The 50,926-nt window shown below is 39.6% G+C and overlaps 4 protein-coding genes across 11 annotated transcripts; all 4 read right to left on the bottom strand.

Annotated features, from left to right (window-relative positions):
- Nucleotides 1–1,177: 1,177 nt before the first annotated feature.
- LOC306797302 (specifically androgen-regulated gene protein) lies at nucleotides 1,178–2,881 on the bottom strand (the record flags this gene model as incomplete). Its single annotated transcript, XM_079296588.1, has 3 exons — nucleotides 1,178–2,259; nucleotides 2,353–2,548; nucleotides 2,777–2,881. The coding sequence occupies 3 exons, from the start codon at nucleotides 2,879–2,881 to the stop codon at nucleotides 1,178–1,180; spliced, it is 1,383 nt and encodes a 460-aa protein (XP_079152714.1).
- Nucleotides 2,882–14,547: 11,666 nt separating this feature from the next.
- On the bottom strand, nucleotides 14,548–20,560 carry yod1 (YOD1 deubiquitinase). Its single transcript, XM_079297227.1, has 3 exons — nucleotides 20,504–20,560; nucleotides 17,427–17,639; nucleotides 14,548–17,077 (listed from the first exon to the last, which is right to left on the bottom strand). The coding sequence occupies exons 2-3, from the start codon at nucleotides 17,632–17,634 to the stop codon at nucleotides 16,377–16,379; spliced, it is 909 nt and encodes a 302-aa protein (XP_079153353.1). The 5' UTR covers nucleotides 17,635–17,639; nucleotides 20,504–20,560; the 3' UTR covers nucleotides 14,548–16,376.
- A 908-nt stretch (nucleotides 20,561–21,468) lies between these two features.
- On the bottom strand, nucleotides 21,469–32,242 carry pfkfb2b (6-phosphofructo-2-kinase/fructose-2,6-biphosphatase 2b). 7 transcript variants are annotated; one of them, XM_079265700.1, is made up of 17 exons: nucleotides 32,080–32,242; nucleotides 31,561–31,719; nucleotides 30,927–31,052; nucleotides 30,501–30,597; nucleotides 28,939–29,005; nucleotides 28,672–28,746; nucleotides 27,941–27,997; nucleotides 27,655–27,779; nucleotides 27,200–27,407; nucleotides 26,812–26,958; nucleotides 25,694–25,798; nucleotides 25,456–25,585; nucleotides 25,284–25,346; nucleotides 25,119–25,183; nucleotides 24,194–24,361; nucleotides 23,500–23,522; nucleotides 21,469–22,893 (listed from the first exon to the last, which is right to left on the bottom strand). In XM_079265700.1, exons 2-17 carry the CDS (start codon nucleotides 31,643–31,645, stop codon nucleotides 22,824–22,826), a joined length of 1,611 nt encoding a protein of 536 aa, XP_079121826.1. In that variant the 5' UTR covers nucleotides 31,646–31,719; nucleotides 32,080–32,242; the 3' UTR covers nucleotides 21,469–22,823. The 7 variants fall into 7 exon arrangements, with proteins under 7 accessions (XP_079121826.1, XP_079121822.1, XP_079121825.1 ...); XM_079265696.1 differs by lacking the exon at nucleotides 23,500–23,522; XM_079265699.1 differs by lacking the exon at nucleotides 24,194–24,361 and having other exon boundaries at nucleotides 23,500–23,587.
- Nucleotides 32,243–32,448: 206 nt separating this feature from the next.
- On the bottom strand, nucleotides 32,449–44,443 carry phtf1 (putative homeodomain transcription factor 1). Of its 2 annotated transcripts, none has more exons than XM_079265692.1 (17): nucleotides 44,116–44,443; nucleotides 43,337–43,460; nucleotides 41,767–41,823; nucleotides 41,600–41,669; nucleotides 41,174–41,332; nucleotides 39,588–39,768; nucleotides 39,226–39,346; nucleotides 37,994–38,182; nucleotides 37,604–37,858; nucleotides 37,254–37,382; nucleotides 36,627–36,896; nucleotides 35,845–35,976; nucleotides 35,648–35,734; nucleotides 35,401–35,556; nucleotides 35,130–35,225; nucleotides 34,080–34,252; nucleotides 32,449–33,173 (listed from the first exon to the last, which is right to left on the bottom strand). In XM_079265692.1, exons 2-17 carry the CDS (start codon nucleotides 43,364–43,366, stop codon nucleotides 32,918–32,920), a joined length of 2,361 nt encoding a protein of 786 aa, XP_079121818.1. In that variant the 5' UTR covers nucleotides 43,367–43,460; nucleotides 44,116–44,443; the 3' UTR covers nucleotides 32,449–32,917. The 2 variants fall into 2 exon arrangements, with proteins under 2 accessions (XP_079121818.1, XP_079121819.1); XM_079265693.1 differs by having other exon boundaries at nucleotides 33,017–33,173; nucleotides 34,127–34,252.
- Between the last annotated feature and the right edge of the window lie 6,483 nt (nucleotides 44,444–50,926).

Here is a 50,926-nt window from a genome sequence, read left to right as displayed (position 1 = left end):
GCCGTGTCGGTTTCAAAATTGGACACCCTTTGTTTGCCTGTGCGCAGACACAGATACTGGCCCATTAGGCGAGCCCCTTGCCTTAACGAGAGATTAGACCACTGAGGGCAAACTCTAATCGTCTCTCGCAATAATCAACCAAGTACTAATTCAAGACCGTTGCATAACGAGTGCCCAGCCTTTCAAGTAAGTCAGTGGTTGGAATTAGAAGTCTCTCATGCGAGGGTTATTGAGAAAACGGAGAAAGGAAAGTAGAGGCCTGCTCCGTTCACATGGAGGTATAGGGCTCAGGATAATCGGATAATGGAAGAACAGCTGAGCAGGCGTTCTCGTTGCCCGAGTGGCGCGTAAGATGAGGTCGTATGGCCGGTAGCCATCGTGTAAGTGGAGTGTTTGATGAGGCGGAGACTTACGGTCACTCTGCAGGCTAACTGGGAGGGTAGTTTGTCTGACTTAAGGGGCCTTTGCTTCTTTGTGCTCCACTAATTCTGTGCGATGTTATTCCCCAGCGCAGTCAGAAAAGGCAAACCGTTAAGAGCTCCAGTTAATCCCATTTCAAATCATCATCAACAGTCTAGGCTGACAGCTTCAGAAACAAAGCTGCATGATTCAAAATGACAAGACAGGTGGACTGTATTTAAACTTGTGAGGATAAAAAAGAACAATATGCAGTAAATATCATGCAGACTTCTTTATTTTCTCTGTTTTTTAATGGAGGTGGTAAAGAGTGGGTAAAAATAATCACATTATTGTTGTTTTTCTGGATGAACGCAGTCATCTCATGTTTTTAAAACCATCTCAACCATTTTGTATAAAATAGTAGCAGAAACATCAATCTCAATAATAACGTACTGCTGATTGTCACTAAAGATTAGAAAACACTGAAAAATCACCCCAAAACACTTTGAGAATTAGTTTAACAATCATGATCTTCTTGTTCGAGGCTTCGCTCCGAGGAATGTTCTCTACAATCCACTTAAAGGCACATCTGTGAGTTATAAAACAATCGGTCATGGAAGAAGTCTGTTGATTCGGGTTGATGTTTCCTTTAAGTAGGAGTGGAGCAGCATCTTATGTGCAGTATAATGAGGAAGGAACAAGATTAATGGAAAGCTACAATATGGCTTGCTTCACTATCTAAAATGTTACACAGGCAGACGTGTGCTGTTCACCTGGTTTAGTCTTTGAGCAGTCCAAGCTTTCTGAGTGCTTCTTTGCGGTCCGCTCCCATCCCAGGCACCACCATCACCGTATATCCCACTGAGTTTGAGGGTTTGCGGGGCACAGGCTGGCAGCTTCCACCCTGTCTGTGGTTGTCTAGGGTGGCAGAGCGCTCCAGACCAGCTGCCTTCATTCCACTGGATTGAGCGGGATCTGATACAGGCACAGGCTGTATCAGATCCTCACGTCTGGAGTAGTGGTGGAAACTGACGCTGCTCTGCAGAGGCCTGTTCTTAGGCTCTGTGGGCACCTGAGAATGACAAAATGAGGGGCTCCTTGATGGGTTAATATTAGACGGACCTCTTGTGAATCTGTTGGGAGTTGGGTCCAGAGAGGAGTGAGATTTAAGGGGGGGCAGTGGGGCTACTGGCTGTTGGTCTTTCAGGAGACCCAGCTTCAGCAAAGCTTCCAGTTTGATGACCTGGGGATCTGATGCATTCTTGATATTGAATGAAGAGTTCGAGGTTACGGATGCTTCATTTTGTGCTTTCACAGATATGTTGCCGGGAATCCTTTTGGGTTTGGGACCAACAACCGGGGGACCAGTCTTAGACTTATAAGTCTCTGAGTGGAATCTGACAGTTCTTGGAGGAATCTCGTGGTCTGGGCATTCCAGTGTGACAGGAAGGTGCTTGTCCAACTCTATAGTGTGATCAATGGTGGGACAGAGAGGCATCTTCTTTGTGGAGGCACTCCTCCGCAGATGAACAAGTGCCTCATAGGACAGAGGACCTCGAGGAGGTAAACCTTCAGCTTTCCTAACAGAGTAGTCCCTGTGTCTGGTGGGCGGAGGAATCACAACATTAACCTCTAAAGGTACTTGGGGAGCGACAGGTTTCTGGTTGTGTTTGTTGCTTGGAGGAATGAAGTGGGGCTTAGAGCTGATCTTTTGGGCTGGAAGGACACCTGTCTTTGCATTTGGTGCAGAATATGGAGAGCTGCTTGCCACAACAAGAGGTGTAGGAACCAGGTAGCTCAGCATGGGTCTGGTGTCAGCAAACTCCTGTGTGGGTTCCTTAGATGTGTGGTTCTGTGAACCTGAAAGACAGACAAACGCATGTTTGTCACCAGAAAGTATTAAACTGACAACTGTTCAGCTAATTCTACATCTGTGCACAGAGATCGACTCACTGTTGAGCTTGCTTTTGCTCATGGAGGCCGACAGGTCTGCCAGTTTGTTGGCAATGTTGCCAGGGCTGGGCAGTTGGTCCGGTTCGTCATTGGACAGTCCACTGTCTTCCTCGGTATCCAAAGACTCAATAGTCTCCTCCAAAAACATGAGACATGCCTTCTCTTCAGCAGACAGGTGCTCCAGACTATCATCACTCTGTAACACATGAAACAATAAGAGGAAATTGTCAAACAGCGGAATTTAAATCACTTTTTATCAGAGAACCCCTTCACTTCTAAATAGACATGAAACCAATTGCATCCTTTATTTTTATGTTGCAGCTCAGTCACCGACATGGCTTTGTGTTGATATTTCATTTCTTTTTTTTTTTAACAATGAGTAGTAGTAGAACTGATAAGTTGGGAGGAGGGTACGGTCACTTACAAAGCCAGAATTGGTGCTGAGAACGCTGTCACAGCTGCCAGCGCTATCCATGCCAGTCATCGTCTCCAATCCAACGCCACCTGGCCACGTATCGCTTTTGGGCATCTTAGTGCCCGAGTTTATCCAAGTTTAGTGGGACAGATTGTTGTGTTTCAGTCTGTGAGAAGGGAATACATAGTTAAAGTTGAAATTCTTCCTCCATCATCTTGAAAGAGCAACGTTATTCCCCCCCCCCCCCCCCAAAAAGGCACAGCATTCAAAAGTAGCTTGTATTAATGTAATCATACTAGTATTGCATATTTTAACCACATTATTTATACGTTATGTCTCTTTTGATCATTTCCCACAGGTTCTTAGTAGTTCTATCTTCACCCAGCCATTGGGTTGCATGTCATTCTGTACATTGTGACATGTGTACAGTCCTTCAACGACCACATTGGGAATTTTCTTTTACATTCTCTTGCAGTACTTTTGGTCTAAACTTACGATCACATTTATGTTACCTAGTGCATAAACCTTATGCAGCAATTTCGAATCAGCATAAAAGGGATTCACTGTTATTACAAATAATGTGTGCACCGCCTTTAGGCAGAATCCACACTGGTGTGATGTTGTGATAGCATTTTTTTGTTGTTGTAGAAATCGTCCAACTTGCGGAAAAAAAAACTACGTAAAATTGTTTTTAAAGTGCATTTAACACAAAGACTTAAATGAGCTAATGACAGTAGTAGATACCAATACGTTCCTTTTAGTTCTTGAGCAAAGGACCAGATTCCAACAATGTCTGGACAACTAACAAACCGTATGGATTAAGAAAACAGCGGCTCACCCTCAATCATGGTTCTGTGTCAAATTTAGCGGCAAAAATATTCTAGTTAAATTCCAGAGCTTTGACGACATTTGATTTAATTACCACAGGACAATATTTTAGCTTTAAATTAATTTAACTTTCTCTATAATTAATAGATAATTGACAGTACAATGTGCACAGACACTGATCAACAATATATAATACATTTATCTTCAAAGAAGGTAAGCAAACATGGAGAGGAAGGAAATAATGACCGGCAATCAGCACCACAAGAGACTGGACAGCTCCAGATCAGTCTGATCTGCTTTACTGGCTCAGGATGAAATATAAACGTGTAAAATAACGTCGACCGGGATTAAAATGAGTACTGGGTCATTTTAATCCTATTAGTCTACAGTGTAAACATGGAGTCCATTGCGGTGGCATAAGAATCTGTGCCTTCATAACGCATATAATATTTTAGCATGACTTGGACAAGAGTGCACAATTGCAGACTTCATACTTCATCAAGCCATTAAAGATCAACAAAATGTCTCCCGGGGCCTTCACAGCATTAATATGTATCACAAGAGAATGTGAAAACTATTGCAAGTCAATTCAAAAGTGTTGAAAGACGACTCAAAAAAACTGAATAAAAGGTGTTCAAGCATTCTCAAAGAATTCATTTACAGCCTCTGGAGAATCAACAGCAGCCATTTTAATGCAAAACAATAAGAACTTTTAACTGTTATTTTCACAACATCCATATTTGCTTGTCGTTCTTCTAGGTCTGATGTTCTGATGAGATAAAAAAAAAACTTGTAGTTGATTGGCTAAAACCACAGTAATGGTACTCCTTTAGAGGCTGCATGTGTTTATATGGACGAGTAACATATGGTTTATTAGGCTATTTTCCAGATTTCTAAATTGTCTCACACCTGCCTAAATATCATCTCATCCACATGTAACCCTGTGGTGTGTTTTACATGCACGCCAGCTTTCTGTTGACGGGACAGAATGACAGGGTATCATAGCGTAGTGCGTTTCTGACTCGTCCTCAAACTGCATGTGACTCAGATTACAGCACACATGCCACTCCTAATCTTCCTCAACCGGATCAGTTTCAGAGGTAGTAGAGGGACAGCAGCAATGATCCCCTGAAGGCTACATGATATCCAGGTGGACCGTGTTGTCTGACTGCAACACTATTCCTCTGGGTCTCTGTTCGTCCTCAGACATGATCATTGTTTTAGGGATTTTTCTCTTTCTGGGGATGCTAATATATTGGCACGATTCTGGCAATGTGACGCATCTTTTACTGTAAATGAGATTACAGATGCAAAGCCCAGTTGTTTGACAGCTATTGGAGCATCCGATTTTTTTCCAGAGCAAACAACTTTTAGAGAATAAAAACAGTTCGCTTTTCTACTATAGAGCTGAGAGTTTAGTAGAAAGAAACCTCTGTCCGATCCAAGTGAAAAGAAATTCCCTTTTTGGATAAGTTTCCACACCAGAGAGGGAAGGGGCTGCTAGATCAGCCAGGAGAGGCACAAAAGCACTCCTGTTCACTGTTGCTTTGCCATGTCATCCCGGCCAGTCCCTATGGCCAGGCTGACATGTAAATGTGCTGGTATGTCCTGCTGCTTGCAGGTCAGGATATCAATCTGACATAACATTTATTGTGTCTTAATTTCACACAGTCTGGGTAGATCACATGCAAGAAAAAACATCAATAGAGTTTTTTGAACTCTAATTAAATTAGCCTTGCCTAAGTGTTATATAGTTCCCGTGCTGTCAAAGGTGTAGTGTGACTTTTTTTTTTTCACTGGTCATAACAAAACCTGAGACTAATAAGACTGTAGTTATTGATTAACCCCTGTTGACCATTTCCAGTGAAAGGACACGGCAGAATAGACGTCACAATGTTATCTCCGTATAGATACACCTATCAACACAGTACAGTAGCAACCGCCACAATAAAACTAACTCAGCCTCTGTTGTTTTGATATAAAGGCTATAAAAGGGTAGCTTTTGTTACCCTAACCTTAACGCATTGTTTGAAGGGGATTGTGCAACTGGGTCAAATCATCCCCAGCTTCATGTTTGCCTCCACTACCTGGCCTTCAGCCCTCTGTCTTCAGACAGGATTCAAGTCCTTTGTAATGAAGATTATCTACAGTCTTTACAAAATATACAAAACATCAATCAATCAAAGGATGCGTGTAAAACTAAAATAATCATAAATAATCTTAAACTTGAATTGATATAATTTACTTCATATGAGCTATAGATTCAACCTTTTCTATTAAAGAAGAACTCCATAATGCAAACTGATTTAAAAAAAAAGTTTAAACGAGTTTTAAGTACATTAAACGGACCACAATCTGCAAACCGCACTGACTGAACACATACCTGTTTTGAGTCTCCATACATTAGTCTTCAGTCTCTATATTCTGCTTCTTGTGCAAGTGAAGACGCGGGCGAGTTGCTGAGCGGCTCTGTGTCACCTGCGTGAGGGACTTTGTGCCCTCAGCGTTTAGCCAATCAGAGAGCAGCGTTCTCGTGAAGACACACGAGCCTTCGTCGTCATGGCACCCACAACTGCGGTAATCTGCTAATCAGTATCTCTGTTTCAAACTCTCTCTCTCTCTCTGTCTGCTAACTGTCATGTCTATACTCGTTATCTATGAAATGTAAACGGTTTGCACTGGGAGATAATTCCTACTGTTGATACCAGAGGTGGTTGGAAAAGAGTTCCATTTGCCCCGTTCCATGTCAGAGTAACGTTCGTTTGAATGCAGAATACTTTTTACTCTTGAGTATCGCATTTGACAAGTCATGTGTAGCTTGATGGAGAGAGACAGAAAAACAGAGACCAAATAATGCACATAAAAACAAAGACAAACAGATTTTATTGTTTGATTGTTTCAACCACAGATGGTCTTCCTCAGATCAACGTGAAGAAAAAAACACACCTGTATTCACTCACGAAACGTTCCAGCATTATCTCCGAACTAGCCGAAATGAATCCTCTTATATGAGCCATTTTCAGAGACTGATTTGTCCACTTCTCTAATCTTATTGTCGTCACGTGATTGGATCGATCAGGACGTGATCTGTGGCTGTACTTAAGAGAGTAATGCAATATTTTGTGATCACACTTGAGAGAAACAGGCTATATGTTTGTGGCAGGTTATACAATAAAGAGTTGATGACTTGTCATTTTATCACAAATGCATACAGGTGTATTTTCTTTTCTTTAACTTTACCTGAGGGTGTGTGTGTGCGCGTGGTGAGAAGGGAGTGATGAAGCAAGCGAGAGAAAGCGTCAATTTGCGTTGACGAACGACTGGAGTGCTAATTTTGCGGTGAGGATTTCAAGTAAATGTACAGTGGAAGTTGCAGTTTGTGCAGAAATACAGTGCCTTGCATAAGTATTCACCAGTGGTGCATAAAGTACCCAAAAGCCATACTTGAGTAAAAGTAAAGATACCTTACTGGAAAATGACTCCAGTAAAAAGTCGCCGATTTAGAATACTACTTGAGTAAAAGTCTTAAAGTATCTGATATTTATTGTACTTAAGTATCAAAAGTAATTTTCTGATATTAAATGTACTTAAGTATTGAAAGTAACAGTACAAGTAAATTCTGTTAATAAAAACGCAAAGGGTCAGAATTTTGAGAATAATGAAGTTTATTCTTTTAAGTGCTGTGGCACCATGACCAAGGACATGGAGCTGTGTTGAACATAATTGGATTGGCTGTGATCTATCCAGGTGCAACAATGTTCAACATAATATATTGTACATAAGTATACTTTTGCATCTACTATGAACTTCAACTTTGTAAAAATCTGTTTTCACTTTGACATGAAAGAAGCTTTTTTTTGCAAATTCTTGACAAAAAAGCCAAATTATATTGACCATGGTTTCATGTATAAAAGCAACAAAAGGGGAAAACAGTGTAAATGCTGCAGCTCATCAAGACCAACAGAGGTTTCGAAAAAAGTCATAGTATAGCAAGTCGAAAGAAATCATTAAAAAGTCATAGTACAGCACGTGGGAAAAAGTCAATACAGCATGAGGAAAAAAAGTCATAGTATAGCATGTGGAAAAAAGTCATCGTATAGCATGTGGAAAAAAGTCATAGTATAGCATGTGGAAAAAAGTCCAAAAAGTCAGTGTAGCATGTCGAAAAAAGTCATAGTATAGCATGTAGAAAAAAGTCATAGTATAGCATGTCGAAAGAAATCATTAAAATGTCACAGTATAGCATGTGGAAAAAAGTCATAGTATAGCATGTGGAAAAAAGTCATAGTATAGCATGTGGAAAAAAGTCCAAAAAGTCAGTGTAGCATGTCGAAAAAAGTCATAGTATAGCATGTAGAAAAAAGTCATAGTATAGCATGTCGAAAGAAATCATTAAAATGTCACAGTATAGCATGTGGAAAAAGTCCAAAAAGTCATAGTATACAACATTGAAAAGTCATAGTATAGCATGTGGAAAAAAGTAATCGTATAGCATGTGGAAAAAAGTCATAGTATAGTATGTCAAAGAAAGTCATAGTATAGCATATCGGAAAAAGTCAGTGTAGTACTTCGAAAAAAGTCATTAAAAAGTCATAGTATAGCATGTGGAAAAAAGTCATAGTATAGCATGTGGAAAAAAGTCATAGTATAGCATGTAGAAAAAAAGTTATAGTATATCAGAAAAAGTCATAGTATAGCATGTCGAAAAAAAGTCATAGTATAGCATGTGGAAAAAAGTCACAGTATAGCATGTCGAAAAAAAGTCATAGTATAGCATGTGGAAAAAAGTCACAGTATAGCATGTCGAAAAAAAGTCCAAAAAGTCAGTGTAGCGTGTCGAAAAAAGTCATAGTATAGCGTGTGGAAAAAAGTCACAGTATAGCATGTCGAAAAAAAGTCCAAAAAGTCAGTGTAGCGTGTCGAAAAAAGTCATAGTATAGCGTGTGGAAAAAAGTCACAGTATAGCATGTCGAAAAAAAGTCCAAAAAGTCAGTGTAGCGTGTCGAAAAAAGTCATAGTATAGCGTGTGGAAAAAAGTCATAGTATAGCATGTGGAAAAAAGTCATAGTATAGCATGTAGAAAAAAGTCAGTATAGCATGTGGAAAAAAAGTCATAGTATGTCAAAGAAAGTCATAGTATGTCGGAAAAAGTCATAGTACAGCACGTGGGAAAAAGTCAATACAGCATGAGGAAAAAAAGTCATAGTATAGCATGTGGAAAAAAAGTCATAGTATAGCATGTCGAAAAAAGTCATAGTATAGCATGTCGAAAAAAAGTCATAGTATAGCATGTGGAAAAAAAGTCATAGTATAGCATGTCGAAAAAAAGTCATAGTATAGCATGTCGAAAAAAAGTCATAGTATAGCATGAGGAAAAAAAGTCATAGTGTAGCATGTGGAAAAAAGTCATAGTATAGCATGTGGAAAAAAAGTCATAGTATAGCATGTGGAAAAAAGTCATAGTATAGCATGTGGAAAAAAGTCATAGTATAGCATGTGGAAAAAAGTCATAGTATAGCATATCGAAAAAAAGTTATAGTATATCAGAAAAAGTCATAGTATAGCATGTCGAAAAAAAGTCATAGTATAGCATGTGGAAAAAAGTCACAGTATAGCATGTCGAAAAAAAGTCCAAAAAGTCAGTGTAGCGTGTGGAAAAAAGTCATAGTATAGCGTGTGGAAAAAAGTCATAGTATAGCATGTGGAAAAAAGTCATAGTATAGCATGTAGAAAAAAGTCAGTATAGCATGTGGAAAAAAAGTCATAGTATGTCGGAAAAAGTCATAGTACAGCACGTGGGAAAAAGTCAATACAGCATGAGGAAAAAAAGTCATAGTATAGCATGTGGAAAAAAAGTCATCGTAGAGCATGTCGAAAAAAGTCATAGCATAGCATGTCGAAAAAAAGTCATAGTATAGCATGTCGAAAAAAAGTCATAGTATAGCATGTCGAAAAAAAGTCATAGTATAGCATGTCGAAAAAAAGTCATAGTATAGCATGAGGAAAAAAAGTCATAGTGTAGCATGTGGAAAAAAAGTCATAGTATAGCATGTGGAAAAAAAGTCATAGTATAGCATGTGGAAAAAAGTCATAGTATAGCATGTGGAAAAAAGTCATAGTATAGCATGTGGAAAAAAGTCATAGTATAGCATGTGGAAAAAAGTCATAGTATAGCATGTCAAAGAAAGTCATAGTATAGCATATCGGAAAAAGTCAGTGTAGTACTTCGAAAAAAGTCATTAAAAAGTCATAGTATAGCATGTGGAAAAAAGTCATAGTATAGCATGTGGAAAAAAGTCATAGTATAGCATGTAGAAAAAAGTCAGTATAGCATGTGGAAAAAAAGTCATAGTATGTCAAAGAAAGTCATAGTATGTCGGAAAAAGTCATAGTACAGCACGTGGGAAAGAGTCAATACAGCATGAGGAAAAAAAGTCATAGTATAGCATGTGGAAAAAAAGTCATAGTATAGCATGTCGAAAAAAGTCATAGTATAGCATGTCGAAAAAAAGTCATAGTATAGCATGTGGAAAAAAAGTCATAGTATAGCATGTCGAAAAAAAGTCATAGTATAGCATGTCGAAAAAAAGTCATAGTATAGCATGAGGAAAAAAAGTCATAGTGTAGCATGTGGAAAAAAGTCATAGTATAGCATGTGGAAAAAAAGTCATAGTATAGCATGTGGAAAAAAGTCATAGTATAGCATGTGGAAAAAAGTCATAGTATAGCATGTGGAAAAAAGTCATAGTATAGCATATCGAAAAAAAGTTATAGTATATCAGAAAAAGTCATAGTATAGCATGTGGAAAAAAGTCACAGTATAGCATGTCGAAAAAAAGTCCAAAAAGTCAGTGTAGCGTGTGGAAAAAAGTCATAGTATAGCGTGTGGAAAAAAGTCATAGTATAGCATGTGGAAAAAAGTCATAGTATAGCATGTAGAAAAAAGTCAGTATAGCATGTGGAAAAAAAGTCATAGTATGTCGGAAAAAGTCATAGTACAGCACGTGGGAAAAAGTCAATACAGCATGAGGAAAAAAAGTCATAGTATAGCATGTGGAAAAAAAGTCATCGTAGAGCATGTCGAAAAAAGTCATAGTATAGCATGTCGAAAAAAAGTCATAGTATAGCATGTCGAAAAAAAGTCATAGTATAGCATGTCGAAAAAAAGTCATAGTATAGCATGTCGAAAAAAAGTCATAGTATAGCATGAGGAAAAAAAGTCATAGTGTAGCATGTGGAAAAAAAGTCATAGTATAGCATGTGGAAAAAAAGTCATAGTATAGCATGTGGAAAAAAGTCATTAAAAAGTCATAGTATAGCATGTGGAAAAAAGTCATAGTATAGCATGTGGAAAAAAGTCATAGTATAGCATATCGAAAAAAAGTTATAGTATATCAGAAAAAGTCATAGTATAGCATGTCGAAAAAAAGTCATAGTATAGCATGTGGAAAAAAGTCACAGTATAGCATGTCGAAAAAAAGTCCAAAAAGTCAGTGTAGCGTGTGGAAAAAAGTCATAGTATAGCGTGTGGAAAAAAGTCATAGTATAGCATGTGGAAAAAAGTCATAGTATAGCATGTAGAAAAAAGTCAGTATAGCATGTGGAAAAAAAGTCATAGTATGTCGGAAAAAGTCATAGTACAGCACGTGGGAAAAAGTCAATACAGCATGAGGAAAAAAAGTCATAGTATAGCATGTGGAAAAAAAGTCATCGTAGAGCATGTCGAAAAAAGTCATAGTATAGCATGTCGAAAAAAAGTCATAGTATAGCATGTCGAAAAAAAGTCATAGTATAGCATGTCGAAAAAAAGTCATAGTATAGCATGTCGAAAAAAAGTCATAGTATAGCATGAGGAAAAAAAGTCATAGTGTAGCATGTGGAAAAAAAGTCATAGTATAGCATGTGGAAAAAAAGTCATAGTATAGCATGTGGAAAAAAGTCATAGTATAGCATGTGGAAAAAAGTCATAGTATAGCATGTGGAAAAAAGTCATAGTATAGCATGTGGAAAAAAGTCATAGTATAGCATGTCAAAGAAAGTCATAGTATAGCATATCGGAAAAAGTCAGTGTAGTACTTCGAAAAAAGTCACTAAAAAGTCATAGTATAGCATGTGGAAAAAAGTCATAGTATAGCATGTGGAAAAAAGTCATAGTATAGCATATCGAAAAAAAAGTTATAGTATATCAGAAAAAGTCATAGTATAGCATGTCGAAAAAAAGTCATAGTATAGCATGTGGAAAAAAGTCACAGTATAGCATGTCGAAAAAAAGTCCAAAAAGTCAGTGTAGCGTGTCGAAAAAAGTCATAGTATAGCGTGTGGAAAAAAGTCATAGTATAGCATGTGGAAAAAAGTCATAGTATAGCATGTAGAAAAAAGTCAGTATAGCATGTGGAAAAAAAGTCATAGTATGTCAAAGAAAGTCATAGTATGTCGGAAAAAGTCATAGTACAGCACGTGGGAAAAAGTCAATACAGCATGAGGAAAAAAAGTCATAGTATAGCATGTGGAAAAAAAGTCATCGTAGAGCATGTCGAAAAAAGTCATAGTATAGCATGTCGAAAAAAAGTCATAGTATAGCATGTCGAAAAAAAGTCATAGTATAGCATGTCGAAAAAAAGTCATAGTATAGCATGTCGAAAAAAAGTCATAGTATAGCATGAGGAAAAAAAGTCATAGTGTAGCATGTGGAAAAAAAGTCATAGTATAGCATGTGGAAAAAAAGTCATAGTATAGCATGTGGAAAAAAGTCATAGTATAGCATGTGGAAAAAAGTCATAGTATAGCATGTGGAAAAAAGTCATAGTATAGCATGTGGAAAAAAGTCATAGTATAGCATGTCAAAGAAAGTCATAGTATAGCATATCGGAAAAAGTCAGTGTAGTACTTCGAAAAAAGTCATTAAAAAGTCATAGTATAGCATGTGGAAAAAAGTCATAGTATAGCATGTGGAAAAAAGTCATAGTATAGCATATCGAAAAAAAGTTATAGTATATCAGAAAAAGTCATAGTATAGCATGTCGAAAAAAAGTCATAGTGTAGCATGTGGAAAAAAAGTCATAGTATAGCATGTGGAAAAAAAGTCATAGTACAGCATGTGGAAAAAAGTCATAGTATAGCATGTGGAAAAAAGTCATAGTATAGCATGTGGAAAAAAGTCATAGTATAGCATGAGGAAAAAAAGTCATAGTGTAGCATGTGGAAAAAAAGTCATAGTATAGCATGTGGAAAAAAAGTCATAGTATAGCATGTGGAAAAAAGTCATAGTATAGCATGTGGAAAAAAGTCATAGTATAGCATGTGGAAAAAAGTCATAGTATAGCATGTGGAAAAAAGTCATAGTATAGCATGTCAAAGAAAGTCATAGTATAGCATATCGGAAAAAGTCAGTGTAGTACTTCGAAAAAAGTCATTAAAAAGTCATAGTATAGCATGTGGAAAAAAGTCATAGTATAGCATGTGGAAAAAAGTCATAGTATAGCATATCGAAAAAAAGTTATAGTATATCAGAAAAAGTCATAGTATAGCATGTCGAAAAAAAGTCATAGTATAGCATGTGGAAAAAAGTCACAGTATAGCATGTCGAAAAAAAGTCCAAAAAGTCAGTGTAGCGTGTCGAAAAAAGTCATAGTATAGCGTGTGGAAAAAAGTCATAGTATAGCATGTGGAAAAAAGTCATAGTATAGCATGTAGAAAAAAGTCAGTATAGCATGTGGAAAAAAAGTCATAGTATGTCAAAGAAAGTCATAGTATGTCGGAAAAAGTCAATACAGCATGAGGAAAAAAAGTCATAGTATAGCATGTGGAAAAAAAGTCATCGTAGAGCATGTCGAAAAAAGTCATAGTATAGCATGTCGAAAAAAAGTCATAGTATAGCATGTCGAAAAAAAGTCATAGTATAGCATGTCGAAAAAAAGTCATAGTATAGCATGTCGAAAAAAAGTCATAGTATAGCATGAGGAAAAAAAGTCATAGTGTAGCATGTGGAAAAAAGTCATAGTATAGCATGTGGAAAAAAGGTCATAGTATAGCATGTGGAAAAAAAGTCATAGTATAGCATGTGGAAAAAAGTCATAGTATAGCATGTGGAAAAAAGTCATAGTATAGCATGTGGAAAAAAGTCATAGTATAGCATGTGGAAAAAAGTCATAGTATAGCATGTGGAAAAAAGTCATAGTATAGCATGTGGAAAAAAGTCAGTATAGCATGTAGAAAAATGCTTCAAAAAATTTGTATTGCAAGTCATAACATTTGTCATAGTATGTCATATACACGTCACAAAAAAGACTATGTAGTATATATATATCATAGTACACTGCCATAAAAATATAGCATGTCATAAAGAATGATTCAAGCTCCAAGAGGGTTTTTAAATAGTTAATTTAGCTCAAAAATGAGAATTTTAAGGACATGACAAATTGTAATCTCAAGTCACTAAACCTGTCAGAAATATGGTGGAGAAAATGTAGAAGGATGAAGTTGCATAAAAATGGAAAGAGGAAAATTCAAATTGAGTACAAGTACAGTTCATCATATAAACAAATGTGTTATCACTGTAAACACAAACTAGTTCAAGTCTAAATGCTGATTGCGTATGATAAGTGTACTTTCACACGGCCTCTTTGACCAGCAAGCAGCTGGTGAACAAATTATATTACCCCATTAAGAAAGGGTCGATGTACCTCGAATACCATGTCGGTGGTGTAATCCCACTACGATGTCACAGGAATAAACCCTTGTTGGCTAAACCTCACTGATCCTATTGGCCATGGATTGTCAACAGGAGCTATAAATAGATGGCGTGGGGATGGCTAGTATCACAAAAAGTATAAGAAAATAAGGTGAACTGCATTTTAACAATCACTACAGACATAAAACATAAATGGCTTAAAGAGTAAACTGGAAAAAAGGAATGTGTCGACACAAAACGACTCGTACCCAACACAGTCGGCTATAACTTTTAATTGTGACAACACTGAAAAGAATCAAGTAAATCCAGTTATTCTGCAGTGCTTTGTGTGCAACATTCATCGTTATTGTCCTTGAAGAGTCTTGAGAACTTTGTAAATACAAAAAACAACAAAGCCATTTCATAGTTTCACTTTGAAGTAAGCTGACATAATCCATAAACTGTTAAAATGAAGGAAACTACCTCAAGTTAACAGAGGAAAATAAATCATTGTTAATATCCAACACCATCTCTGAAGCAATATCTCAACGCCTCTCTACTGTTCAACTTACATTTTTGGCAAAAACTAGTTCCCAATATTGCGTAATTTTTAGGAGACGGGACTGCACCATAAGACCACCATTACATTTTTCCGCTCGCGCACCCCACTAGAGAATCCCTGCTCTACAACATGGGATCATCCATTTCTATCTACAGTAAAAGCTGTTTACATGTAAAGGGTTTTTATAAACTCATCTTAATTCTGTGCTCAATAGTTTCATTTTATTACTATTTTACACCAATACAATTTTCCAGGACAACTGTTTCAATTTCCCTGTAAGTGTTAACGTTTGCTCAGTTTCCATGACTTTTCCAAACCTGGAAAATGAAAAAATAAATTCCATGTTTTCCAGGTACTGTGGGAACCCTGAAAATGGCGCTTGTTTTTTTTGACAACATGCACTACATATTAAACCAAATGCGCCTTTACTCGTGGTTTTCAAACACCCCGACTAGAAATACTTTTGGGCTGCAAATATAAGCTGTAACATGTTTAATGCTGATGAGCTAAACACAGGATTCATCTCGTATAGAACGTCTCACACTCAGTCTAGTAACTACTCTCTCACACTGACTTGTATCTGAGATACAAACACCTCATCACTCTTAGTGTTCTTAAATTTAAAACAAATACATTTTAAAAAGATAACAGCATGAGATTTGAAAGACACTTGAACACACTCATGAAATACTGTCGTACCCATGAAGAATAACTGAGCTACAGAAAATGTGAAATGTTTCAGCACCATTATGTTTTTGTCCAATCTAAAATAGGTTCATTGATAAACAGTGTCACAACAAGAAAGGGTACAAAAAGACATAATTAGCCCAACTTAGGATCACAGATTTCAAAATGCATAACCTCAATGTAGTTTAGCATGAACACAGCCCGACTGTGCTGAACTACTCAGACGTCTACAATTAACCAAATGATCATTTATTATATTAGAAGAGTTTCTGACACAAATCAAGGGAAATAAAAAACATGCTACACAGCAAACATGATAAGTCATTATTTGTGTGCTGCTCTTAAGACAACAGTGAATAGGATCACATCGTAGTGCAACTCATTCTTAATGGTTGCATTAAACTGGTTCTAGAGCCAGATAACAAGCCTTTATAAAAAAGAAGTTCAGTTAGTCACCGTTGGGTATTGGGCAATTCGGTACATTTTCAAAAAACACACGTGAGGCGTCATTTGGTTTGTTATCAACACAACCAAGCCATCGAGTAACTCAAAGAGATTAAAACGTGTCCTCAGAATGGTTCCTAGTTTTTACTTGACCCAGTTAAATAGATTTGAAACCATCCTAGTGGAATCAAAATATGGTTTAGAGACATCGGAGGTACTGTAGTAGTGTTTCTGACTGTGAGAACTGACCGCTGTTAAAAAGAAATACGAAGCGAGAGGCTGAACACGGTGTCTGCAGATTCTCCGAAGATGCCGCTGGACAACGTGAGGTAGAGGATCACACAAGCAGATTGACAGACACTGGGGCACGGGGTTGGTGGCGGTTGTATTTGTGAGAGGCAGAAAAGACAACACAGTGTTCACACTTCCCCAAAATTGGTGTGGCCCGTGTCCTTGGCGTGCTCACGAGCTTCCTTTTGTCCCACCAGGCCCGTCTGGCACACCATGCAGCGCAGTGCAAAGCGGTTAACGTCCGTGAACTGGCGCTTGCGGCGGGCCTCGTCCGCGAGCTCGAGGGCCTGTGCCAGGATCACGTCGTCTGTGGTGGAGAAGATTGTCTGGGGCGGAGCGTCGGAGCCGGCCGTCTCTTGCTGCAGCGGGTCGTAATGGATGCCGTCGTAGATGAGCAGCACGCGTTTGTGGTAGCCGGCGTCCTCCCCGAATCGATCCACGCGGACCGTCTGAGTGTCCACCACGCAGATCTCACACTGGTAGAACTTGGACATGATAGACACCTCGATGGCTCCCCCCCAGGTGTCGTCACGTCTTATCCACGCGCAGTAATCCTCGTTGGTCTTTCCCAGCACCGCTTCAGAGTAAGCTGCGGGGTCACTGGACACAATCTGGGCGATGAGGCCTCGCATCTCAGGGGCACAAGCCGGGTCGTATACGCCACCTTCCACCACATAATACACACTGGTGAAGAGGCAGGAGTTATCAGCTGGGACCACTCGACGTGCCAGCGTGGGTGAGGCTTCCAGGCGTGGAGCCTTGGTCACAGTGGGATGATCCGGAGGAGGCTTTGGCTTGTTCTTTTCTTCCTCAACTATGAGCGTGTCTCCTGTAGAGGTTGAGACAACACAACGCAGGTAAGAAGAGAGGAAGAAACATCTTATTTAAAGCTATCACGGTAACTAAATGTTGAGCTTAAGGGTCGGTTTGCCACGTTTTGAGATTCCTGCTGCCACTTCAATACAACGAGGTGAACTGAATTTCTCATAGCATTAAATAATTAAGTTTAAAAAACTGTTGCTTTGGGTAATTCACAGAACACTGTCCATAATTGTCATGGTTACTTAAGGTTAACTCAGTCATAAGTCGTGGTATGTCTTGAAAACATGTACTTCAATAATAAAACAGTCATACAAACGATCAATGCGGTGAATGTATCTGGATTTCTGATAACGTGCCTGATTTGATGGGGTAGTCCTTGAGGTGAGCGTCTCCATCTTGAAGATCCAGGCTGGAGGGAGGATAACCGACCATGATCTTCTGCACATCACAGGGGATACCAGTCAGCTCCTCCACCTTACTCTTCAGCTCTTGCACGCAGGACTGATGAGTCAAGCCCTGCATTATGTGGCTGCCATTTTTGGTCTTACAGCGAAGCCGCAACATCCTACCTACAAAAACAGGAGACAACATGTCAGTAACACTGCAGGACATTTGTTGTCAAGGGATTGTAGCGATCAAGAGGACACTTTCTGGACATCTGGATTTATAAAGAACGTTAAATCAACTTTGTGATTAGTTGTGTTGGTTAATGACTTTACAATCCTAGCTGGAATGTATCAAACTGTATTCATATCCAGTCTGTTAAGGAAGGTTATATCATCACTTGTTACTGAGTACAGTATGGTCATGGTATAGTACATCAGAGAAATGTCATGAAAAGTGCCAAGATGTCATAGTAGTGTGCAATAACAAATATTAGTCTAGCATAACTAGCAAAACTAGTATAGTATCAAAGTATAGTATAGTATAAAAATGTCATAGTGTAGTATGTCATAGAATGTCATAACCCCCAACACATGATTTAGTGTTAGTGTATAAATGTAATGAACAGTGGTGTTGGACTGCTGCTAGACTGCCCCGTTAACCCGTGCCTCCCTGTGTGTGTGGTAAGCCTGAGAGCAAACAGGTCTTTGACCGCAGTGTTCTTGAAAGGCGAAAGTCCAACAGATATGGATTGAAGCGGCACATTTCACGAGGTAAAAAAAGTTCGTGGATTTACCAAATTACTCCATCTTTCTTTTATCAATACATTTTGACTTGTGGACTGAGTCAACTACAGAGTTGAGTGCTGTGTGTGAGGAAAGGTGGAGGGTGAACTAGTGTGTGCAATGTGTCTGGAAGCTATTAATTAATGATAATAACTAATGTCAACTTAATGAATAAAGCTCCCAACTATTTGGTGAAGCCCCAGAGTATAGTGTGTCATAGACATAGTAGTGTGTCATAGTACAGTATGTCATGAAGAGTCATAAAAACAGTCTGGAGTAAGTTATAGAAAATATAGTATAGTAGTATGTCATAAAAGTGCTAGAGTTGTATGTCCATGGATGCTGGGGAGAATGTTTTTTTGACTGGTGTCCAGGCTGTGTGATGAAGAGCACCAAAGGCACGGAGCTAGGGTAGAGAGGGACATGCTGCCACCCTAGAAGTTTGTTTTTCTGAAATAGTGCATTCTGGCCATGATTTCTGTCCCAAGCAAAGGCACCAATGTATGCATGAAAAGTATAAATTACACCATTTTACCTTCAAAATAAATGCCATTTCTCTCCTTACTGATGAAAACTTGTAGTTATTTCAACAATCCAATTATAACAAATATCCTCACCTCTTATCTTTATCAGCTTTAAAATTCCTGTCACTTTCACATTAACTTATGTGACTGCACACTGCTATTATATTTGTGAATATGCCGGTAGTTCAAGTATCAGATACAACCCTCCTCCTGGGTTGAGATGGCATTTTGCCGACTGACAGCTTTGATGAACTATTCTCAAAATATAAATAATGAATCTTGTGTGTGTATGCACACTAGAAAAACACTTTCCCAACAGGTAACAGGTCACAACAGGCTATGACACTGAAAAGCATCAGATATGCTATGAACCTGAAAAAAAACTAAATAAATAGAATAAATTAAACATGGTTTCACCTTGACTATATGCCAATGTAGCTTATATGCTGCATGCAACTGTAATAAACTTCTAGAAGATCTTAGATGTGAACTCATTTTTAAATCAGGTTCGAAACATTTCTCTTCACATGTACGTTTGAGCAACTATGGCTTTAGTGTTGAGTGCAGCAAATGAGACTTGTCATAATGATGGAACAACAATGTATATGCCTGTAACGGCATTATTCTGGTAGATAAGTCATTTTAGTTTGAAATGAAAAGAAAACAGTTTTTGTGAAAGTAAACAAAAGGTAGTGCACCATTTCAAATCAACTCAAATATTTACCTCATCTAAGGAGTGGTCTTTATTTGAGAAAGGGTAGGGCTCTTTCCTTGGTCCAAAAATAAAAAGGCAACCAGACAAGAAAGCAGGGTCGATCATTTCTGGTTGCCATCGTTATTTGGGTTATGGAATGGAAATAAAAACGCCTAAAGGATGATCAAAAAGTTTAAAAAAAAGCAAAAACGTGGCGAGGTTCGTTTGCAGTGATTAAGTGTGAGGCACAAACTGGGACTAGAGCAGAACCCCTGAAGCACTCATAATAGGTGCAGTTGTCCCTTATATGTAGCTAACGCAACTAGTTTATCGGTGAGGGGATTAAACGACCTCGAATCTTTTAAAACATGAGTTTTACCTTTTCAGAAAACATGCATTCAAGTTCCCTCAAAATACTTTATCGCGTGTTTAGTGTTGGTTATTTAACGTTAGCTTGGAATTAAGCACTTTTACCGTGTAGCTATGAGCTAGTTTTCATTGTGTTTGTTAGCCTACTTTATGCAACAGAGCAACAACCAGGCTGTTGCTGTAATGCTACTTTCTAAATGGAGCCGCCATAACAATTAAACTGCTGACGAGCAGCAGGGTAAAACTCATGACAGCGACGTTGCTTCGTTTTGTTTTCTTTGTTCTGTCAGCCAACGTCGGTGACTTAGTGAACTCAACAGCAGGAGATAGTGGGCTAGGCTAGGACCGCCCTGCTAGGCAAGCCACATTCTGCTGTATGTGGAACCAATCGTTGCATCACTCAAAAAATAGCAGTAGGAGTTATTGACACGTTCATCTTGAACAAGTAACGTTGTGAAACAACGTGACTTGTCCGGAGTCACTAACATGTAACGTGTGAGCTAACTAGCTAACGTTATATCATGTATCATCTGCTAATGTTAGCATGCTAACCTGTATGTGCACCGTTTTTACAAGCATCCAGGCAGACTTTGGTAAATTCTGTTTCCTGCCATATATACACGACATGGTGTATTATTAAGTGAGATGTCAACCAGCTTAGTTCTTTTTCTTCTTACCTGCTGTTGACTTCAGCTCAGCCTTAAACAATAAACATCCAGTGAGAGACTGATGTGTAGAACGTCAGTTTACGTCGTGACGCTCTCTGGCTGACAAACCACCCCTTTACCGTAAATCCCCTAATAACAGTCAGCTATTGGTGCAGGGCCAAAGTATTTACATAGACCAACCCCGGAAGTTGGTATTGCACGGGTTCCGGTGACAGAAAGCCAACGGGATTTTTTTCCATTGCATTTTGGAATATTGCAGAAAATAAGACCTATGGCAAACACAAGATTATAAGACTTAAATGTTTTGTTCAGAAAGATAACTTTTACAAATAAACACCTTCATAATTTTTGAAGCATAAATGAAATCGACAGAAGTAAAAAGCTAACGTTAGGTTATAAACGAATTACACCAATGTTACGGTTGCATGAGCGCGAGTACACAATAAGGCTGTGATGCCATTTTAAAGTCTCATTTAGATTTTTCAAGACACGTAAAAGCAAAAATGTACGAGTGGGGTATTTAAGGATGTGTAGGTCGTAAAACAAAATGTTAAATCACATAAGCTTGTGTGTACCATTTGCAATTTCACATCGAGTGGTGTTGAGTTAATCATCTTGCTGAACTAAAGTACCACAAACTTGTGTTTGCCACAGAGCTTATTTTCTGCAATAACACAAAATTCAAAATAAAATCTAATTGGCTTTTTGTCGAGGGAACCAGTGTGATGCTAACTTTTGTTCCAGAGGTAAGAAAACCTGTTTAAAAATCCCATTGACAAACACTAATAACTGATCCAACCTTGGTCTTTTCCTCACCTCATGTGTTTAGATAAGGACTGTAGTTAAAAAACAAATTATTAGTTGTTAACTTATTATTCATGTTTTTAAGGTTTGAATTCCTTGTTGCAAGTGTTGTAGTGGGTGGAGTGCTGCTAGAATATAAATAGTAAACCGCAGAAACACATCAAGAGAATAGAACGCATTTATTCTGTCAATGAGGCCAAAACACATTAGTTTCCAGTTCTTTAAAACAATTAATTACAGTTATATCTGCTGAATAATTTTGTATGGTTTTACACCCATCTGTCCAATAATCATAAACTGTAATGACCTTGATTTGAAATGTCTTCCAATCTCGGAGGCCTATTATATATCAAGCAAAGCTGTTGCTATATGTCTTATAGGATTGTGAAACAAAGAACAATTAAATGAAGGCCACAAATAATAGAATAACCATTTGGAAAATATCACATGCTCAGTGTCTCCTTCATTGTTTACGGGGAATAAATTCATGTAACTTCAAAATTCACTTTTACTGTCTGCTTAAAAGGCACAAGTAGGCTGATTCAGCAAAACACTGTCAAAACTTACAAAGTCATAGAATGGAACTTGTGCATCCGTCTATTATTAGTAAGTAAAATAGAAGGATTTTGTGTTTCGGATATGGCTGATTTAAAGCTAATTTAAAGGGTAAAGAACATTAAAATAAATTCATTAAAAGTTTGGCCAGGATGATAACATGAACACAAATGCCAAGAAATAGCTAAAATACCATTAAATGTTATGCTTTTGTTACACAACATCCCTTCCTCATATATAGAGGCAAGACGAACAATACATTAACTGGACTAACTGAAGAACTTTTAGGATTTAGTGAACATTGTGACGGATAACACAACATTGTGAAACTTCAGCTTTTGACAGAAAACTACGTTGGTTTTAAAACCGCTGCTGGTCCGCAGTATGTCCAGAAATGTTGTGTATTTGTCAAACAAACCATTTCAGTATTTGAATTTCCTTTAGAAGCCAAAAAGTACATTCTCTCAAATCCTAAAATAACAAACACAATACACAATAAACCGAATCAATAAGATAAAACATAATGGATGATAGCTCGGAATACATTTTATAAGATCTACAGCTTCTTTGCATGGTAGATTAGAGTATATATATATATCATAAAAATATGTTTACTACATCTACTTTATAACTATTTGCAATAGTGAAAATTGTTCTTGTTACATTCATACAGAAGAGCTAATTCTATCGATATACTTTCACTTCAGTCAGGCATTATTTACAATAATGATTAGTTGCCTGTTTTGATTGGTTTTGTTGCACATGCAGAAATGTTTATGATTATAATAGTCAGGCTTCCAGTTCTCAGCCTCGGCATGCAGAGTAAAGTTAAACAGAGAGGTTGACAGGACCAAAACCAAAAAGTGACCTCAAAATCTGACCATCATTTCCAAAAATGTGGTTTAAAAAAAAAGAAAAAAAAGCCAGAACTGTTGCCCACATTGTGCCGTGAAGGAAGAGACTTTCATCCTCACTCAGACGCGAACACAGCCACTAGTTTCTTCTGGACTGTCAGAGTCGCTTCCTTCGCACAGGGACTCCTTCAAGGAAAAGAAAATGTCACCGACGTTCACAAATGACAGCAGCAGATCCTACTGGAGGAAGCGAACAGCCTACCAGCAGGGCCAGCAGTCTTTTAAGTTCCTATTTGAAAAATGAGGTCATTCTGAGAAATGTGACGGTCCACATTAGTGGAGACTCTTCTTTAGCACATTCTCAAGAAGTGATTCAGAATAAATCACATTCCGGCTCCATGTATGATATAGTAGCCTTAATTATATGCAATAACAAGGAAATCAATACTTAAATACCCTGAGAATTCCTACATTATTTTCCCATTTAGAAATATATTTAGGCGTCTAATAAATACCATAATCAAAGAGTTCTACCATTTAAGAAACTACCACAGAATCAGCGTCTGATAAGAGTTGTCCTGATAAGAACACTGAGATGAAACAACGCCGACAGCTTTCGTTCTTATTCAAGTACAAAGGCGGTTCGAAGATTAGACAAACCAAAAGATTGAAAACCATAAAAAAGGCACCACTGTGACAACAGATGGCCATGGGTTACTGTGACATGAGTTGAACTGTGGGAAAGAAACTGAAAGGCGGGCTACACATGTACTAAATCTCAAAAGTACTCACAGACAACTGCTTCCTGTCCGAGGCTGTAAGACCGGTTTAGAGGAAGTGGGGAAAGAGAGAGATAGAAATGTGGAGAGGCGCTGTAGCACTTCACCCATGAGGCCAGGCCAACACATACACGACACGTACAGATATGAAGATGCATTTTTAAATTTCAACATTTTTTGTAAGTTTGACATCTGTCATTTGTGTAATGTGTTCATTTTCTCAAATTGATTCAGTTTTTAATCATCACTGTAGATTTATGAAGGTTAAGTTGAGCTAACAATGTGTACTTGTACCACAATACAGTACAAGATGCCTTTGGTGTGCGTGTGTGTGTGTGTGTGTGTGTGTGTGTGTCTTTTCTATCCCGTAGAGGCTAACTAATAAAAGCAGACGTGCTGTTCTGCATATTCAAGCCGGAGACAGCCCAGTGGTGAAGCAGAGGTCATGCAAGACAAACATCTGACTTTGGAAACAGACAGGCGCAACATAAGAAGACCCATTCAAGATCCAAGACATGCCCTGAGAGAGAAAGATACAGAGATGGATTCTATATACGTCATTTCCAACACGGACACTAAATCGTCGAGACAATCCAAAACTGAGGCGAGGGAATGCCAGACACAGGGTTACAAACTGTGGTGGGAGGTGACTGAGTACAGTTGACGGTGACTGATTTAATGGGGGAGCCTGTAGCTACGGCACTAACTTGGCTTTGCCGTCCCTCTGGCATCAGAGCTGATGGGGTGGGGGCGAGCGGTAGCCAGGGCTGGTTGCCCGCGCTGTAGAGCCTGGGACGCTTGACCTGGTCGTGACTGGACAGGGGCGTGTAACTATTCCGCCGATGTATGAGAGCAGAGTCCCTGGGGATTTTATCCTGGTAGGAGATGAAATACTGCAAATGTTAGGGGAAAAAGATGAGGGAACACACAAAAACCCAGGGGGGGGGGGGGGGGGGGGGAGATGGCGACACCTTACCAGACACAAACTAGCCGTCCTATCAACATGGATCCACAGCAACAGGTTAAAACAACTGAAGCCGTTTTAAGTGACAGACGCTGTTTCAACCCAGTTATTCAACCACACGACACCAAACATTGATGAACTGGAACTGTGCAGTCCTGATGGCACAGACAGACGAACAGCTGCTCCAATCAAGATTCATATGAGATTTTAAAATGGGACCAGTAGCTCCACACACGCCAGTCTTTCACACACAATTTTCATATCAGGGTGCAACCAGAGAAAGAATAATGATTAGATCAGCCAAGCAAGGTAACACGAACAGCCGTTGCCTCCATCGAGGTAAAAGAACACCAAATTAACAACCGACTTAACATTCATTAGCTTGCAGCTCAAGCCAGGCTGATTAATTCGGGTTAAAGATGAAAGCAACAAAACAAAACCGAGACACAGAAAAGGGATTCAAGGCAGCAAAGCCTCACACAGGGGATGAAGTGCAGACACCACGAGCCGATTCGACTTTGGATTATACTTTGAAGTTTGGAATAATTACTTTGCAAGTAAACAAGAAACATAATTTGCAGCGATGATCGCATTTGAAGCTTTACTTTAACGATGCTGTATGCACATTCATGCAACAATGTGGTTCAGCTCGATGCAGAGCGACTTACAAGAGGCCGGTCTCGATGCGTGTTCACTGCCTCCACGTTGAGATAAAACATCTCCACTTTACAACCTAGAGGATAGGAGATAGAATACATTCTTAATAAAACATGTAATGCAGAAAAAGAATGAGAGTTATGGTGTAATATTGAGAGCTATAGGTAAAAGCTTACCATATGCAACAGGGGTCAGCTTGAGTATTGTGTGGAGCGGGCATTTCATGTATGGCAGGTCTTCTATGGGATGAAGAAGAGTGTATGCAAAATTGTCTTATCTGCTGGTGGGACGTCATATGTGTATATGTGTGTATGTGTGTGTGTGTGTGTGCACTTGTGTTTGTCTGACCTGCACTCTTGTCCAGGAAGTAAGCGAGCAGGCAGCGCATCACAGCCTGGTGGCAGATGACCAACACGTTGCCCTGCCGCTCCAACTCCATGATAACCGGCTCCAAGCGCTGAACAAGGTCTTGGTAGGACTGAAACAGAGAAGAGACTGTTTTAAACCCACCGTCGAAGGACACATTGAAACAAACAGGATTCAGTTTATTGCAAACAAAAGTATGGAAGGAGTGTTGTCAGGTCACCTCCCCTCCTGGGTAACGATAGTGGTACTTGTCCTGGTCCCTCAAAGCAAACTCCTCTGGGAACGCGTTCTCGATCATCTCATAAGTCATCTCCTCACACACACCCTGGGGAAGGACAACAGCATTTGTATTCATGTCAAAAGCACAAGTAAAGAGGAGAGTGGAAGCCCGTCACTGCACACACGCACAAAAAAAGCTTCCACAACATTTTGTTTACTTCGCTGCCAAGAAAACATCACATGCAGAATTTACATATCGTCCACATAGAGATTATATGAAGAAAAACAGCAGCAGGATGTTTTAAAAGAATAATGTCAGGTTCACATGTTTTAAGACCAGAATACAGACGCGTTACACATGTGATAGTAGTACATATATATATATATATATATAGTAGTATATTATATTGTAAATAGAGTACCAGGTGTAATCACCATATTCCCATCTCTATGAAGACCCTGTGAGGTTTCTCCTCTGGATCCTCTATGCTTGAACAATAACAAAAGCACTGAAATGCTTTGTGGCTGTGTCGCTCTTACCTCGACACCTTCTTCACTTTGGCAATTGTGAAGTGACGGACTGTATCAAGTACTAATTTAAGGTACTTCAGTCATTTCTTTTTATGCCACCTCTACTTCTACTCGACTACATCTCAGAATATTTATTTGTTAATAGTTAATAGTTAGATAACAAATTCAGATTTGTGCATTCAAATAGCTTATAAAATATGATGTTTTGTCATAAATGAAACGACTATTAATAGATTCATCGATTGACAGAAAGTTAACTGGCAAGAAGCCATTTTTCTACATTGAGTACTTTTTTATTTTCAATACTTTAATTCAATTTCCTATATTATACTGTCATACTGTTACTCAAGTAAGATTTTCAGTTCAAGACTTTTTACTTGTAACATAGTATTTTTTTTACAGTACTTCTTCAACAACTGATATTATGTTACGTAATATCAGAAAGCCCCATTTCCTCCCGCTAAAGTATCTAAAAAAATCCAATGACTAAAATATAGTTTCTCTCTATCTAAACCAGAGCGCTGTGAATCTGTAATGATTCATAGAATTGTAAAATTCCCATCCCAATTGTAAAATGAAGGTACAGACTGCGTCGATCTCGTTGAGTATCTTCCACTGTTCATAAGGGACGGCCAGCTCCTCTGCTGTCTGGATGGTTCTTCTCAGTTGGCTCGTCCACACTTTCAAATCCGACAATTCGTGCTCCTCAATGAAGTCTCGCAGGGCATGGGCGAACTGGACGTGAGAGATAAAGAGAGAGAATTACAATCATCTGTCTGTTCATCATTTCTTCTTAATTAATTCCTTAGTACTTCTGCTTCATTCGATTCATGACCAGTTGACGGAGACAAGAAAATGGGAAAAGGAGACGCTTAGATGTGATAAAGGGTATGACTCAGGTGTTCATAATAATACAGTTAAGTACACCTTATCCCACTGATCTGAGTTCATTAAATGAGGATTATGAAAAGAGAACCTGTTTCCCTCGAGGAGACAGTTCGGCGTCTCCTCCGATACGGCCTTCAACGTTGTGGTCGCTCTCTCCGTGCCGACACAGGTAGATGGAGTGAGAGTGCACGTGGATGTTCATGAGGTAGTAGACAATCTTACTCTGGATGTAGTCCTGAACGCGGTTCACCAGAAAACGCCGGCCCACGTTCATCACCTTGATGAACGATAGGTCCCTGCAGGTGCCAATGAATCATGTTGGTGAGTCAAATAGTTGTTCAACGACACCATCTAGTGGTGTTCTTCTGAACTGCAACCGCTATTCCACAAAACGATACACAAGATGCAAACTATTTTACTGCTGGGTTAAAAAGAACATTCCAAAATAAGCTTTATGTGAATACTCTTGGAATATTTAATTATTGTAAAAAGTATTAAATAATGTTTGAAAAACCAATGTAGAAGCAGAAGATCAGTTCTTACTTGTCGTAATCATCAGGATCTAATGGTTGGTAAGTAACCTTGTAGCACTCGATTCGCTTGAGGAAATCCCCCATGACCCTCTCTCTGTGTCTCTCAGGGTAGTCTGGACTGGACACTTTCACTTCCTGTCACAGGTATGTAGCACATTCAAACAATGTGAGCAAGCACGGCCATTCTCACATAACACTGTAGATAGTGTGAATATTAATAGATTACGGGTTCGACCGAGACGACTCAAGAAGTCACAGTCAAACCTTTGAGTGTGGTTGGTGACATGAGATCATACCAGAATATTAGCAGCAATGACCTCTGGGTCGTCACACACCGACTCCACAAAGAACACCTGTTGGACAGAGGGCAGCTCACAGGGTCAACATGTGCAAAAGCTTCCTGAAAATGTCCATTGAATCCATGCAATGTCACACAATCAGCTGTTTCCACATCAGATCATTAAATGCACTCAGTGGAGTTTTCAAGAAAACAAAAACAGTGATGTTTACATTCACTATCTCTTACCAAAATGAATTGTGTGTATTCTTGACTGAATTGTTTCCAACCCTTTTTGCTAGCCGTTACGTCTTCTTTTCTGCATTTCCTGGGGTGTTGCAACATGTCTTGGTGCAGGAAAAAAAACTAACTGTCAATCAGTGGAGTACAGCAGGAAACTGGCAGCAGAGCTGAGTGTTATGTTTCACACGCATGTGTGTCCTTGAGCACAAGGAGGAGATGCAATCAAAACGGGCATTGCTCCAAAAACATTGCTCAACATTGCTACTAGTGGGCAGACGTTACACAAAGTACCTTTAAGAGACTTTCTGAACCAAAGAAATAGGGGAGTAGAACTAGCTGTGGTGGTTGTGGCGTACAGTGGCTTAACCAAAGTTGCGTAGTCTCACTTTAAGTCCAGGAAACTGCTCTATACACAGTGTTTAAATATCAACGCCTATTTCCCACCAAAGCCCATGAGGGAAAAGAGGAAACAATTGCAAAGTATGAACATAATTCAGCAAATCTCACCTTGAATGCATTCTCCTTCACAAAAGCTAGAATGAGGTCACGCCGTTCTCTTGTTGTGTTAGTTGCATCAAACACCTAAAAAGTAAAAGGAACACAAAGGAGGGAAGGTATTTCTCATGTATGATGCGTGTCTCCACTGGTCAAATGTTTGAGGGACAGTTTAGGATTAAGACTGTCGTACTGCAACTCGACTCTGGGTATTTTTTTTCCGTTTGGAAATGAGTCAACATCGAGACACAAAGAGACAGAGGCAGAGAGAGGACTCACCGCGATCTGACCTCCCTCCACCAACAGGTACGCCTTCACATCCTGCAGAGCTACCAGAGCACACCGCCTGTGGGAGAGAGAGAGAAAACATGCATGGGAACAGTGCTCGGAAGGACCATCAGAAGGCTCATCACTAAAAAGATTCGTAAATGACATGGAAAATGTCAGAAATCTGAAAGTATTAGTGGTATTATGTCATTGGAATCATGCAAATAAAAGATGAGTGTCTTATCTTACACATTTCTGCATGAGGGATATTGATAGTATCTTGGTTAAAAGATCAGGTAACTCAAACACACACACAAAAAAGATTTTCTAATCTCCTCCTATGGTCTAATCACGGAGACAGTTTTGTTTTTTATTGCCGAGGTTATGAGATATCTAGCTCTTTAAATTTCTGCTGCCACCCCAACAACATTGAGGTACATAGAATTTAATATGTGCTGCTGAAAGCACTGGAAAAAAAATACATTTGGAAAGCTCAGTGGCAACATATGTTTTATCTTTGACAAAAGGTCTTGGTTACAGGTTTGATAATCCATAGATCCTTATTGTGCACGGTTTCATTTGGACTGCTCTTTTGAAAGAAAAGTAATATTTTTGGGGTGGGTTTAGTCTACCTTGAAGGAATCCTGAGGGATTTACTGAACAGAACAACACCAAATTGTCTCGTACAGTTAAAGAAACGGTTTTACACTTTTGGAAAATGTGCCTAGTCATTCTCAGGTAACTCGGCAAGAAACCGAAGAAGCGTATTTTCCAAAATGTCACCATCACTTACACTCAGGGGAATAATTTCCATTTGGGATAATCTCGTGCTGTTTTCTGGCCACCACTTCTAATCTAACTCTCTGCAAGAAAGCAAAAGGGCGTATTTCAGAAGACGTAGACCTTTTCCTTTAACCCCACCAAACTGATACTTCTTATATGAAAAAGACAACGTCTTTACAGCTACTGTTCGACCCAGCTGGCGGGCTTGTGTCAGCTTCAGAGTGACAGCGGCAGCTTGTTTAATATCTAGGTCACGAGTCAGCGTTGGGACGCTGTCAAGAGCCTGTCGCATTTTTATGAAAGCCCTGAATGACAAACTCCATTTCGATTACCACTGCTGGATAAGACCATGAAGGAAAGAGAGAGACAGTTGTAATCTGTATTCTTCATCTTTTTTTTGGAAATAAGCAGTGATTATTTGATCTGAATAGAAAGCAGAAGAACTTGGTGGTGACACTTTGCACATTTACTATAAAGCAGTGCCAGTTTAAGGTAGTATGAACATTATGCTGACTCTGTCTGTAGGCCTGAAAACAGCTGAGTCATGGATGCAGCAGTGGAGGCTGCAGAATACCAAACAGAACCGTGTTACTTGGGGGAAATGTTCGCATGAATATAAACAAGACAAATGAACCTGAAAAAAGTGAAAAGATTCTTCAAGTAAAGGTGTGGACTGGACAGTAGAAATGCTGCAGCCTCCCTTACTGATAGATAAATAATATATATGAATGTCCTGTGGAATGACTGAACAACAGCCCACGATGGGCACATTTTGTAAAAGTGGAACTTACTTCCTTATTTTCATGGCTTCCTCATTGTCGTGCCGGAAGAAATCGTAGGACTTATAAGCTCTGACGGCCTCTCTGCGGTACACGCCCAAGTTAAACACTGAAAAATGAACAAATGACATTAACACGGCATTACAGCCGATGCTGAATTCAGCCTCCTCAGATACTCGCATACAGTAGGCTGTAATGTACATGTCATGACATAATGTAAATGTACATGTCATGTCAAATGGGGGTTGCTACATAAACCAATATGAAGAACGTTTGGACAATCATTGCAAAGCATTTGAAAGTAATCACCTGTAATCAATACATTAGACATCTTCATACCCTCATTTTATAACCCGTGACAAATTATCGATCTAGATTTACTGTTGGGGACAATTGAACACACAAAGAGAGAACAGGTTTTTGTCCCATGTCATGTACCTTTGGTTGGGACTCCGATCCAGTTGAGGTAACGTGTGAGTTTCTTTGACATGTAGGTCTTCCCTCTTGCAGGCAGGCCGATCATTACGATCACCGTTGGAGAGTTTGTCATATTGGAGGCCCATGCTACACAGGGGACAGATGCACAAGCACATCAATAGAAATCCTACACAGTTATAGTGTCTCCAATCTGAATCACCTGCATGACAAAATGCTGCATAACAGGCAGAGAATTTAAGGTACGTAGATGTAAATGTACTGTCTCTGAAAGTTAGGCTGCGTTTCAACACAACTAATGAAAATACTGCAAGAAAAATGCATTTTGTTGCAGGATCCTTAAGGGACAAAATAATAATGAGGCCATGTGTGCACTGGACTAAAATAATTATCTCTTCAGGCAAAAATATCATCAGCGGACTGGGATCGAAGACAGGATCTACAGAAGTTAGAGGAGGAAACGTCCTGGGAGAGAAAGGCAATTTCCTTCATTAAGAACAGTGGAAACCACAGAAGGTGTCACACAGTGAACAATACAAGGCTTTATGCTACAAGAGCACCTGTGGACTCTTAAAGCAGTCATGCAGAAGAACTTGTTCAAATGGAATCATTGTGGGAAACTTAAGACTTCACTTACAGCACTTCTTCTCATTCATTCTCATGTCGGCTTTCTTAGCTTCTGCTGAGTTTGCAGAGCCGTTGTCTAGCTGAGTGCTGGACATGTTGATTGTTGTTTGAGTAAAAAATAAATAAAATAAAAAATCAGCTCTCTTTCTGTCTCAGAATCCAAGATGGGCTGAAACAGAGGAGTCAGATCAATGTTAGTCAGTCTATTACTTCCATGCATCTCTGATAGAACAGAATCTTAAACACAAAGCTGTGCATTCTCTAAAAAAAGATATGTTCTGGCTCCATGGATCCCTGGAAACATCCACCAGAAGCGCAAAGGATGAATATGCTGCCACATCATCTCTTAAAGGGAAAGAAGTCCGCTTGGCTAAACCCACTGTGTTTACAATGCCATCATTCTCTCTGCGGTGACTGAGTTCATGCGACGCGAAATCAGACATAACAACATAATCCCAAAGGAAAATGCCCAACAACATGATCCGCCTCAAACATATTCTACACAGGACGCATCATATTCATTTTTTACCCGGTCGATATGTAAATAAGACGAGTCGTGCCGGGCGGAAAGCCTCTGCGGACGCCGTTACACCGTCGGCACGCGGGTCTCACGATTTTGCCGGACCGAGAGTTTGCACCCGCCGCTGCGGCCGGAGGAGCCAGTCTGGTCGGCCTGTCCTTGGTGCGGCGGTGCCTCCTCGGCCGGCTGGTGTCCTTCCAAGCGGAAGATGTGCCTCTACGTCATAATTTGTTTTCCTACCGTAACGTTGATAATAGATCATACGTCAATGCACAACCCATTATCTCTAATTCAAAAAAGACTTAACAGACAGTAAGAGCTCTGCAGAGGATGAAGTGCAACCCAGCATGTGGAGAGAGAAACATTACGAAACCGATCCATGGTTGAAAAACATTTATTCACCTCTATCAAATATTTCATTTGAGCACAACTATACAAACATTGCATAGTCATTTCATTCAACAATGGTCCTCAATAGATAGTGGTCAGAGAGTTAGCATTTACAGGTACCATTACAAGTGCTAAAACAGAACCAGAATAAATAAAGCCCACTTACAATCACAAGGTTTCCTCTTTAAATAGTACAAAAGGTTGAAATTAAAGATGAGTCCTATGAAAATTCACTTCATTAAGCTGGCAGCCCATCTTAATTTACAGTTAGACTGATGAGAAACATCAGCGAGCAAGACAATAATATCTACATCTGCATTTACTTTTGATGTTGTGTCCACACATCTGTACACATTTTGGAATGTGGATGCCACAGAAGCCTGAAATGACCTCAAACTCACCGCCATATTTAGCCACATACTGAGGAACACTCAAGGGTCAATGGTCAGGCGCTGGGTTAGCGGCGTGGTGGATGGACACCGGCAGAGCCAGTAACGGTGTGTGAGCGATTCTTAGAGCATCTCAGGCTTGTGAAAGACTCGTGAAACTCAAGAGACAGAAGTCTCAGCTGGAAGGCACAGACAATCATTACAGAGTCAGTAGGTTTGCACTTTTTTGTCTTTTTGCAGATGAGACGCTGTATGCAGCAGACGTGGGGACTTTCTGGTCTCCAGTGTCCGACCGTTTTCACATTAAGGTTTGATTTTCCACAGCTGGAAATGAAGCAGAAGAGATAAAACTGTCATTAGGAGGGGAAAAAAGAATAGCGTCATTTCACAGAGGTCTTACAGACCAACTGTGGTTCATCCCTCATTAGAGGAACTGTTTTAGGGAGCATGCTTATTCACTTTCTTGCAGCAAGTTTTGATCCATACTAGTCTGATGTCTGCGCTATAAATATAGAGCTATAGAGCCAGGAGGAGGCTAGAACTTGGTTTATCTTAGCATCGTCAAAGTACATAATTAAACCTGCTTGCAGCTGTAAAGACCATGATGCATCTCTTGTTTAATACGTACACAAACAGAAATATAAAAACAAGTTGTGCTTAATTACAATGACATTAGAAGAGGCAGCCAAGCTAGCTGTTTCCCCCCCTGCTTACAGTCTTTAAGCTAAGCTATGCTAACAACCTCCTGGCTCCAGCTACATACTCTCCTCACAATCATGAGTTGTACACAGTTGATCTCTTGTAATCTAACTCTTGACTGAGGCATCGAGGAGATATTTCTGAGATATCCCTGTAGGCTACTTACAGCCCCACTGGTTTGCTTGTGATATGAAACTATAAACGGAACATTTCACAATTTTCATTTAAAGGTCAGTCCAGTGTTTTAGTATTGTAATTCAATAAGTTGGGGTATTCACAAGAGAGAGATTGTTGAAAATAACGTGAGCTGTAGTCCCCTAGTCAAACACAAAAAAATCACTGGATCCTACATTTCCCACAATGCAACTGACTGAGTTTGGCGTTGAGACTTCCAACGCGGGTATCTATCAAACTTCAGAAGGCTCCCTCGAGCCACAGAAGACAGAACACAACCCGTTGTCACAGGCTGAATACTGCTTCATGTGAAGGCTAAACTGAACTTGTGTAAAGTTGAGTTGAGTGCCCCTTTACCCATAATCTGTTCTGTGTATTTTAACACTGAGCAGAAAGACTCTCACTCTGATGTTGAAGCCGAGCAGGTCGCTGACCACGGCAGACACGGCGGACAGGATGACCACTCTGGTGATGTTGTAGATGAGAGGGTTTACAGTCAGACCCAGCAGTCTGAACGGAATATCCAGCTCCTGGAGGAGGTAAGAGGGAATGCATGTCACGGGTACCACTGACAGAAATAGCTCCATTATAAATGAAACAAATGTAATTACAATGCAATCAAATTAGTTCTAGTTATTAGAGATGTCTTGAGTCAATCCTAAGTGACCTATAGAAGCTGATTGTTGAACATAGGAGAGAGAGAGAGAGCGAGAGAGCGAGAGAGCGAGAGAGAGAGAGAGAGAGAGAGAGAGAGAGAGAGAGAGAGAGAGAGAGAGAGAGAGAGAGAGAGAGAGAGAGAGAGAGGACTGGAAATAAGGAACGCAACAAAGACTCAAACCAGGAACATTACAGTTCATGGTTAGCATCTTAAGCCCCCCGCCAGAGATCAGCGGTATTAACAGCTATTCACTACAAACAATGAGGCATTACTATTAAATGTAGTTTAAATGCTATTCTGTGTTCTAACTTTGGGGCAGCGTTTAAGATTTGGAAGAGTTTAGTTTTTGTTCATATTCTTAAAGATAAACTTAAAACATTAAAAAGGAAGAGGCCAGTCTCACTGTTTTGTTCTTATAGAAATGATTCAGTTGTAAAATGAAGTCTCTTTGTTGACTAAAATGTGCTTGTTATTTGCTGTAATATGCAGTCATGGATAAATAATGCTTTCAGGCACAGTATCAGTGAGTTCTCATTATTAAAAGATGGTTTAGGATCTGGGGAAAAACTATTATCATACTTTGACAGGAATAAAATACAAAAATTTGCAATATTTTAGACATGGAAAATAATGACGAGAGTAAGGTTTTGGCTCTGCTGTAGTAATATTACAAAGTACAATAACTACAATAATTCAGATAAAGCCACTCTGTGTGGTAAATTAAACAAAGAAGCTTCATTTCTGCTTACCTTCATCAGTTTTGTAGCCAGTTTCAAAACGTTGTTCACGATATTGAGTTCTTCTTTCTTATTGGGCTTTTTCTCCATCTTGAGATACAAATTGATCTGCAACCAAGAGCAGTGTTACATTCTGTAAATCGTACACTAAAGTCATCGTCAGTCATTCAAACCTGGATGAAACGATTCTAACACTGAATGAGTCGATGGTGTCGCCTATTGTGCCGAGCCCACCGACAAATTCACCTGCAACTCCATGTGTTCAGAAGAGCCGGGTCCTTACCTGCTCGGTGAGCAGCACTGAGGAGTTGCTGTATTTGCAGTTGGTCTCCGAGCCCAGCGCGGCCAGCCGTAAGAGAAAGAGGATGAGGGAGGAGGCCCACACCATCAGCTCCCAGTTGGTCAGAGAATCCAGGAATGTCTGGTGGTTGTGCAGCAGCTGAGGCAGAGCGAGAAAAACAACAGTCGTGATACTCGTCGTGGCCGCCGGCACAACAGATCTGATCTCTTCCAGCGGACACGTGACTGACCTGGGCACAAATGATGAATGAAATAGAGAGCGCCAGGAGGAAGATGGTGGAGACGATGACGTCGACGGAGCGCTGCGGCCCTCGCCTCTGCAATGAACGAGCGAGTCACCGTTACAAACAAAGACGCGTCCATCGCAACCCTCCGGTGGTGAAAGAACGTAACAGCAATGACAGAGTTAAAGCAGGTGAATACAAACCCTGAGAAAGGAGCGCAGGGACAACCACATCTTTATGTTCTGGACCTTCTTCAGCCGGAAATGAGGGATCTCTGATTTCTTGGCCTTGCGAGCTGAAGTGATGTGGCTGAAGTACTTTGCAAACAAGAGTCTCTGTGGTGGAAACATGGACGTGCATACACATTGTCAGAGTTGACAGAGTTTAGCAGTCTCCTGCAGAGAGTCGAGTGGGGTGATTCTGGTTCAATGCTTCCTAACTGCCACTAGAGGGAAGACCGGCACCTGTGAGTGACTAAGCGGATTGGTGAGTGTGGATGAAGTCGCATACTATCAGAATTCATTGAAGTACATTAAAAAACAAACTACAAGCAGCTGTAATAATACAATCACCTGTAATAATACAATCACACAATGATCCCGAGGCTTTTTCACTCCTATAGTTGATTTTCAAGGCAGAGCGATAACTGTCCATGAACGGATAATGTATTGATGTTCCTGGGATATTAACATAACATTCTCACTGGTAAACAAACAAGAAAAGGGAAACAATAATGGATTTTATTACTTCTATTTGGGATAATCACATCATGGTTTGGAACAGTTCCCATAATGCTTTGGGGGACGCAAGTAGGAAGTATAATATTGCTAGTTAGTGAGTTAGTTAGTGAGTTAATAAAGCTCAAGCTAACAGTATGTATCATATTTCTGTATTAACATTTTTGAGTTACGACTGACATGAAGGAATGTGATTTTTGGCACAAATTTCATCATTCAGGTTCGATGGGTTTATTAAATCGTATCACCTGTTTGTACGTTCTCTCAGCCACACACATCATGAAGAAGAACAGTCCTATGAGGCAGACTCTCAGCACCATCGTGATGAAGAAAAAGACGTAGACCTGGGTGTCACGCCGCCCCACCGCCATTTCGCCCAGCTGTTTGAGGGACAGGGAGCCGAGGAGCGACATGTCCAGACGCTGGGCCAAGTGGAAGGCGAAGGGAAGCAGCGCCAGGGTGGCGGTCATCAGCCCACCGAGCACAAGGTAACCCAGACCCTGCTCCACCAACTTCACCTGTCAAGAAACATGAGAGAGACATGTTGTTATGCAGCAACATTTTAATGCTGTGAAAGGCAAATCTGTTGTTCTTGACAGACAACTCTGTAAGAAAAGATTGTGTTAAAAGAAGGCAGTCTGTGTTTGTGTATTTTTTCTAATGTCTACAAGTGATCATATACGTCAGACAGAGTAGGAATATCACATTTTGGCATATTGTAAATCATATAATAAGTTAATTCAAATTGTTATCCGTCACTGTATTTGATCACTGAACGAGGCTTTCCTTATATTACAATATTTCCCACCACAGACGTGACTCTAAGCAATCTTTACCCACAGAATGAACACCAAAGTAAAGAGCGTGACGTGTACCCGCGTGAGGATGATCCCACTGATCTCCAACACTGACATGTCTGCTTTCCTACACTCGCCCTGCTCCCAAAATATGGCACTGACCCGGTCCTTGGATGGGTGACATGCCTGCAGCCAAGACAGCTGGTTCTGAAATGAAACACAATAAACAACATCCAGTTTACTGATGGGTTCCAATGGGACTGGGACAGCTGATGAAGCTAGCACTTAAATAGTACAACGTTTAACATTAACACCATGAAGTTGTAACGCCTTAGGAGTGTTTTGACCTCCATGAATAAAATGTACCAACATGTTTAAGACACGATGAGACAAAACCAGTGGAGGAAGAGTATTTAAGACGGTCTTACGCCGGCGATTCCCTGCTGCAGGCTCTCATCATCACTGCTCAGAGTGGTGGTTTGAGCGAGCGCCACGCCAGCGTTGAACCTCCCGGTCGACTCGCTGTCACTGCTCCCCGTGGAGGCGGAGTCGGGCCCTTGGAGAAGCTCCTCCCACAGTGTGTCGTCAGTGTCGGAGGCGGGACGCAAGGAGGCGGGAAGCGAGCACCCGCTCGGCCTGAGGCGGTCCAACTCTCTGGGCGTCCCCTTGACGGAGGCCCCTTCCTGTTTTCAGTACATAAAGAGTGGTTTCACTTCACGCTGAACTGTGCTCAACCCTAAATGCTTGTTCTGTACGAGGAACACACAACGGATGTAAAGTAAACGTCAAACTCCAGTGTCATTAACAACGAGGTGTACCTGAGGTCTTAATGGAGATTTGGAGTGAGACTTTAGACTTCTCTTCCTAACAGAAGACATTGGTGGAGAAGTTGAAGCAGGGAGCCTCTCTTGATGAGGTTTTGGAAGAATTACTTCCACTGGTTGAACCCCCTCCTCTTCCTCGCTGGAGAGCTCGTCGGATGCCCCAAATCCTGACTTTCTTGTGGTCTGCGAGAGAATATCGAGACACACGTACATCTTAAAACATGTAATACAAAACATGCAGGACTTTGACTAACGCCACAGCCTGTACCCACTATGGTGCACTTCAAAGCAAGAACGGAATTAAAGAGTCAAGGGCAGCTTTGTACTCAGTCCTGTAATACAGGAAATTACCAAAATAACAAGACTATCTGACAATCTTATGACCTCCAATACAACAGCCCTGGAGTCAATAAAACAATCAACAATGGTTCTTCTTATTAGAAGCTCGAGGCAGTCGAGGAGGTTCATCGATTGCAATAAAGACACAGGTGTTTCTTTATCCTCACTAAATCAGTGTCGGATCAATCTGCCTTTGTACGGATAATGAGACAGCAAACATCAGTTACACGTCCTCATTAGCCAGAGGCCAAACATGGACAGTTCTCCCCAAAAACCACATTTTCTTTTTCCTCTAACCTGTAGCACTATTTATCATGCTAATTGTTTTGATGTCTGTTGCCAAGTTTTGGAGATATCAGCAATATAAATGTCTGCCTTCTCTTGACTACAATGGGACTAGAGGGCCCCTCAAACAATACATCGAAAGAACACCAATGTCTCTTGAAATTATGACCAGGTTCAACACGAAACTGCTCTCGAGAAGGTCTGTGGATTATTTTGAGTAACTGAGTCATCATTTCTGGAAGGAGACATTGCTGTTGAGCCTTTTTAAATGTATTTTCTTGGCTTTGAGCACCACAAGCTGAGTGCCATATAGTCCCATTATATGGGAGAAAGGCAGACATCTCTATGGACAACATCTCCAGAACTCTAGATTGATGAATAGCACTACAGGTAAGAAGAAACAAAATATGGATTTCTGATTTTGGATTGACTGTCCCTTTAAATTTTGGCAATGGACCCAGAGTTTAATTCTAACTACATTTCCAGTGCATCCCACCCATATTTATTGACAGTTTTCTTTTTTTTTATTCTGACAGTGATCTTTACTTCCGTCATAAATCAGTTCCTTCTTGGCTTTAGACTAGTGAGACAGGCGACTGTACCCTCCTCTCTTCGTTCCTGTACACCCGCTGGCTTTCCTCAAACGGCCATGGCCCCTGCTGCCCTGCGTCCCCCCCGTCGTTCTTTTCTTCTGATTTTTTCAGCACTCTGCCCTTCCTCGGCCTGAAAGGACACAGAATAAAAAGGAGAGTCAAAGACGAGAGACTGCAAAATACAGCAGGCGTCACAAAATGAGCTTAAACCCACAGGAGTTTGGAGAGCATCAGAGAGGCTTTACTGAATAAAACAACGTCGGGTTGATGGAAAAGTCCTTGGGTTTATTCTTGTTTATGCACGTGCCAAGAGGTGAGAGTGAGTTTGTGAAGGCAAATGAGTGTGCAGTGCCTAACAATGAGAGAACAACCTCCGTCTGCGAGCAGGGCTGGTGGTGCAGCTGGCAGCTGGACTGCCCGAGGGCCACCGGCTGGACTCAGTCGACACAATCTGGCAGTGCACGGTGCCCAGCAGCAGCATCAGACACATGGGCCCAAACACCTCGCTGGCACTCGCCCCAGGGACCTCCAAGTACAGCACCACTGCTGCCACTGAGGGGAGCAAAACATTTGGCAACAGCAAACAAAACGGTCTCTTAGGGGAGCCATTATAACAGAATTCATGCTTATTAATGAGGTCTTTCTGTGTCGCTCAGGTGTGATGGGGAACACGTTTGTTGTTGCACATAACTGAATGTAAATGTGACAAATGGAGATTCTGAATTGGGTACGTATTAAAATCCACGTATTGTCTTTATATTCATTGATATTTATATCCTGCGTGTGTTTCTATGGCTCAGCAAAGTCAAAAGAGGAAATCTAAAAATATTCATGGGGCGACAAAACAGGCAAATATGGTAGAAAATATAGTTTAAATGTGGCTATATTTTAATCAAATATGACATTTCTACAACAGAAACCTGAACATTGGATGAAGCCAGGTTCAAAATTCTTGATTTATTTGTAAAAAAACTTAAAGAGTCAAATGTTTTTACAATGGGAATTTGGAATTGCGCTTTTTTATTACTGCATAAATCAGAAAATACTGCCAACAGCCATGAAATCAATCTTTTTTTTGGCCATGTTTTCAGAAATAAGATGCTATATAAATCGGGCAACAACTGATATATGAACAAACCCCTCAATAAAAACCTTCAGAATATAGATAGGAATGAAAAGATGTACGGTTCAGAGGCTGAGGTGAAACTGATGTTGAGGAATATAAGGATATCAAATTCCATACATTTTGAAAGACACCAGAGGCCAATAGGGTAACACTTTAACGAATAGATAACACAAAAAAAACATTATTTGGTATTACTGAAGTTATATGTTTATATATGCAAATGATGAAATTTGGTGACACATAGAACATTTGTTTGTAAAATAAACACTTAAATGTGTACTTTGGATGTATTTCTTCCCACTAGTCTGAAAGAAAATAGAAGAAAAATACCCCAAAATTGATCAGTGCATGAAAACAATGTTTTTGTCTGAATGACTTTCACTCCAGCAGCGATGTTTCAGCTGAAGAACGACACACACTCAAAATGTCACTGTTGCAATAAAAGCATTCTAAACGGGACTCTGTTTGTTTGTTTGTTTTAAAACCATTACTCAATGTGGATGTCAAGACTGGTAATTCATTACAGCTGGGCTCCATATCGTCTCTTTCTCTGTGGATTTTGAAAGCACATAAATGATTGATTATGGCAATATAGAAGAGGCTCATGAAGGAATTACTATTCTTTCAAATCGTTTTAATGATATCTTCAATAAAAACAAGAAAGAACAGGACTGAGATCCTTCAGCAGTACGAGTCAGTTTGCAGTATGTAGTCCGTTACTTGTGCCCTGGTTCTCTTGTCATTATGTAAATATTTGAATTAATTATCAAATTTAGGGCAGTTTTGCTGAGAAACCCACAGCCCAAGTGTGAATAGACCCGGTGAGCTAACCTTGCATGAAATACAGCATGAGGATCCATGAGGAGATGGACCTGGAGGTCACCTGGATCCACCAGTGGAAGAAGAACGGGAACAGCAGCACTCTGACCAGACCCTTCCGGGTCAGAGCTGTCCAGGGACTGTCTGGCTTGGCTTTGCCGAATGTTGATCCTGCGGGGAGAAACGAGGAAGTCGCTCACACAGCTGCATTGACCCCATTACAAACATGACGATATTCCTCGACGATACAAAGTCCTGTGATTTGTCTCGGTTTGTTATTCTTCTGTCATTATCGGGGCTCAAGCAAGTAGACAGAGGTTGGTATTAGCTGACAGCAGAACATGGATTTGTTAGTGTGCAAGCTGTCTGTATGCAGATGAGTATAATGTCTCTTTGTCACCAACAAGAGATGGAGAACTACTCCTCACTGATGCTCACCTGTTACTAAGTCGACATCAATGAGGTCTGATCTGATGTGACCAGTCTTTCTCGGCTGGCTGTCCAAACACTAGATGAATGGAAAGTGGTATTTTCAATACAGTGGTAATGCACAAGATCAAAACACAAAAAATTGATTTCTTTTCAGAGATCTGCTGTTGTCTTACATTTAAATCCGTCTGCTCCAGAGATTTCTCCCAGACTTGCTGATCATAGGCTCCGATCTGTAGCAACAACAGAACATTCATTACCCTGACGAGCATTTTCACTACAAGTTCCAAATTTTAACAGGTACGTATCATTTGTCGCTATTAATATAAATCCTACACACTGTATATACAGTATAGTCATCTTTACATGTACATACTTACATAATTCAAGCCATGTATATCCATTCAGTGTCTATTTCTTTGCACTATTTGTTTTGTTTACAACTTAAAGAACAGTTGACATGGATATAGATGTTTTATCATCTGACCAGCTTTGTTATCCTTGTCCCCGAGCTGTTATTTTTTAATTCTATGCAAGTACATTGTGAAAGATGCAAGAAAAAGACATTGGCCCAAATTCCTTTTATGTGCACACATACTTGGCCAAATAAAGCTGATTCTGATTCTTCAAATTAAGCACCACGGAGTATTTACTCAGGGTCTGTGGCAATTAGTAACATTCAGTTTGTCCAGATTTAATTCCAGTTCAAATGGAAGAAAAGTGCTGTTCGGGCATGTTTTGGCTCATCCTTATGGTAAATTATTCCAATAAATTGGACTTAAAACAGATGTTTTTTTACCCGATTGTGTAGAGACTGAAGAAACAGAGCGGGAGAGCTGATCTTAATAAATACATCTACGGCTCCAAAAGCGTCTTCAAATAAACTGGGTAATTAAAATGAATACATTTAAAAATATTACGAACCGATGACATTTTCTTCTGACATTTAAAGACAGCAAGTTAAGACCCTCATACATATTACAATAATGAATATGAGACTGACATTTCTAAATATACCTACATGAACTAGTGTAAATAGCATTTTAAAAGGTAAAATATGGGACTTTTTAAAGTGTAATACTCTCAGCCTATGAGCTGAAAACACTTTCTTTTGCGTTCTACTGCTTTTCAGACACGTCAACACAGGCCTTAAACAGCCAGGCGTGAGATCTTATAGACACAGATGAACTGCAGCTGGGCTCATAACCTGAATTGGAAAATTACACTGATGCACGATTTTGTGGCGTTGGCAGCCTCGAGCCCTGACAGGCTTAGTAAATATCCCCCGACATGTCTCGACATACGGTAACCTGTTGAACAGATCACACCTGTTTTTTTCCAACTTCATTTGGTTTGTACGCAGTCATACGAAAACAGCAGAAGGTAAACAGGGGGGAAAAGGAGCAGTGCCCCTGTCAAATGAGCTAATCAAATCATAAATCTCAGTCTTGAACTGGTGTGCGCTTGGTTTTCTCTGACACTATTTGCATTTATTGATATAAAACTTTCCATTTAAAAAAAAAATGCATCTATTTTCTGTAAATGTATCTTACAACATCCCCCCAACATTTCAGAAGTATACATTCATAACATAAATGTAAAGCCGTTTCTGTACCAATATCACCAAATTCAAATGTCTTACCGATCTGTCTATCTATATGTAGAGATTTCTTTTAATTGGTTTGTTGGATAAATTAAATGTACACTTTAAAAAAAGGGTAATTTACAACTGAATATCTGTGTTACCTTCTCTTGGTACCAGGCTATTCTGGCCATTGTGATCTGATGCTGGAACCAGTGACGTCAGTCAGGTCATTTCACACAGAGGACAGGAAACAGAGAGGACTGGGCACAAATCCAGATGTGTTCACTAAACAAACGAAAAACAGACACTGAAACTGACATATAAGCATTGGCGAAATGTGACGTATCATTTACTCAAATACAGTACTTAAGTACAATTTTAAGGTACTTGTACATCACTTGAGTATTTCCATTTCATGCTACTTGATACTTCCACTCCACTACATGTCAGAGGGAAATATTGTACATTTTACTTTTACTATCTCACTATATACACTTGTTACTTTACATGCAGATTCAGATAATCGATACGAAATATAATCAACAATAATCCTGTGATATTATATATATTATTCTGAAATGAACCATTCTGCATTACGTGTACTTTTGGTAAGTAAGTAACGTTATATTTCAATGCTACTACTCCATTACTTATTACTGGAGTAAGGTTCTGAATGCAGGACTTGTAACAGAGTATTTGTACAAAGTGATATTGCTACTTTTACTTAAGTACATATAATCTGAGTACTTCTTCCATCACTGCATTAAAGCAACATAATAAAAGAGCAATGGCTAACAGAGGAAACTAGATATAAAGTCAGCTGTACGCGCACTGTCACCGTTAGTTTAACTCTGAAGCGAGCTTCTGTTTACCGTAAACTAAATCGAGTAAATGTTAGCTAACACTAGCCGCCCGTCAGCAGCAGGCTAAAGGAACTCACCTGAAAGCAGACAGTACGGGTTGATTTGCCACAAACTTGTAAAGGCCTTTAACAATCATCACAAACCGCTCGGTAACTACTTTCCCGTCGTCGGGTTGTGAAGCGCAGCAGCGTCTTGTTGTCAAACCGAGCTAACGTCTGGTTAACCGCTAGCTACGCGCTTTACCACAACTGACACCTTTCGACTCGATTGATGACTCGTAGGTGTTACATTTCTAAGACGTTTCCTTCATCCCCGTATGGCTGGTTGTCGAGGCGTTTATTTTAGGTAACTGTCACTGTGTACTTCACAAACTTCACTTTGTTGTTCAACGTTTGGCTCAGTCTTCCGCTTCCCTTTTCCGGGGTTTGTTGTGCATTTTCAGTTCGATTTATTCCCTAAGCATTGGCTTGCAGGCTCATTGGCGCTCGCTCAGGTTGCGTCCAGAATCCTTTTCCGTGGGTAAGATTGAGACATTAAACCGCTACCATTGTCTGACACGTTATAGTGGTATTTTGTGCTGTATTTTTAATCATAAACATTTGACTGATGAAACTAGTCGCACACTTGAAGTAGTAAGGCGCTGCCTGGGAGGCTACTCTACAGACAACATACACCCAATATCAAGTTATTCCTAACATTTCAACCAATCAGAGCACAGCAAGAGTGAGACAGCACAATATTGGACATGATGAGAATGATTATGGCTCCAAATAGCTAATTAGTTATTATTCTAACGATTACTTTCTTAATGAATCGTTTCGAGTAAAAAAAAAAAGCCAAAAGCAACATCTTCAAATTCTGGACTAAGATGTAAGAAATCCTGCATCCGCCCTGTAAGATTTTTGATCATCAGAAAAAGTCTGCAAAGTTGTCTTTTTCCACATTTTCAATTTCAAAACCCTTCCCATATTATCAGGAATATAATTCTGGTGGATACATTCCGATTGTCATTATTTGAATGACCCTTAAACAGTCCAATTAAAAGAAGATGTTGACTCTAAAAAAATATCGGAGTGAATGTGAAATGTACGTGAAACATGACTTTGACACTCACTACAATTAAACCTTGAATTCCCCTTAAACTATTTCAAAAGCATGACGATGATGTCCTTAATTGGGACTAAAGTCTTGTTCAAATTGCTGATCATACGACCAACAATCCCAAAGATCATCAGTGTAAGATCACAAAAGACCGAGTGCAGCAGCAAGTTATCTTGAGAAGCTAGAATGAGGGGGTGTTTGCTTGAAATTACTTAACAATTAATCAACACTCAAAGCTTATGCAGATCAATTTACTTGTTGACTAATTGAATTGTTTCGGCTCAATGATCACAAACCACATGGCAGGTACAGTATATTTGTGATTTTGATGAAAATATAAATATAAGAGAAAACCCTGAAACACTATTGCAATACACTACAGTTTGTTCTACTTTCTGAAAGGGTCCACTGTCTCAGTAAATGTCAGTCATCTGGAGAGACAGCGAGATCCTTCTTGTGGCACTGGCACCTCTGCGTCACTCAGCGTCAGTCTGTGTCAAGCATCGTCAGTCTGTGGCACGCAGCGTCACACAGCGTCCGTCTCTGTCACTCAGCGTCCCTCTCTGTCACTCAGCGTCCCTCTCTGTCAGTTCAGCGGAAAGATTCAGCTGTGGCACGCGAGCATAGTTCGGCAATTGTCAAGAAGCTGCGGAGCTGAGGGGGCGGAGCAACATTTCCTGAGAACACCCGTTGTTGTTACGACAGATCAGCTTCCATAAATCAGTTTTATGATTTTAGTTGAGTCACAGGAGCCCCCTGTTCTCTGTATGCATCCTTAGAGTAAGTACGTTGTACTTTTTTGTTTCTCATTCATTTTATTTCAGTATGATTTTGCTGCTTATGCAACAAAATGGAACATAATACACTTTCCAAATTACTACTTTTATAGTCACTTACAACAATCGGCTAAAATAATGAAAATAAATCATCCGTTTTAGAATCATTTAAAAGTATATATTAAAATTAAGACATAAAATGTCCAATCCAAAAATACATGTTTGAAAATATCTTCACTCTTCCTCTGCTTATATGTATATGTATGTCAGTAAGACATATGTTAACTGTTAACAGTTTACAGCATACTTAAATAAATATAAATAAATACAAAACACACGCACACTTTGTACACACACTGCAGCAATTCTTTTGCAGGAATATGAGCATATTTTCCCCCTCTGGCAAAATACAACACGTCTCATGCCTTATTTTATTTTACCAGTTGGTGGCGGTAATGCGCCAATTCGTTTGCCAACCGCCAGTACACCAAAAGGGAGGAGAAGAAGAAGCTTTCCCGTGCCTGTGTTGTTGTGCTCATGAGCGACAGCGCTACGTACCCCGTTGTAATAATACTATGAGTGAGGAGCGGAGGACCCAGTCCTGCTGCCAGGACGGAGTCATCAGGGTAGTGTAAAAAAAGTATTTCAATCTGCACAGGAAGACAGAGGGTTACGCAGAGTAACAGAGCGTGAAGCAGTGTGACGGAGCTTGAAGCAAGGTGACGGAGCGGGACGCTGGGTGACCGAGCGGGACGCTGGGTGACCGAGCGGGACGCTGGGTGACCGAGCGGGACGCAGGGTGACCGAGCGGGACGCAGGGTGACCGAGCGGGACGCAGGGTGACCGAGCGGGACGCAGGGTGACCGAGCGGGACGCAGGGTGACCGAGCGGGACTCAGGGTGACAGATATTTGATGTTGATGGTTAATTTGCAACCAAGTTGTATACATCATGTATTTACTTGTTATTTGTATGTAATAGAAAAGTGAGCATGTGTACTTCATGAAGCAATAAATAATGACAATTGAAAAATATAGAGAGATGTTTGGTTCATTCTTTTCAAACACTAAGCCTAATTTACCTGAGTCATTGATTTAATTGTCACACTTAAATCCTGAATTGACTGGTGAAACAGAAGAAGTTAAAGGCCAAGATGAGAAGATATAATGTTGGTCAAATACTGTGGTCCAAATACAATTTATTCAGTTGTATTGGCATTGAGATATAGAAAGTTTGACTCTAGAATATTCAAACAATTCCGAATCTCACAAGACAAGAGCAAAAACAAGATGAATGTGTTCTCCTTTCTTCGTTGCTGTCATGTTAACTGTCTTGTGACCGCTAAGATTGATCTCTGGAGCTGTAGGTGGAGGCAGACTGTCAGAAGTCTTACTATTTTGAAAATGTATCACTGATTGTGTTACTATGGTAACTGAAGCAAGGTCTACTGGAGGCTGTTTAATAATAGAGTGCAGTGATGAGATTAACGTGTTATACATTCATAATATCAGCAATTTCCTGCCACGTTTTTAATATTTTGTGATCCTATATTGAACGTAATTTTCTTTTCTTTCTCGGAACTGAATCACGCTGCAAGCAATCGGTCCATTTTGTAGCCTCAGATGGCTTAATTGTTGCTGAAAGAGCACTCTTAACGTGCATTTATTAACATAGCTGTATAGTAGTAGTGTGATGGCAATAACATAACGAAAATAATGATGTGGCCTGCTGTACATGTGGTAAGTAGTAGCCTATGTAACGTAGCCTATAAAACAATCAATACATATGGTAACATATACTAACAATGATAATAATATACTGTGTTGTCAAACTTGTATTCAACTTGTTTATCTGCTTTTTATATGTTGTGCAATATATTGTGATGACTTCCATAACAGTTCAACTACGTTTATTTAACACAAGTAGGAAATGGCATTTAACACGCAAGCTGAAACTCCTCCCCTGTGCCAAGCCTGGACCCAAACATTTGTCCCTTCTTTGCTCATGGAAACGAATCACTTTCCTGAAAAGAACAATCCACCTTGTAGCCCTTGTCTAAAAACTCCTCACAAAACATCTCGTAATCACTCTCATATTTGAATGCAAAAACAAAGACACTTCGTGGTGAGTCTTCGTCGTCTTCTTCATCCATGTTCATATTTTGTAGGTCGTCCAGCGCTTTCAGCTGGTTGTCTTTATCCATATTTGTCACTTCTGGCAAAGTGACTGTTCCCTTGAACACCTTGGTCTGGCACCACTTGGCTGCCAACAAAGTGTGTGCCAGTCGTCTGAATTTGCCATCATTCTGCATTTGAAGAAAAGGAGCATTATAAAAAAACACCATTCATTTTAAGTACATTTCATTTTTAAGTCACTTTGACTGTAAAATATGAAACAATAACTAAATAGCACATTTAATTTCAACAATAAAGAAGTGATACATTGTAATGCTACATCAGCACAGTAATACTTTTTCCAAACGTTGACAGTGATGTGCACATAATGCTTGTGTACCCGACTGGAGGTCCGTGAGCACCATATATGCTGTGTCAAACCAAACAAACGTTGGATCGGGTGGCTGTTATAGGAGATAATAACCAAACTTTTCTGTAATGATGGTGGGGGATCATAAGCAGGATTTTACTGGAGCGTGAATAATGTAGTGGAACCCCAATTTGGAATTCGCCATCCAATTAGGGTGGAAAATGTTGCTGTTGTGTTCTTATATTGCAGGAGGGAGACGTAATGCTAAACCCTTTGTTTAACTGTGTAATGATATGTTCAGACATGCTATATCAGACTTGCACAATAATTACCTGTTGTTCTGTCGGGTCTTGGGCTGCAGTGCTGGTTGTGTTACTACTTAAAATGAACAGAAAGAGAATACATTGTGACATTACTTTCAGAATTTACTTTTCTCTAGAAGATGAAAAGTTTACACTTTACAGAGAATGCTGGATTCTTATGGCAAACTGAGTATCGGCATACAGTTAGCCGTAGAAACACAGTTCTTAATTTATTCATTATTAACCTTGAAATTTTTGATTTATATCAATTGCATTGTCCCAAGGTGACTTTGCCCTTCATCACACAACTTGTTTGTTTCCTTGCTGTGTAAAAAATAATATATATATATATATATATATATATATATATATATATATATATATATATATATCCTAGTTATGGCTGTTATGCAGATTTCTATCCATTACAGACATACGTTGGCCTACTACATAAAAACAAAGACTCAAGCAGGCAAGCAACAGGAGAAATGCAAAGTGAAGTTTAACGATACTTCCACCTAGCTCTCCACCTGCTGCTAACCACAAAGCACCCCCCACTATCATATTTACTTTCCCAAAAGCGAAGGAATTACTTAGATCTCACAATGAGGTCTTACCTTTGTGCATCTTCTTGTTTCAAAAGGATACTTTCTGCCTCATGTCGCCAAAGACCAAACGTTTTCCTCAGCCACAGAATTGTTACCTTAAAAGCAACATGAATGCACATATTGTGACCACATTTCATTTATTCCAGAGGTGTAAGGTGTACAAAATTGGAAAATCTAATTAATCCAATGTGTAACAATTTCACCAACTCTTTATTAAAGCATTATTTGTGCCTAAAACAATCAGCAGGGCCACCGGAAAGCTTGGTCAAAATAAAACTCCAAAGTTAAGTATGGCCAAAAATTATATTTTTGGGCTGTATGTTATGTATCTATTACACTGCTGTCAAGAGCAAATATATGTATACAGTCATACAGTCAAAGGTTTATGCTTATGTTTTTCATAAAAATAGCATACATTCACTGGCTAACAGTAAAGCGTGGGTACCGGTATATGTTATCAAAAACAAAGTGACAGTGTATTTCAAACAACATAACATTTATTATTAAAAATGGGATGGTTTTGTTTCTCACAATTGTGTATTATGTGTATAATAATTTCATTATTAATAATTTTAATTATTTTTTGTTGAATACTATGAATCATACCTCTGGCAGAATCACTTCTTCCAGGTACATCGTCTGCTCAACTGTTCCTGGTACAGGCAGGATGTTCTTCAGCCTGTTCATCATCTGTGCAGTCTAAAACATTTTACAAATGTTAGTCATTACTCGTGCTGCGCTGGCAAATACAAATACAAATATGTTTTGCATCTAGTTATGAGGTAACATGGCAATGTCTTGGGCATACCTTAATTTCATCCAACAATGTGTTGTTGGTGGCATACATCATCTGGAGCCCTGGATACAACCCCTTATTTTGGTGGAGATAGACTCTGTTGGACAGAAGCTTGCCATCTTGTAGATTTTTCTCCAGATCCTGAGAATAGCACAATAATTCTGATGTTAAAGGATTGGTAATCCCAATTGAATGGGAGTACGACAAATATGAAAAAACAGCTGCTTAACACAGGATAGTAGTCATTTCAAATCTTTAATAATAATCCATTACTCAAAATGTTGGTCACAACATCTGAGAAGTGTGTGACAACCATCCATATATATCCAGACTGCATTTCAAAATAACATTTCAACATAAAAATTCTTGCATCTCACAAATGTAGGAAGGAGTTCTTAAATACATTAAAAATACATATTTGAATGATCCTTTTTTACCTTTATGTCTTGGTCTGTCAACATGCTGTCCACCTCAGTTGATTCCAGGCTTTCCTTACTGGTGACAAAAAGAGAAAGCCTTTTCTAAGCAAACAGCCTGCTACACTGTGATCTTTGAATTACCTTTTAAGGTTTTTAATAGTATATATGAATACTTTGTGTAAGATATCACAGAATTATGCAATTTTTAAAATAACTGCCTTCAAAAACTTCCAAGAGGATATTAGTGGAAGGAAATGCAAGACTCAGGCAAAAGTTGTTTCAAGGTAGTTGAGATCATCACTATCATAACACTCACACATTCGGTTGGATAACTTTATTGCAGCCACAATCAAAGTTTTTCTCGGTCCACTCTCCAACAATTCCAGCACAATGGAAATGAATC

This window comes from Melanostigma gelatinosum (assembly GCF_949748355.1).
Source record: "Melanostigma gelatinosum genome assembly, chromosome: 3".
NCBI lineage: Eukaryota > Metazoa > Chordata > Actinopteri > Perciformes > Zoarcidae > Melanostigma > Melanostigma gelatinosum.
The sequence above is the reverse complement of the archived record's forward strand: the minus strand, read 5'-3'. Positions and strand labels throughout refer to the sequence as shown.

What these genes read in the sequence shown, in the direction of transcription:
- phtf1 (XM_079265692.1), bottom strand. Translation starts at nt 43,366, where the DNA reads ATGGCCAGAATAGCCTGGTACCAAGAGAAG. An exon ending in GTGGGATCATCCTCACGCGG is followed by an intron (nt 36,897 to 37,253) that starts GTACACGTCACG and finishes GTTTCTTGACAG; the next exon opens with GTGAAGTTGGTGGAGCAGGG. An exon ending in ATACACAGAACAGATTATGG is followed by an intron (nt 33,174 to 34,079) that starts GTAAAGGGGCAC and finishes CTTCATTTCCAG; the next exon opens with CTGTGGAAAATCAAACCTTA.
- pfkfb2b (XM_079265694.1), bottom strand. Translation starts at nt 31,645, where the DNA reads ATGTCCAGCACTCAGCTAGACAACGGCTCTGCAAACTCAGCAGAAGCT. An exon ending in ATCGTTACCCAGGAGGGGAG is followed by an intron (nt 25,586 to 25,693) that starts GTGACCTGACAA and finishes TCTCTGTTTCAG; the next exon opens with TCCTACCAAGACCTTGTTCA. An exon ending in GCTGACCCCTGTTGCATATG is followed by an intron (nt 25,184 to 25,283) that starts GTAAGCTTTTAC and finishes CCTATCCTCTAG; the next exon opens with GTTGTAAAGTGGAGATGTTT.
- yod1 (XM_079297227.1), bottom strand. Translation starts at nt 17,634, where the DNA reads ATGTTGCGGCTTCGCTGTAAGACCAAAAATGGCAGCCACATAATGCAG. An exon ending in GGACTACCCCATCAAATCAG is followed by an intron (nt 17,078 to 17,426) that starts GCACGTTATCAG and finishes CAACCTCTACAG; the next exon opens with GAGACACGCTCATAGTTGAG.